Source organism: Ixodes scapularis, unplaced genomic scaffold (genome assembly GCF_016920785.2).
Source record: "Ixodes scapularis isolate PalLabHiFi unplaced genomic scaffold, ASM1692078v2 PGA_scaffold2__306_contigs__length_199485367, whole genome shotgun sequence".
NCBI classification, from domain to species: domain Eukaryota; kingdom Metazoa; phylum Arthropoda; class Arachnida; order Ixodida; family Ixodidae; genus Ixodes; species Ixodes scapularis.
This window is the reverse complement of record NW_024609857.1, coordinates 18,585,826-18,657,914: the sequence shown is the minus strand read 5'-3', so window position 1 is coordinate 18,657,914 and position 72,089 is coordinate 18,585,826. Positions and strand designations below refer to the sequence as shown.

General features: G+C 44.7%; 1 protein-coding gene across 1 annotated transcript; it reads left to right on the top strand.

The window, feature by feature from the left end:
* The first annotated feature begins 20,781 nt into the window (after nucleotides 1-20,781).
* On the top strand, nucleotides 20,782-58,124 carry LOC115318485. Its single transcript, XM_040504006.1, has 9 exons — nucleotides 20,782-20,844; nucleotides 22,119-22,221; nucleotides 27,047-27,207; nucleotides 33,810-33,908; nucleotides 34,661-34,749; nucleotides 45,309-45,404; nucleotides 49,212-49,286; nucleotides 57,416-57,509; nucleotides 58,044-58,124. Exons 1-9 carry the CDS (start codon nucleotides 20,782-20,784, stop codon nucleotides 58,122-58,124), a joined length of 861 nt encoding a protein of 286 aa, XP_040359940.1.
* The last annotated feature ends 13,965 nt before the right edge of the window (nucleotides 58,125-72,089 follow it).

Genomic DNA, 72,089 nt, shown 5'->3' with positions numbered 1-72,089 from the left:
TGTTCTGCAGTGGCGTCGGTGACAGAACTGGGGAACAAGTAAACAGGAATGCAAATACGGCCAGAGAGGGTAAATTTCAATTCAACTTAAATTTTTTTATTTAAAATTTATGATGGCCAAGAGGAGGGGGTTATGTGTACAAGGGAGACAAAGGGGAAATTTGAAAACCACAAAGAACCCGAGAGAAACACTTTGATTCGGGCAGAAGAGGATTCCTGTTTTCAACCTCGAAATCAGGCGGTTTGCTTTTTTTTTTTTTTTTTCTTCGTGAGGCTGCTGTGTGAAAGCCTGATTTAATTACAGATGCCCACGTATCGACCTCAGAATGATTTGTTGCGGAAAAATGTCTCGATACGTGTGTGAAAATTCCCTGTTTGAGTTGGCCCACGGTTTCAAGCACAGCAAGTCCACAATATTCTCTGAAAGGTTTGTCGGAACAGCGGTCTGTTTCTCCGATGGGGTGTAGGGCGTGGCAGAGTGCGCAGGAAAGTCACATATCGTGAAATACCTCACAAGTGCCCACTTTGCTCAAGCGCCCAGTATTAACCCAAACTTGGGAATTCTGGAAATCATAGGTTTAGCGCCTGATTTTACAAGACAAGTGCCCATACGCAATACCACATTCCATAATGACAGTCATGGCATCATGGCTTCCTTCCATACACCCTTAACGTCTTTATATATATAAAAGTTCCAAAGTGCCCTGTGCTTCAAATAGCCGAATGTCGTTTCCCCTCCTTTATTACAATACCTTCATGTTATTTTAGACGCTTTCTTCTCTTATTTTACAATTCTCCCAATTATTTGTACTTTTCTACGTGTTCTATCACCGTGACCTGTGTCTGCAGGGGTTCTATTAAGCCGTCTCTTTTTCCTATTCCTACGAGGCTTCCTCCCACTTTCCCCAAAACTCCCCCTATATCTACATTTTGGCCCTCATTCATATTGGCGCCCTCAAAGCTACAACCCCCCCCCCCAAAAAAAAAAAAAAAAAGTACGATGTGACGTTTAATTCTCTCGGCTACCGTGCTACCAGTGGTTCCGCTGTAGTGGATGTCCCATGTAAAAGGGTCGGAGCAAGCCTCGTGCACCACCCTGTTTGCTTCCATTACTCCGCACTCAAATCGTCGGCTCATCCCTCTTATCACCCGGTTAGATTCCACCACCCACTTCTCTATTAGGAAAGACAGTCCCCAGACCTCTGTGATGGTGCATATATATATATTTTTAAATGTTGCACCTCAGAGATCTTCCTCATAATACGACCTCCTGTACATACGACCTCCTCCTCTTGACTGTCTTGGCCTGATCCCTTCTCACTGTCTTTACATTCCTCTTTAGTTTCTCCCTAGCTCTCTCGCCGACGCCACTGCGTAACACCGTATGTTTCGTCTTGTCTTTCAGGTTATCTATCTTCTCTGAAGTCATCCTGAAGAGGGCTGGCAGTACAAAAAGCTGTTTTTCTTCCCTTCTTTGTCACAACTTCTTCCCAACCTCCCTCTACTAATGTCTTTTCCTCCAAATTTGGCACAATTTCTTGTCCACTATTTTGTTGATTAATATCTCATATCGATGCAGCAGCACCTTGTCTTTTTATGAATTCGAGATCGTGGTGTGGTACAAGATCATACTGGCTCTTATTACAATGTGCATTCATTTATGCTGTTCGTGTTGCGCAAATAAAGATTCGCTTTTGCTGTTCTGAAACTTTGTTTAAGTTACGACATTTTATAACATCGCTAGTAGGCTGAGCGTTGGCGAATAGCAGTGCGTTGATCACACTTTTTACTCCTGCATGTCCGGAAAGCACAGGCAACGTCGCCGGGAAAGCTGTCGACAACCTAAAGAGCAGCCGAAGCAGAAGGACTGGAACGTTAAAGATAAGACACCGATGGCACACTGCATTTATTCTTGTTTTTCTTGATTGGTTCTTCTCGTACAACGTTCCCATTCCTAGACGAGAATTTAAAAGAAATTCAAAAGAAATTGAGAAAACTGCATGTTTGGTGACTCCACATTTCTAACTTGAGGAGTGTTAGAGGAACCTCTAACAAGGCACTCTAGAGTGCCTTGTTAGAGGGGAACCTGTTGCACCAGCTGGATCTGATCTGTCTCTTTCAAGAGGGACTGCTAGCCATTGATGAAACACTTTCTAACACAGAATATGTTATGTTGCTGGACCCTAGCCATATCCCGTTAGGTCCCAGCAACGGAAGTCGAGAGGCTGACTGCCACCCAGGTATTGTTCCTTCATGTTCTTAGGAGCCCTTGTGCCGGCGGTTGCACCACCGTTGCAGGACGGTTCCGGACGTGGGTGGGGATCTGATCTGTCGTGTTCCTTGCCGAATCTGCTGCGGAACTATCCGCACTGGGCGCATAAAAAATTACTGAGCACACCTGGTATGCCTTGTGTGTGTACCAAATGTGTCGTCATGTCGGCACCCTGAACATCTTGCACTCTGTATCCGAGACTAGGCCGTGACCACCAGTGAATGCCGGACATCCACGGCTACCCTTACAAAATCTTGTTGTTAAAATCTTCTGAACTTCTGTTGAAAATTTCCTGAAATTGTACTGAAAGTTTTTAAAACTTTTTTTTAGGTTTCCCAGAGTTTATTTCGACAACATATTTAATTGCTGCTAAAAAGCGACCTCTGAACAATTTTTTTTAATTCCTTCAAACATAAATTTTGTTGAATCCTTTTTAACAGAACCGCAGAGTAAGTTTAAAAAAGGAAGACACTAAAATATATTTTTTATTAAATACTTTGATTTTGTTAGAAAATGGTGCTCCTGTTGTATTTAAACACACTATACACATCCCATAAATACACATTAGAAACGAACACAAATACAAACACCATGAACGGGGCTGCAAAGTGAGCAGATCCGCACCAAATGTTGTACATATCACATCTTCCCAAGATATACATTCACAACCACATAGACTAATTAAAGAAACTGCAGCGGTAGCAAGCCAGTTAAAGTCGACGCGCCCTCTGTCAAATTGCCGGATGAGCATACACTGCGTAGGATGGCACAAATGTCGCTCGTATACGTTGACACGAAGGTGTCACCACACCCGCAATGCACAAAGCTTGACAATGTCGCAGAGAGACACCCTACTCCAGATTCGAAAGTGGGTTCATAAAGCTTTCCGATGTCGCTACCGAAGCAGGTAACGGTTTGGCAAAAGTAAGACTTCTTTCAAGGCCAGTGATTTTGCAGCAGGCTACTACTGACTTTCCAGGTACAGATATTCCCCCTGGCCAGCGCATTTTGCGCAGTGATGCGGATCCTGCTGTGTTGTGATGTCGCATGCATCACTCTAATGGTCTAATGAGATCATGGGTGAGCACTAGTTACAATACAGGCAATATTCGATGGCAGCAATTTTATTGCTGGCCGGGGGTGCGGTGCCTGATGGCACTTATACAAATCAATAGGAATGCGAAGTTTATCGTGGAGAGTTGTTTTGTTATGGGAGCAAAGAATGTCAATGTGGTAATTTTAGTGGCAGCATGCTGGTGGGGAATTCTTATCTGCCTTATCCCAGAACTTGTTGGGCATTAGTTGCCTCACTGCTGACATTAAGAGTGCAGTTACCACCCTTGGCCTTGCAGTACAACCCCACAGTGGCTAGCGCATTCTGCGCAGGCATGCCTTCTGGCACACTTTCAGCAGTACTTGCTTAAAGGGGTTTTGGGGAAAATCTGGTATGTGCAAAGCTTTGTATGTTTCCATTGTACAGGGAACTACTGTTTGTCCTTTTACTACATTGTGATATTAGCAAACAGTCTTGAAAGTTTCTTGTTATGAGAGAAACAGGAATGTACAACTTCGTGGGATGATAATTATGGCTGCCTGAGGCTTTCCGTTGATAATCACGTGGAATATTAGCCAAGAATGTTTATCACCGTGGAGTGGCCGATACGGTTGGAGTGACCGACGCATAGGCTCTCTACTACAGAGGGTAACGCTGGTGACCATGCTTTAAAGTATTGTATTTTATTTATTGATAATCCACGCTTTGCCCACATTTTAATTTGTGGGGACAGGTTACTAAAGTAGGAGCGAAAACCACAAGCAACATTGATAAAAAAAATAGAACAAAAGCTCAAGCCCCAGCACAGACAAGCAGTGTGAGAGCGCAAATGATGCTAAGTGAAGCCAGCGTGATTTGCAACTAAAACGCGAAAGAGCGCGGATGTCATATAAGAAAGACGTGAACTGAAGTACACATGTATGTCGGGTAAATCACGGACAGGTGGATTTCGGAACAAGTGTTACGAAGCAGTGTGCGGTTTAGTTCCCAAAACCAAGTCGAACAGAAGCAACAGCGTCGCCAATCGTGTTTCTTGTTTACGGGCTGACCCCAATCCCAGAACCAAGTCGAAAGTAATACGCCTCGCAAGTGGGCTCATTTTCGTCTTCTGCGCATGAGAAAGGAAGTAGCGGTGACGTCAGAACGCCGAGTCCTGATTGGCTGATCGCGACCCCCTATTGAGCGTCGTCTGCTCCTTTGCAACGTCGTCTGCTCGCAACATCGTCTGCGTCTGTCTTACCTTTCCTGCGACTTTCGGAGCGAACTCGACTTGGCCTTTAAGGGAGGGCAGACGAAATAACTCGAGCGGTACGTTGTTTTCGTCTAACAACTAGCAGACGCGCATCAAGGAGGGAAGTCAAAGGACTCACTGGCGAGGTGTCCCGGGGCGCCGAGGTTTGTTTGCTTAGTGTCCGCAAGTACCCTCCCAAATACTTTTTACCTCCATTCGTGTGCAGCGAGACCCCTCACTCTTTAACGGCGCCGGCGGGTTGGCGCAGTTAAAGTCGTCTGCTTTACGTGTGTTAGTCAAAGCGATGGCTGCTTTACCTTTCCTGCGTCTGTCGGAGATTCGCCGCTTTTTCACCGGCGAGAGTCACCGTTGCCTCGGGAAACAAGGAGATAGCAAGAGGAAGAAATTGACCTCTTAATCTAAAATTGAGGTCAGCGATCAAAGTATAACACGGGAAGGGTTCACAAGGGTCGCGCGGGCATATTCCATTCAGCACGTCAGCCGGTCGTGGGCAGACGGTCGCCGAGTCGCGGAGTTCCTGCTAGGCCTAACTGCCCAGCTCGTTTGGTCGCGTTCGGTGGAATCGTCGCCGTTGGAGCTTTTGCCCGGTGTCTGTGGATCCAGCGTTCTTGTTCGTCGTGCTCTGTTTCAAATAATTTTTACTTTTTTTTTTTGCTGCTTGAAGTCAGGACGCGTGAGAAGCTCACGTAGAAAAATAAACGTCAGTGGGTCGTCGCGACCGCGACGCTGTCGGCCATGCTGACTTGATCGTAAGAAGTGCGTAACAGCTTCAGGGCTGTCGTAGGATTTCGCCGTAACCTGCGCAAAACTTACGAAAATTTCGTTTTGTGAATACGAATTTGTTCTTAAGTTTTGTCTTACGCACATTTTTGGCGTAAGATCGTTTCGCGAATCTGGCCTTTGCACTCCCGAAAGTCGCAGGAAACGTAAGACATACGTAGACGACGTTGCGAGCAGACGACGTTGCAAAGAAGCAGACGACGCTCAGATAGGGGGGCTCTATCAGCCAATCAGAGCTCGGCGTTCTGACGTCACCGCTACCCCTGCGCAAGGAGCAGACGAACTTGCCCTCCGCATAGCAAAGACCATAATGAATAGTGATAAAGAACAATACAAGCAGAGCTCAAGCCCCAGCGCACACGAACAGTGTGATGGCGAAAGTGAAGCTGGGTGAAGCCGGTATGCTTTCTAACTAAAACGCGAACTAGTGCCGATGTCGTATTAAAAAGACGTGAGTGGCAGTACACTTTTGTGCCGGGCAAGTCACTGGGAAGTTCGAGTTCGGGACAGACTTTACGAAGCAGTTTGAGGTTTCATTGGCGGAATGTTCACGCACTCACCCCGAGCTTGGAACCGGGCCGAAGAAAAGCAAAAGCGTGTTTCTTGTTTATGCGCTCACCGACCCATCCCGACACCAGAACCAACTCAAAAAAAAAGTAAGAGCGTCGTCACTCTATCTGTAGTCTTCCTTCTTTTTCGATGCATCCGGCGTGCTTAAGGCGAACTACAAGCGATGGCGAAGCAAGGAGAAGTCAACCATCTCTACACTTTGCCGCCGTTATAAGCTCCGGGAAAAGTATTCCACACTTCTCCCCCCAATGCGTACGCTGCTTACGCACCTCATCTACGTGCTTCTTTCCTACCTCCCCTTTTATGTTAATAAGCGTGCTAGTGGGCAATTATATGCAAGACGCAAACCCCCTCCCCCGGCGCGTCCCCGCTTATTGCTATAATCAGCTTGAGACTCCCTGCCTCTCGCCCTCTATTAGGAGTTTCCCCTTTTGGAGAGAGTTTCGCAGGCCAGAAACCAAAGTTTGCGCTAAATTTTTCCAAACGTCTTGTATTGAGGTTTAGACGTCTGGAAAATCCTGAAAATGTTGTCGTGTGTGTTTGCGGTACGACGGTAGTTCGGTCAGTGGAGTATGACCGCAACCTGGTATTTTTAAGTCGCATCATCCGTTCGTGGTACACGACCACGCGCCGATAGTATAACTGATCAAAGTCTGAGGAAAGTTGCCTTATGCTAATCTTGATGTACCCTACGACTGACATTCAACGGCTACTCACAGCATAAAATATTGATCATTATGAATATTCCAGCCTTTTACTCGCTTTCGGGTTTTCATAACGTTGAAAGGTCCCCAGCTCAACCACTTTTTCTTTGTTGTTTCTATGAACGTAGTTATAATCGGTCGACTGGGTGTACGTATCAAGTGAATTTTCCCTTAAGCGTCCTCCTCTGGAACTAATGCGTTCGGAACATCAGCAAAAGTACGTATTGTAATGCATTTAGCATCTCGGAAAAAATATGATTCTAGGCAACAGGATCCGCGTATAAAAACATTTTTGTTTTTATGAAAAAGTTGTAAATGTCAAGAGAAATTGAAACAGCAACATACACTTTATTAGACACAGACCATTCGAGAACAGGCTTCGCTCTCCTCTTCTAACTATTCACTTCCCAATACATCTGTATCCAATAAAGTCTCCGTTGCAGTTCAAATGCCCCTCAATGTTCTAGGGGCAACAAATGAAACTGAAATAACACGCAGATGTAAGGATGTTGCGTTAGGTTATTGCGTCAACTATCTCTTGATTAAAGATTAAAACAGCGCAAGGACACGGACAAGAACAAGAAGGTAGACAAACAAGGCGCTGACTTACAACTGAAGTTTATTCGTTCTAACAGCGAGTATAAATACTGTATTGTCACAACAAACAAACATGAATAAAAAGCTTGACCTGGATGCCACGTGCTCACTAGCCATCGCTATGCACTGTCACTGTGTGTCTAAATAGGAACGTTCCTTATCCGATAAAGATAGTGACGGAGTGCTGACACAGTTTTGCCCCAATCTTCCAATTTCGCGCGCCTCAATGATTTCCCGAGTGAGTTTGTCTTTATTTTTCCTAACCACTTCACACTTGTCAAAGACGGGAGCGCAGCAACAGTCTCGGCAGTGCAGGCCAAGGTGACCTGACACAACTCTAAACACGTTATACTTGTGCTCCCGCAGCCGATCAAGTATAACGTGTTTAGAGTTGTGTCAGGTCACCTTGGCCTGCACTGCCGAGACTGTTGCTGCGCTCCCGTCTTTTACAAGTGTGAAGTGGTTAGGAAAAATAAAGACAAACTCACTCGGGAAATCATTGAGGCGCGCGAAATTGGAAGATTGGGGCAAAACTGTGTCAGCACTCCGTCACTATCTTTATCGGATAAGGAACGTTCCTATTTAGACACACAGTGACAGTGCATAGCGATGGCTAGTGAGCACGTGGCATCCAGGTCAAGCTTTTTATTCATGTTTGTTTGTTGTGACAATACAGTATTTATACTCGCTGTTAGAACGAATAAACTTCAGTTGTAAGTCAGCGCCTTGTTTGTCTACCTTCTTGTTCTTGTCCGTGTCCTTGCGCTGTTTTAATCTTTAATCATGAAATACCAACTAGCCCAAACTTCTACTTTAGTCAACTATCTCGGTTTTTAAATCGCAACCTTAGCCTTCGTCCACCAGCTGCAACAAGAAGATGTACTATATACAGGAAAAAGGTGCTACCTGGGATTGTCAGATATATTCTCTAAACAAGTTAGTTTAGGTAGAAAAAAAATGACACCCCACAAAGAGGAGGACGAATTACCCGACTTGCAATGATACAATTTCTGCCTACGCGTGCGTCTTTTTGTTTTCGTAGGATCTCAATATACCATTTTCAAGAGTGTGCGCCATATATAAGCTGCTGTGCAAACTACCGGAGTCCGCCATTGTTTGGGCACGTAACCTGGACTTGCATTGGAGACGAGCGCAGCGTGAGCGTTCGGCGAGGACTCGGGAACCAATCGCACGATTCCCGTCCAAGAAATGGCAACCGCCAATGTTACTTGATGAACTTTTGAAAATTATTAATTAATATCCAGCATTCACGACTCTTTGTTATTGAATATAGCATAACTGTAACCTTGCGCTGAAACTTTGTCAAACAAGAGGTTCATTCGTGGGCCAGCACTATACTCCAGCACTTTGTTATTGGTGCGGAAAGACGCCCAGAGTACTCCCCCCCCCCTCCCTTTTTCAATCCTTCGGATCCCTACCCAGCCGCATGTTCACCTTTGCCACAATGATTGCATTGACACTCACATATGTACTCTTTTTAACAGCAAAATGGATGTCGTGAAAGTGGGTTCTCCAAAAAGGTTACCGCCTGCAACAGAGTCGCCAGATGCAAAGCGCTGCTCTAAGGTATACGGCGCTTATAAAAGCTTCAAGCAAATTTCCTGGACTGTACCACTAGCATACAGTTACTTGTGGACCGCTGCGATCATGACCATGGCTCAGCCCTTTTATCCAGCCTTGGTAAATACCCTAAAGTTCAATTTCAGTTTGCTTTTAAGACGCCTTATAAAAATTGGTCCACAACAACCAACTAAGCTTACCACTGTTCATTTATTGTGCCACAGAAGTAAAAGAAACGTGAGCTAATTTCTTTGTCAATTCGTTTTTTTTTAATCATTTGGGTTTTAAGGACATTCGTGGGAAGACACGGGCCTTCTACGGTGTGTCTACCTTCGGTATCGAAACATCTCAATTTCTCATTGGAAGACTTTGCCGTCAATTACATGTGTGTTCCATGTAAGATAACTCGCAAAACGTTAGGCTAACTGACTTTAACTTTATCAATTTAACTTGCTTAATTTTCCAAAAAGTTGTAAAACCACACTTTTTTTTTTGTCTGCGATTGTTTCTAAATACTGCTCATAAGTAGAACTGTGTTCCAATTGACAGTTTGGAACGACGCCACCGCGACCGGTTGACGTCTTTTAGATGCAACTGTTAAAATATATACTGGTGGTACCATAGGCTCTATAAACAAATGAAAAGCTATTTGACTTAGTTACCTGATCCATATAAGAACTATAAACATAGTCCGATTCACTGTTTTACTTTTCATAAAGGCAAGTTCCCGTGGTTTGCCGGCTTGGAAGTTTGCGTTCGTGTTTTCCGCTCTGAACATTGGTATGCTGCTGGGATCTCTCTCCGTGGAACCACTGGTCAGTAAAACCCTACCTCATTAACGGGTGATAGAATCAGCAAGAACCAATGCTATTATATACATTTTACGCAACTCAAATGTGACTATAATGATTCCTAGGAAACTATAACTTTTTAAAAATGCTCGTGCGTCTAAAGTTTCGTTGTGCACTTGTGGAGCGTGAGCTCTTTGAATAATAAAATTAACGGCAAAAAGGCACGAGGTGCAGCTAAGCTCTTCTTACGAGCTGTGAACGTGAAAACATCAATGTCGTCCTTGGGAGTGTCCTCGTGAAGTGGCCGCACTACGCTGACATCGGCCATGCCGTCGCTCTCCAGATCAGCGGCACGGCTAATTCCTTTACCGCGCGCTGGCGTTCTGCCCAAGCGCGCCAGCCGAATTCTCGCATCGGCGCGCTGGCGGCTCAGGGCACGGTAAGCTGGCCCTCCTTGACACTGACGCGCAGCGGCCAATAGGAGCCTCGTTCCTTGAAACTATGGTGCGCGCCAGCCAATGGGACCGAAGCCGAAGTCCATCAGATTACGGCTTCACTGCGCTTCATTGGGATTGAGGAAACTAGGTGCTGTTTGGCTAGACTTTTCGTGCTGCTTCAAAGCTGGGAGCCATCAGATCGCGGCTTCACTTAGAGAAAGGAGCCTAGGTGCCGTTTGGCGCGGCTTCAAAGCTGATGGCGTCACCTCGTTCCATGGGACAGTTAATTCTTTCGCATTAAAAGAGATATGAGATAACCATACTGCTAGGACACATTGTGTGTCACTATAATCAGGATAAATTAGTTTTAAAAATAGCGCGATAGTTACGTGGATAAATCGATATATATGCGGGACCCTCGGATCCGCCCCATTCGAAAATTTTGTCGAGTTTGTTGGGTAGGGGACGTCATCCGCGTAACGCCCTGTGTCCCCTTTCAGGCACTCGCAAACTTGACTCTCTCGGAGTCTCGCGTTTCTGCTTCAGCGTTTACGTTCCGCGTTTCGAGGACGCGGTTTTGAGGCGGTGCCGTCGACGACATCGCTCGCTTTGTCGGAGTCTTCGGTCTTATCAAGAGATGCTGGAAGCTGGTCATTTTAACTTCGATCGGCTCGTGACCAGCCTCAGCGACGACGACGAGCTCGTCACGGACGAATTCGAAGTCATCCTCGACAATCACGCACGTGCATGCAGGGCGGAAGATCAAAAGGCAAGAGGCTAGAGCAATAGTGAGGCAATCTTGGACGAGCATGGGGGTAACGTTGCAAGGGGGCGCCTAGAATGAGACAGCCTTCAAGTAAATATGATGACTAACTTGGTTTATAGGAATGGTTGCCTGGTTGCCAGACGAAAATGATCAAAATTCGTGAATTGATTATCGCCATTACTAGGGTTCTAAAAATCGTGATCCTTGGTGCATATACCAGGTAGCATATGAGCATTCCATTTCAATAATAACCTACCTGCCTGCATTCTCATATACCACCCCCTTAAAGTCAATCTTCTCTTGACGTTAAAATGACGTCTAAGGCATGAATGACATCGAGCCTAACATCAACATGTGAAACATTACTCGGAGTATCTTTTATGTGTATAATAAGTAGTAACGTACGACTCTCAGTCCTACTAAAACGAAGAGATGAAGATTGATCGTAGGATTCCTGGTTTACGCAGCTCGCGCTTCCGCTCCACGAAGCGGGTTCGGTGCCTGAGTGCGTACAAGCACCGCTACTGCAAGCACCTGCTGTACGGCTGCAGACTCGAGGTCTTTAACGTGCACGAAGCAATTAAATACACCAGTGCGCGCCGGTGCAGTTCCGGTTTTTACTAGAACAAGATGAACGCTGTTTGCAAGCGCGGCCGGATTACAACCTCCTCAGCGTAGCTATTAGCAGCGAGGTTAGGGTGCCTACGTGTCTGTCTCAGGGTGAAGACATCCATTGTTGCCCTGAATGTGCCAGCGCGTGACGCTCTCGCGCACTCGGTGCGTGACTTGAGCGGTAAAATGGTGTCTATGCATTAGCCAAAGCTACGCGCTCGAGCTGAGTGACACCAGATTGAGCGATCTTCAAGGTGCATAAAAAAAAAATGGGCGGAAAAATGGCTGAGGTGCTACGACTCAAGTCAAAGCGCGCGTGTGTATGAAGGCACTCTAAGCGAGGTATTTTGTTGGCGCCCTCCTATGGTTCCCTATCGTGACGTCATTACTTTGCGAACGACAATTTCGATGGTGTTTTCAATTAAAAACTTAAAAGTAAACATTAGACAGAAGTCTGTCTGGTTGGGAAATAAATATTAAATATGACGACCAACTAGTCCCTAAATCAGAGGCCCAAAGTTTCAAAACCTGTTCGGCTTTTTCTTCAGGGGCGACCGACTATGGAGGAAAGAAGCCGCAATCTTCTTTTTCCTCTATGGCGGAGGCAGATGCGCACGGTCCCTTCTTCTTCCTCTTTGATCATTTTTTGAAGACACATGGTAGAGCCCGTTCACATGGTGGTCTTACCCCCCATTCACACTGGAAGCGGATCCGCGTTCGCGAAGCGGTTGCGAACGCGGTTGTATAAAGATCCAGTGCAATTGCACGCGCATTTGATGTCATCAAATGCGCGTGCAATTGTACTGAATCCTTATACAACCGCGTTCGCAACCGCTTTGCGAACGCGGATCCGCTTCCAGTGTGAATGAGCCCTTACCGCTCATTCACACTGGAAGCGGATCCGCGTTCGCAAAGCGGTTGCGAACGCGGTTGTATAAAGATTCAGTACAATTGCACGCGCACTTGATGTCATCGAGTGCGCGTGCAATTGTACTGGATGTTTATACAACCGCGTTCGCAACCGCTTTGCGAACGCGGATCCGCTTCCAGTGTGAATGAGCGGTTAATGTGACAATATTCAAGGAAGAGCCTCCGGCGAGGATTAGCGTCGATGTCCAGGATGCGCGTGTTTAGAAAGTCACTGCGATGGTCATTTGTTTTCACAATGTTCAGCAACCGCGCTGCGCTCTTGATCGAAGTTGCGCACATCAGCCTTGTGTTGACGAATTCGTTCATGGTAGTTCTTAGTTTCGCCGATGTACGAGGAAGGGCACTCCGCGCAGGGAATCTCGTACAAAACACCTTGTGCTTTCTCTTTAGGGGGTCGGTCTCTTGGTCGTGGCATAAAGCGTCCAAGGGTTGACGTTGGCTTGTGGGCCATCTGAATTCCCTCCTTCGCTGGCACCCGTGCCAGAGCTTCACTTGTTCCCTTCATGTAGGGTACGCTGATGCGCGTGATAAGCCGGTGTTTCGTATCAAGCTGTGAGTGGTGATGTTGTCGACTTCGTTTTTGACGGCGGGCAATGCGGTGTATGAAGCTGCCCGTATATCCGCTCTTCTTGAGGTCGCAAATGATGGTTTCTTTTTCTTTTCGTCGGTCAGAATCACTTGAGCAAAGGTTCTTTGCCCTTGATAGGAGTGTGTTAACCACCGATGCATTATCACTTGTTGGGTGGTTGGAGTCAAATTGTAAGTATCTTCCGGTGTGCGTTGGTTTACAGCAAACTGAGAACTTGAGATGATCTCCCTGCCTTTGTAAAAGCACATCGAGAAAAGGTAAGATGTTTTTTTCCCGCTCTACGGTGAATTGGATGTTAGGCTCGATCAAATTGAGGTGTGTCAAAAAGTTGTCCACTTGAGACTTCTTCATGACGCAGAAGCATTCGTCCACATATCTTAGAAACACCTTGGGGCTTGCAGCAAAGGACAGGAGAGCCTTTTGTTCTGTGGATTCTATGCACTGGTATGTCGTGGCGTCAGAGATGGAGGCCCCCATTGCGGTTCCACTGGTCTTCTTAAAGTACTCTGCTTTGAAGCTAAAATACGTTTTACTTAGGCAGATTTTGAGGAGGCGGCAAAGTTCGTCCACGTTGAGCTTGGTCCTGTTGCTTAAATTGACCTTTTCCGAGAAGCGTTCTGCGCACGCGCGAGCGCCCGATGCCGAGCGGTGGAAGTCGGAACGAAAAATCGAGGAAAATCGGAAGGAGGCTGTATATCATCGAGTAGAACACGTAACTGCAGCATATATATAATTGTGTTACACGAAAAAAGAACGTTGACGGAAAGGAAAACACTGCGTTTGGGTGGACGCCACGGATGCCCTTCTTTAAAGTCGCGTTGGGCAGGCGCCGCTGCTCAGAGAGCGAAGAAACTGGTAGCGTAGCTCCCACTATCGATTGGTAGCGCAGGTAGGTCACTTCCTCGATTTTTAGTTCGTGCAGCCACCGCCTGGTGCCGTCGGTATGTGGAAAAGGTCCATTGCTGTCTTTCGCCAGGGTGTTTCTGGCAATCATGAATGCTAAGGTAACCGGAAGGCTTGTGAACTGTGATATAACATCAAACGATACCAGAATCTCCTCGGCGTTTATCTTTAAATGCGAAATCTGCTCCACGAAGTCGGTGGCGTTGCGCACATACGTTGAGGTTTTCCCATCGAGGGGAGAGATAGTGTAGTGAAGGTAGTTTGACAATGCTTTGAGCAAAAAGGTGTTGAAGTCCAAGATGGGTCGGAGGGGAACGTCAAGTTCGTATATTTTTGGAAGTCCGAGAAACCGGGGGTAAAGCCATTCCGCCAAATAAGGCGCAGGTTAACGCTCCTGGAATCTGGGTGGCCTTTGAAAATATTTGTAAGAACCTTGTTCAACTTCGACTGGACTCGTAATGCTAGGTCCCTCTTGAGTTTTTCATACGTGCAGCAGTCAAGGAGATCGCGGACCTTATGCTCGTAGACACCCCGGTCTAGGACGACCGTTGAGTTGCTCTTATCCGCTGGCAAAATCACGATGTTTTTGTCCTCTCGAAGCTTCCGAAAAGCTTGCACTTCTTCTCTTGATAAATTGTGTCGATGATGTTGTGGAAGTTTTGATAGCACACCAACCACTTTTTGTCGGTCTCGTTCGCGAGAGTTTGAATCCAGCTGCGCGATGCCGTCTTCTATTTTGGCAACCATTTTTGGCAAAGGTAGCTTCGTCGTTGTCATATTGACAACCACGGAAGCTGCTGTGTTTGTTCACGCAGTATCAGATGATCCTCCTCGCTTACTCGCAAGACGATTCTTCAAGGGCCGCAGTTGGTGAGCGCAGTGCGGTATAAAACGTATGTAAAGGTTCAGCAGCCCTAGAAACTCTCGTAGCTGACGTAGATTTTTGAGTTGTGGGAAATCTTGTATAGCACTCACCTTAGACGGAAGGGGTGTAACGTTAGCCAACGTGATCTACGTGGTGTCCCCGAAAGTGAAGTTCGATGACGCCTAATTCGCATTTGCTGGCGTTTATAAAAATGATATGAGCGTCAAGACGCTCGAAAAGTGCGTGGAGGTGTTGTTTGTGTTCAGTGTCTGATGTGCTGGCCACAAGGATATCGTCCAGATACGCAATACAAAAGTTCAGACCACGTAAAACTTGATCAATTGAACGCTGAAATGTCTGAGCCGCGTTGCAGAGCCCAAAGAACATGCGGACAAACTCAAAACGTCCGAAAACGTGATGATTACTGTTTTGGGGATGTCGTCGGGCGCGACCGGAATTTGGTAGTAAGCACGGACAAGATCAATCTTGAAAAACACCTTCTTGCCATGAAGATTAGACGTGAAATCTCGAAGACGTGGAATAGGGTACTGATCTGGTGTTGTAACCTTGTTGAGATGCCTCAATAAGGTTGTGACTTTGTTGAGGCGGATGGGCGCCAGTCCCCATTAGCCCAAGGCTAGTGGGGTCTGGCGCCCATCCGTGGGCCAGAAGGGTGGGAGTTTGAGAGAGACAACTCCAAGCTGCCAAGCACGCTCATCGTCAGCTTGCATGATGTCAACAACTCCGACTGCTGAGTGAGGTTTTGAGACGTTGGGCCCCTGATTTAGGGATTGGTTGGTCGTCATAATTAATATGTTTGCAATTATTACGGTGAAGGCTTGAAATCATTCCGCTCTCAAACCAACACTGCCAACACCGTCGAAATTGAAGGTCTTGCATTACCCTTACTTCCGTAGATGAAAACTTCTTTGTTGACGTCATAGACGGCATTCGGCCAATCGTGGAGGGCCGACCACAGCGACTCTTTCGATCGCACATGGTGTCAATAGTAATCACGGGTTCCTTACCACGGAAAGCGAGTGATTGAAACACGTGCCATATGGGGACGAACTCTCACGACGATTTACGGTAACTTAACATCTGGGATTGTGTGGTGCGGAAAAATGAAGGAACTTTTTAAGTCCAAAAAATACAACAGCAAGAAAACGTTTCATTACGATTGATTATCCCCAGTTCGCAGCTCACTTACTGTTGTCTCAAAATTACTTTGGTGTTGAACCGGCAATTCTCCCGGTTCTACAACGAAGCTTCCACGCTTCACGTGAGCTGAGCTAGCTGCAGAACGCGATAGCCATTGCCAGCTTAAGAAACGTCGGACCTTGCTTATTGCGGTCACGCGTGTTTCTCTGGAATTCGTTTTGTACTTTCTCGACGGATAATGGAGCAATCTCATAGTCCGAGCAGCGACAATCAGATGGTCCGGACTCGTCACACCTTAAGTTTTTGTCAAACTGCCAGTTGCTACATACCCTATACTCCCCCCCCCCCCCCCCAATGCTCCATCACCCGCCTCGTCCTTTTGGTGTCACCGGCATTGGCCAACATTTATAGGTGGCAACTCCAGTCGAAATGCCTTGTTTACCCACCAGTACCGTACCTGTTTTCAGATGAAGTGCCTACCCGCAACAAAAATATATCTGCTCGGACAGGGTGGTGCATTGGTGTACTGCGCCGCAGTGGGGTAAGGTATGCACCAGGTTATTCTGACGGCAATTTAAGACAAAATGTGTTCAATAATGTCCACTTTGCAATCACAAAATAAAGCTTAGCCAAAGCACTATCTTTTTACTTTTTGGGTTAGCTGCTGCGTTTTTGTGTATTTCGAACCAATTCATGGGAAGGGGCCGCAACTTGCGTTTCAACAAAACGGCTCCGGCGTCGTTTCTTTCTTTCCTTTTTTCTAGGGCGGCATCCTGACTCTTGAACTAAAATTAAACCATTATAAACGATAGTGTGTGCATAAAAACTTGATAGAAACTTCCGTGGCACAATATGTAGATACCATAATTTTATATACAAAATTAAACGGGAATGGCAAAAAGCGCGCGTAATAGAAGTGTTTATGTCAGAGTGCCTCCATTAAACAAGGTTTCACCTCCCAACGAATAGGGTAAGGTTTATTTTGTGAAAAGTGAGGTATTTGTTGACCAAAAACGCCCCGAATAGTTGCTTGAAAGAACAAAAAGCGCTTACAAAGAGAATTAAACTTGTGGCGAGGCAAGACATCAGTATCCCATTGTAGTAATTTTTGTTTCCGACCGACCATCGCTGTGCTTCGTTTACCTTAAGTCCAGGCGGAGCCGACGCCGAGCTGATGAAACAACCAGACAGCGTCAAAACCGCCCCATCATGGTGTCCGTCATTTTTTTTTAATGCGTTAGCATTCGTGTCCTGGTACATACGCTGACCGTAGACTGGCTTGGAGCACACGTATATAAAGTTCGCAACGTCGACGCGGCATGCAGTTACAGTCCCGGGGGCTGTGGAAGCTTGCTGGGAAACACCTTCTGCAAGCGCCGACAGATGGCCGCAGGGGCACATATTTCGAGAGGCTTGGCGATAGAACGCATAGCAACGGAGACTGCACTGGATTCGCTAATTATAGCGAGCGGTGCCGTGACGCAACACCTAACAACCGAAGATCGCTGGCGACGCGCCCCTTCGCATATTTCGTCGTTGCCCAGTGGTGGACAGCGGGTGTACCACACGGGGCGCGTGTTAACGCACCTAAGCCACCCCGTTCATGCCGCTTCGCGGCGAGTCTGTGTATGGCTCATTACGAAATATTAACCCATCTTTGGTTAATATTTTATTTTGCCGGCGGCCCAAGTACCCCGCTATCCCGCCTCCACCTCGGTTGCTAGGTGTTACGTCACGCCGTTGCTTTCAGTGAATCCTGTGCGTCCGCCGTCCTTCGCGCAAACATGATCTGCTTGCACCAGGGAGAAGGGGATTCTTCGGGTATGTTCACCCCCCGCGGAAAAGTACTGAGAGGCTGAATTCACCATGATTTGTTATATATAACCCCTGCGCGAAATGCTAACGCATTTCTTCGAAAATCAGCGTGGCGGGAGCAGCGATTCCCATTGTAAACAGAGACCTAGTGACTGGCACTTTTTGACGGTGCTTGATTTGTCCCATTAACTTGTAGCGTCGGCTGCGTCTCGACTTAAGCTGAGACGAAGTGTAGTATCACAATATTCTTATTCAGGAATAATAAGCAATACAGGGTAGGGTGCCTTCAAAGTTCGGCTGAATCACACATAAATAAGTTTGCTTATCTAGTCCTTATCTGGCAATTGGGCACATTTTACTCAATAAGTTTGTATTTGCTCAAATGCGAATGTTAGTAAAACTATAAAGACGAATTAAATGTATTCGTAAAAAGATGGTGAATATTTTGAGCGAATTATATAACCCTAAGAACTTGATTTAGGTTTACGTCAACTCACCACAGATACCACAGTATTCTATAAAAGGATATTTATTAACTCATTTATACTTATTTTAAAAGAAACCACTAAAAGATTGTCAATATTTAACGAATGACACCCTCGCTTGCTCATTGAAAATAACTGATTTAAAAAATATATTTTTATTTTGTTACCGAAACGTCCTCAAATCCTCCGTGCTCCAACCATTCTTCTAACCACTTTAATCATGATAGACAAAAAGGACTTCAGTTGCCTAGTTAATATCAAAATTAAAATTGCATACAAACCAATGCGAACTTTTTTTTTGCATGCAGGGCGCTGTACTGGGCAGGTTCAGATATTTTTCTAGGGTTGTCACTGGTGACGATGACCTTCGGAGGCTTCTCAGTCGGAATCCAGTCTTGTGCCATGTATATCGCCGCTACACCGCTTTTCCCTGAAAACAGCGGTGCACTAATTGTGAGCACTTTACTGTAGCTACAGTTTTATAATTTAAGCCCAATCACACAGCGCCACCTGTATATTTGGCAGGCTCTGGAGTAAATAACATGTATTATTTAAATATCTGCACTTTAAAGAAAAAATGGTTAAAACCAATGTTTAATTTTGTTCCCTAAGACAAGTTCAAACTCATCACTAAAAATGTAATATTTAGTTAAAATGTATACTTTTACTTTTTGTGCTAAGGGTAAGGTGGGAAAATTTGGACAATTTAATTTTTAATTATAGTATTCATTTTGAATTAAATATTTTAAAATCACAGTATGATGATATTCTTAGATGCGAAGTGACCTCGGGAGGACCTCGGGAGGACCTCGGGTACCTTCGGTGACCTCGGGGAGGGAGGCTCACGTGACCCCCCCCCCCCCCCCACGAGGTCACGCGACCCCCTCCCCCCTCCCCGAGGTCACGTGACTCCCCCTCCCTCCCCCCCGATGTCAAGTGACGCCCCCCCCCCCCCCGGAGGAGATTGATGAATGAGGGGAGGAGGAGGAGGAGGAGGAGAGGGGTATACCCTCCCCTCAGTACCCTTCCCTCCTCCTCAAGAGCTACGCTCTAATTCGGCGTTACAGGTAGTTGTAAACGGCTTTCACTTTTTTTTCTTTTATACGTTCCGACCATCCTAGGCACCGAGAGATTAAGAATATGACTCAGGAGGAACCAGAACACTTCTGCCTTACTGTCATGCGCGTTATCGAATGCCTGATTGTCGCGTTTTGCCCCGCGCGTGTCCTCTTACGTAAATATTTATTTCGTTAAAAAACGCTACCACACATTGCTCAAATTTTGTTCGGATGAAGCTAATAGAGTGTACCAATAAAATTAAAGCTTAGCTTGGCAGAATAGTGGGTGCCAACCAGGCTGCACGTCTCAATGCGAAACCTCGCACTGAATTGTGCGCTTTTTGGCGGGGGCTAAACACGACAACCTCAACTTTGCATTTATTTTCTATGGAACTCTCATTCCGATAGCTGTCAAGCTTTACACATGCAACGTTTACAGGTTACGGCACCTCTGGGTGAAGTTTGAACGTACTCCGATTGCTGGTCTAGGGGATAGATGGAGAAACACAAGCTGTCGCATTTTGCCTCGCGTCCTATTTTACCCCGCCTTACCCTAAACAGATTACAACCAAAGTGGTAGGAACAGATGATTACACGCATCTTTCTTAAAAAATAATATATTTATAATTTTTTTAGAGAAGTAGGAACATGGGTACTTATACCTTCTCTATATAGTTTAGATGTATAGAGTGTCCCAAGTCACTAGGCTCGATCTAAAATGGACCGTAAAAATCGACGCCTGCACAGAGCAATCTAGGCTTTTTGCCAAAGGTGTATTGCACAGGTCGGTTTTTTCTTCTAAAATTAGAAAGAGTAGCTCCCTTTCTGTAAAAAATAGGGCCAAGATACTTGCCAAGGTCAACGGCAAACGGCGACGCAGACGACCGAGTCGAGTTGCGGGATGTGTTTGGCGTTCCTATCGATAGATGTCGTCGGGAGCAGCGTCGGAAGGTGCAGCCGACCAGCGGAAAAAAGCAGCCTCACTCAGACGAAATCCGTTGGCAGCAAAAACGCCGTCGTTATGCAGACGTGATTTTTTTTTTTACTTTAAGTTTGGCTTTTATTGTCCGCATTTGTTTTTTAACCAAAGGAACGTTACAAAAAATATCATGCTCATTTTTATAAGCCACGGTGGTTGCAAGCCGTCTCGAGAAGGAAGCAGGGCCATCTATTAATACGAGCGCCACTCGACTTGGTCGTCTGCGTCGCCGTCCGCCATTGACCCTGGCAAGTTTCTTGGCTCTACTGTTTACAGAAGGAAAGCTACGCTTTGTAATTTTACAGGAAAAAAAACGACCTGTGAAATACACCTTTGACGAAAAGTTTAGATTGCTACGTGCCGGCGCCGATTTGTACGGTTCATTTTAAATTGAGCTTGGTAAATAGGGACATCCTATACTTCCCGCAACTTTGAGCCGTGATATATTTCACCACTTTATTGTGCATTAATTACCACTACTTCGTCTGACTTTCGTTGTTACGTAGTTGTGAAAAAAATTGACGTGTGAAGTATAGCTAGTAATATGAATTTTGCTTCTCATGTGTCTATATTAGGCTACAATGGAATGTATGTTTGGACTTGGAGTCATGACAGGCTCTGTCATCTCAGGCCTATTAGTTGATGTAAGTAGACAAACATTTTCGTTCATTAATAGAATTGCTATGCTCTGTAGATGTTAAGGATAAAAAGGGTTACAGTAGCCATAACTGGATACATAATTTTACCTGTGTAATTATGATTTGTGCACCCTAACAAACATAAGTACAATCTATGTTATAGATGTATTTGCAATTTATGATGCCATTTGTGGCTAATGCTTAATTGCTTCTTGTTTATAAGGGATCTCAATTAAAAAGAGGTGTTCATACAAAAGTGATGTAAGATTCGGCAAGCTTTGCAGGAGCATTAATATGGCTAAGTGCTATATTTTGTATATGTTTTAGGGACGGGATTTAATTTCCCTTCACTTTAGCGTACAATAGCGACACTGCGTGCACACTGACTGATGACGCATTTAGCTGCATCGCCTTACAGTTACGAGTGCAAGGATGTTAACATACTATATTTGTGATCGTGAACAATCCAATCACAATGTTTTAGCCATTTATTTTTTCGCAATTAAATGTATTAAATCGACTACATGTTCAAAAAGAGTGCATAAAATAGATAGTCAAAAATTCGCATAATATCCAACTTCCAAAAAACAAAACTTGCTTTGTTAGAAATGCAAACTCATCCAATCTTAACTAAATATTTAATTCATTTGCAGTTTCGAGAAAATATGTCTGCACGCTTAAATTATTGACGCAACTGCGTTCTTCATATCGATAATAAATTCAATTGCCTGTGTGGTTAAAAAGCTAGAATTTCCCTATAAGCAATATGATTGTAAACCATTCTGCATAATCAAGGAACATATAAATTTTGACAACCTAATGGAAAGAGATTTTAATCCATCAATAAATGAGCTGATGTCCGGTTAGGCCTCTTTCAGAAACGCTAAAGCAACTTAATGCGAGATAAAATTCGCTTAAAAGCGCTGCGTATTTAATCCCGGAACAAAAGAGGTAGGGAAGACATACAGTTACAGCAAGTATTTCACACTGATCATTAATTGTCAGACCTCGCAGACCAGCCTGTTGTGCGTGTCTCTATTTTATACATCAGGATTACAGATGGGACAAATATTCAGTTGCCATTCTTCTTATCTAATTCTGAAAGGTTACTCGCTGTTGCCGCACATGAAAAAAAGATTGCTCCACTTCGCCTTTTTTTTTTCTCTGTTGTATATTGTTATGCTTTGTGAGGAGAATGGAAATAATATTGCTGTGTTGTTAGTATGAAGTTTTTTTTTTTTTTTTTTTTTTTACCATTGCTGTGCATATTTTTATCGCAGCTCTGGGCTTTCCCGCTGCCCTTCTTTGTGGTGGGCGTGGCCCAATCTGTGTTCTTCCCGTTCTTTGCTGTTAACGGAGTGACTCCCGAGGGCCAAAGGAATGGTAATACTATACATTAAGCAATATAAATTTTATGATAACCATATAGGCTACCTTTATTGCAGATACTGTTGCAGGTATTTACCTTTTTACTTCATTATGAAAACCCTATGATAATTCTAACAGCAATATAAAAATCTGCCGTGTACGTTTTACTGAAACTTTACTGCACTAACTTAGTACTACTATGCCTTGTATTAGCATTATTTGGCAAATTGCGTACGCTACAAAGCCAACGATTTAATCAGAGCGTTAAAGCACGACACGTGACAACGCTCCTTGGGGTAAACTTCTCCCGCTGAAAGCGGTAACATGTTTCGCTCGCCACTCTGCTTGGCTATAGGGGCCCGTAACGTGCGCTTGTGGCCAAGTTAAGCTTAGAGTGTATCTAGGCCGTAGATTTTCCGATTTTAACCGAATAAACAGATCCGTCCGTGTCAAAAAAATACAAAATCAGCTAAGACAAAAAAAAAAAGAAAAAAAAAAGAACGATATACATTTGTTGGTGTAAAAAATAAAATATTTGCTAAAACCGTAGAACACAGATTTCTGAGAGTTTTTCCTCCAGCTATGACCGCTTATGTTAAAGCTCTGCCGTCTTAGGCTTGAACATGCAGTTTTTCATTGGAGAATTTTTCAGCGATAATCACCATTTTGATCGTTTGTCGGAATCAACACCCCGAAATAGAACGATATATATAGAACAAATAATAAAACCTGAAAACTCCCACCGTTTTCTTTTTTATAAGGAAAACGCCGAACATCTATGGCCTATTTGCGAATCCAGCGACCTATAGGGGGCGCCACCGCCGAACAAACATGGAGGCTGGGAACAGGTACCGTTGTTATGGTGTACTAGAATAGTTCTAGTACACCATAGCGTCGTCCGCTCAGCCGGACCGCCCGAACGGGTGGCACATTCAATTTAACAGATTTTCTTTTTTTAATGCCCTATTTTATAGGTATTTGAACTGCGATGGGTTAAGTGTATCTGGAGCACATAAACTTGCAGAGCACAGTCTTGTTTTCCCGGTGCTTTTTGTTCTTTTTATGTCAAACCTTTGTTTCGGAGATTTCGTTCAAAACGGAAACTATGGGCTTCCGAGAGACGGTAATAGACTCGAATCAGTTTTGATCAGCTAAGGGAATCCGCGATGACTACAGTATTGTTTCACCGAGAGTAATCTTCAGCTAACTCGCATGCCTTGACCATGCGACTTATCTGTCCGCGAAATCGAGCTTCTGTGCGTATACCCGCGCTTAAGAAACAGCTCCAATCGTCTGCTCGGTCGAGAACACAGGTTGCAGGAAAATTACGAAAATTAAGCAAGCGCTTCTTGAGCCAAGGAGCATGTTAACTCTCTTCCCACTAAGCAGTTGATACTCGTATTTCAATTGAGGTTTTAGTAGGAATCGAGAAGTAATTTTGACGAATATGCGGATTATGTATTATATTAAGTACAATGGTCCCACTAAAGCGATATTAGTATATTCTTCGGGTTGAAATATGAGCTTAGTTGACTAGCTATTACGTGAAGGAACTGCTGAATAAAAGCATATTTGACAGACAAAGAGATACAACTTAAACTCAGCCAAATGGTTCTAGCCCGCAGCACGACGACGAATGCGGACAAACTGAAGAGAGTCTTGATCGGAGATTCACGCAGAGCCTCTCTGTATTGAACTTGTCTTCGAATCCAACGAAGAAAATGAGTAATATTTGTGGCCGGACAACCTGAGCAATGTAGACGTATATTGCTGCTGGCTTCGACGGGGGTATGATATAAATATTGGAGGCGCGATAAGTCATAATGTTGTGACAGCTTCTAACTTTGCGAGACGCGTCCCCCACCTTTTGAAAGCAGAAAATTTCCCTCATTAATCGTACGCACGCAGGGAGCATGTTTTCCGAAATCAAGTAATTATAAAATCAGCCCAACGCCTTCGGTGTGGTCCAGATGCTTTTGGAGAAAAAGCAGCCAAGATGAATAGCCAACGCACCGACCGGCGTGAGTGGCTCAATCTTGAAGCTAATCGAACACAACCAAACTCAAGAAAAGCAGTTATCGGACCTTCCCATTCACTTGATAACAACATTGGTGTCCCTCCAGGGAAACACCTCGTCTGTTTTCCTCAGTCCACTGTTCGACATCCTTATAAAAAAAAAAAAAACGCTTATCAGTTACTAAGTAGTCGTCACTTTGAATGCGATTTAGAACAGACAATAAATCAAAACGTTTTACCGTGATTCATCCCCATCCAAGAAATCGAAAGCACGCGACCGTGTGTTGTGGAGTAAACGGGCTTTCAAACACGTGATGAAAAAAAAAAAACATTCTACTGAGGCTTCACCACACTAATGAACACTCAGGCAAACTTAAGAAATATTCGGACCTTCGTCAAATTACATTGTTCGCCACCGCGCCGATAACACGTGTCCGCGAAAGCCGCCAGAGACGCGGAGAGGCGCAAAGCGACCTGTTAAGGCTGGTTCCCGGTTTTCCCGCTTGGTGGTGTCCCTTTTGCTGGAGTCGCCTATCAAGGGTGCCTATGACAATGTGAACCAAAGGAACCTGTGGGACATAGTGGAGATCTTAAACCTAGATGAAGGACTAACAGCCCTATTAAGAAACATTTACAAAGATAATAAGGTGATTATAACATGGGAAGGAAAGGCGACGGGGAAAATAGAGATAAGACGAGGCCTTAGGCAGGGGTGCCCGTTATCGCCTTTGCTGTTTATGTTGTATCTGAGAGGATTGGAGGATAGACTAGAGAAGAGTGGGCTTGGATTCGACCTTTCGTACAGTAAGCTAGGCCAAAAAATTCAGCTATCCTTACCGGGATTGATGTATGCGGCTGATATTGTACTAATGGCTAACAACAGGACAGAGTTGCAGGAATTAATGAGAATCTGTGGTAAGGAAGGAGAGGAATTAGGTTTAGAATTCAGTAGTGAAAAATCAGCAGTCATGATTTTTAACAATGATGAAGTTGAGAGGCTGAAAATACAGAATATTACAGTTGAGAGAGCTAGTAAATACACGTATCTAGGAGTATGGATATGTGACGGTGCAGAATATCTCAGTGAGCATGAAAAGTATATAATAGGTAAGGCCAACAGAAATGCAGCTGTAATGAAAAATAGAGCTCTTTGGAATTACAAGAGGTATGAGGTGGTGAGAGAGATTTTGAAAGGAGTCATGGTCCCTGGCTTGACTTTTGGAAACGCAGTGCTATGCATGAAATCCGAAGTGCATGCAAGACTAGAAATAAAACAGCGCGGAGTAGGTAGGCTGGCTTTAGGGGCACATTGCAAAACGCCAAACCAGGGAGTACAAGGAGACATGGGATGGGCGTCTTTTGAGAGCAGAGAAGCGGTGAGCAAGATAGAATTTGAGGATCGGTTGAGGCAAATGGAGGGGGACCAATGGGCACGAAAGGTTTTCAGCTATTTATACATGAGGAGCATAGACACAAAGTGGAGACAGCGCACTAGGAAATTAAGAGGAAAGTTTTTAGGCTATAGTGGAGATACGCAAGAGCAGGTCTCAGTTAAGAAGAAAGTTAAGGCCACAGAAAGAGATCGATGGCTAGACGGAATGCAGACAAAGACGGCTCTGGAAAGTTATAGATTAAACAAAACAGTTATTGCCAAAGAAAGCATTTATGACAATTCTAGGGGAAGCTCATTGTTGTTTGAGGCGAGGACGGGTGTTCTTTGAACCAGAACATACAGAGCGAGGTACCAGGAAATGGATACAGTGTGCACTGCTTGTGGAGAGGAGGACGAGACGGCTGAGCACTTGATAATCTACAGTAAAGGGCTTCACCCTATACCTACCGAAGACAACATAGATTTAATAAAGTCATTGGGTTTTAGAGACAGCGAAGGGAGTGTGGATTTCAAGACTGTAGAGATTACCAAGCAAAGATTAAGTGAATGGTGGCAGAAAGCGAGGGAAAACTAGGTATTTTCTTATTAACTGATGGCAAGGGGGTTTTATAGCCCCACTTTCTTTGCAGAGCGGAGTGAATATAGATTTCACATTCAAATATTCTAAGCTTAAATGGTAAAACAAAATGGCTAGGTGGCATAAGCTACCGCCCGATCCGAAGGGCTCAGCCGCATTCATCCATCCATCTATCCATCCATCGCGAATTCTGTTGTTGATTGATATTTTTTTAATGCGCCCCTCTCATGACTGGGCATATATGTAAGGTACCTTTATTTTTGTCTTTTTTATTTACTGATGTTCTCTAGTATCTTCTTTTTCTACTGTTACGAATACTGAACATTATTTTCATACTTTCCCGTGCAATCTACTGCTTTAACTAATTTTGTTTAATATTTACTAGGTGTTGTATTGATATGACTGCTAAAGTACTAGTATATTCTCGTCGCGTACGCTCGACGCGGTGCGCTTATGGGCTAGAAAATCGATTAATTACATAATAAAAAATAACAATGCAATTGTTATTTTATTAATTAAAAGTCAAGTTGCTACTAATAATTAAATCTGACGAAAATTGTCAGTGCTAGATAAATAAACTGAGAACTCTGTGACAGGTTAAGTGCGGAGTGTATTCGTACATCACACACGCACATCCAATAATGTTTTCTTACGGAACGCGCAGTCAGAACCAATATGCAGGGCGCTAATTACCATACGTTCCTTCCCATTGAAAACTAACAAACTCCTCGAGTCAATTTAAATCTTACGGTGAGTGTGCCTTTCCGAGGCAATGAACATACGTGCAATGGTCGTCATTAGGCGGTGGAAACCTCGGAATTCCGACTCACAAAATGACTTGTTTTGATTTTCAGTTACGCCGCGTGCGTCCGACGTCCAGCAGCCTGCTGCGGCGAACGTGCCCTTCGGGCGATTGCTTCGGGACCCCATTTTTATGCTGAACATTCTTTCCGTGGTGCTTTCGTCGGCAATCATGGGATTCAACGACCCAACGTTGGGGCCCTATCTCGTGCAGGTATGTCTTTCATCGGTGTCCTACTTTCCCGTATTTCTTTTTCTTTTCACTGTTCATTAATGTTGAATTGCCTCCTTACCAAAACCAACCCAGATTTCGCGAACGTTCGTTGCGCAGTGTGGCCTAGCATGGTGGAAGCAATAGTCTCTCACAACTTAAAAAACGCAGGGCAACGTATGATCGCACCGTAGCGAATGAGAAAGCAGCATGACCTTATAGGAACACAGAGGAACCAATCACGAAGCAAGAACCGCGAGCATATAAGCCACGCCCTAAGTGACATAAGCTTTTAGTGAAACAACTGCGCGAACCAAGCACGCTAACCGACTGTGCGAACCAACTGCGTGAATCAACTGCTCGTTTTCGCAGGCATCGCACGCTGACGTCACGTTATGAGCCACCCCCCCCCCCCGCCCCCCCCCCCCACCCCCCCGCCCCCACCCCACGACGCTCTCTCGCCTCAGTCCGACCATTTGAAGTGTCGTCGCAAGAATTAAACTTAAAAAAAAAATAGAGCAGTCCTTCGTTAATTTACGTTACAGTCACAGCGATAGCTGTGTCATGTCACGGCAAAGTCGTTCAGAATCGGCGTTGAGTTCAGGCACCCCATGGGGTGCGTGAACAAAACCCTTCGTAACAAAACAGACATCCAATAATTTTGTTCCGAACGCATTTGTTGTTCTTTTATTTTCCGGAGCGGGTGAAAGCATGTCTCCCTGCACGACCTTTTGTCATTGACGGTGCATTTTGACGGTGCAAACAGCATTTTGTTACCAACCGCCTCTTAAAGAGCGCGTGCAGTGGGCATCGGGTACTAGAAAAACCCTAAGTATAGAGCGAGTCGTTAACTCTGTCGCGTAGCTTAAAGTCACTGGATCATGGGAAAGTAAAGCCAAGCTCCCCGTGTGGTCGCCATCTTGGTCCATGAAATGAGCAATTTCTCCTTGACCCCTCCGTTCTTGGTGAGCCGATCTAGATGCGCTGGTGACTGGTAGCTTTATGGAGTCATTTTTTGTATACCAAGATTTTGCTAACCACACACCGGCAAAACAAGCGTACACTTTCGTAATACCACCAGATGCTGTGTCGGTGCTTGGAGGCACTGAAAAATAAGTTTACTGTCTTGCATGATTAATAAGTAGATCGCATACAAAGTGCCGAAGACGGTTATATTGGCGAGGAACGCTTCCAGTACGATGATGCTCCATGGTGATCTTGGCGCGACTGGTTTAGAATGACCCCCTGGAAGCTGCGAAGATTTAAATGGACCAAGATGTCGATTTCCATGGCAACCTAGACCAATTAGCCAATCGCCTTGCGAGGTTTGAATCGTCTGTATGTTAGTATCTGTGTCCGGCTAGCAGGTAGGGAAGGCAATGGCGCTACTTTCCCAGGATCCAGTGACTTTAGCGTAGCTCTGTGGCAGCGCCTCCGCTTCGCACGCGGCAGACGCAGGTTCGATTTCGGCGGGCGATCTTTTTCAAGGATTCGGCAACATCGACGATGACAGCTCCCCCACCCCCTCCCCCTACGCCAACTACAACTTCAACAAGGAACGTCCTTTCTAGTGGTGGAAAAATTCCCTAACAGCTATCACTTAAAAAAAAAAAAAAGACCAGGCGACTACGAGGAAAACGAATATTGAACTTGAGCGTCGGCTGCGCTAGTCATAAAACGCGATTATGGAAATTATGGTTTAATCGATAGATCGAAACACGGCGACATACCATAAAATATTGTGTGTAAGTAAGTCGGCAAGTAAACGGGCTGCTAGCACTTCATCTGCGTTTAGATAATGTCGTTCTCACCTAACTCAAAACGTTGACACATTTACACTGTAGTTGACTCCGTTCCCCCCCCCCCCCCCCCTTTCCCGACCTTTTACCTGTGGTTAAAAATAGCTCTCACTAAAGATAGAAGCAAATACTTTTTATTAGAACGCAATGATCTACGTCTGCTTCTACATACTTAAAGACATACTCGCTCCATATTTGTTCTTGAGAAAAACAATGCAATCTTCTTCAGTACCACCTAGAAAGACCACACGTCAAATATTACGACGTAGTTCTGTCTAAATGTTTCTTAAAAAGGTTCGGCAAACTTTGCAACTCGCCAACTTCGCCAAAATCGGCTGACTCGAGCAGGCGAATCGACGTGCAACCAACAGCGCATCAAAGCTACGGCGTGGGCGAAGCGAACACTGAGCTAAACGTCATCATCATTTCCCGTTTTCGTTTTTTTTACTTCTCCGGGCAAGCGTAGCGGGTGGCGTCAGCAACGTTTCTTCTCGACGCTCAGCGGTGTCCACGTGATTGGCGTAACGCGCCTGCGCAGCGCGCTTCTTGGGAGCCTTCTGGCCTAGAGTTCCTGTGTGTAAAGACCGTTTTATTGTGGGTAGCGCCATTTTGAGAGCGAGAGAGCAGAGGGGAAAGGGCTACCGGCGCTTTCCCCCTTGCTGGTGCGTTAGAAAGTATAAAAGTCCCGGATGAGAGGCTTCGCCAGTGTTGTGTGTATGCATTGCCCAAACTTCGTTCACGCTTTCTTTTCTGTTTTAAACTCCCAAACTTACTTAGAGCGAAGGGCTTGAATGGCGATAATCCAGCGGTCATCGGAACACCCTTGCTCGGTTATGGGGTGCACAAATAACGACAGAAAGCGCCGAATACTGTCTGAGGATCTATAAGTAGCTTGCACGGAATCCGGCAAGTGTGGCTACAATGCATTTAAGTTTCATCGCTTTTCACATGACCCCAATCACGGCGGCAGTGGGTTGCGTCCGTGAACCGAAAAGAATTTTCCCCAACGCCATCTTCTCGACTCTGCTCGGAACAGCTTGTGAATGAAGCGCGCACAGAACTTAATGCTGCACCGTCGATGAACATGGGCTGCGCTCGCATGGTGCGTGCAAATTTTCTCGGGATTATTGCAGTTTCAACTTATAATTTTTTGTAACTGAGTTCATCTTAATATTGATATCTTAAAGTGGTGATACTGACTCAAATTTATCGTCTACAACACTTAATTGAAGGCTCATTTCCGCCGTCGGATGTGGATGAAAATTGTCAAAAAGTAATAGTTCTATCAGTTTTTACGAATCACTAGCTCCTGCGCGACACCAGAGAGCCCTAAACATATGTTGACCATCACGACGCGACTAGACTCTTCTTCTTTTGAAAATTAGTACATAATGTAGCTGGAAAGTAACCTACAATTTTTGTTGCTGAAAGTTGAAGCATGCTTGTGCATCATTTTCGAATTGTTGAATCATTGATCGACTCGTTCCTGCAGTAGACCCATGACAAAAATAATACCTGGAGAAGGGGGGGACAAAGGACAAATATAAACCTCCAAACTCAGCTAAATGGCTGGTGCGCGATCGAAAAAATCCGCCTGGTCCTGGTATCGAACCAGGGACCTCTCTATTTTCAGTGGAGTTTTTCGGTCGCGCACCAGTCACCTAGCTGTGTTTGGAGATTTGTGTTTGTTCTTTGTCCCCCTTGTTCTCCTTCTTCAGGGATTATTTTCATCATTCTTGTCCAGCTCGCTTGCACCTTTGCATTGAATTACATAATAAACAATAGACCCATCTTAACATTGCTGTTTCGAGAACTCGACAAAATACACACTCGTCGACACGGGATGTGTAAATAAAACATTTATAAACACCTTCAAGCGGGAGTGAGCTGCCTTGGATCGTTCCTTGCAATAGTCTTATTTCGCGTGTTCTTGTTCACATTATATCTTATTGTTGTGGACGGCACGAAACGCCAAAAACATCTTGATGTACTGCATCTAAAACGACAATTGGCCTTTTGTTATTTTAGATGCTGTACACAGAGAATGGACTTCTTCCAAAACCGACGCGCCCCATCGCGGTGAAATAGCACGCAGTGCACTCTGGGAACTAGTTGGCCACTCAGTTTCGGTTTCGACTGAGCAGCTTCATCTCATGCTATCACGCCGCGACCGAACGCGCTGCTTGCGTTTTCGCTTATCTGACTTTTCACGAACGTACAATACACTCATTCTCGAGCGATACAAAACGAAGACCGGGGCACTTTCCTTGGTTCCCGAAACACCGGATATTGTGCGTGCGTATGCGAACGTAGTAAGTCGTGGCCTAGTCACCTCACCCCACGAGTGCATCTTTGAGCTCAATGTCAGTAATCCCGTTTAGTACCAGTGAACTACAACTGAAATTTGTTCGTCTGGAGCCTTACGCGCATTTTGTTTGCCAAACGTCCGCTTCTCGTTACTTCATTGGGCGAAAAGCAAGCCGCATCCTCACAGGGTATCAAAGTTGAGGCCAGCGTTTGCGCATGAACTTTTAAGAAAACGCAATAAATTCGACCTCACTACTGCACAAACGTTACTATGATGTCTTCCTCGTGTCATCATATATCTCCCACTAAAATTTTATGCTGATAGAAGATTAACTTTTCGCAAACGCTGAGATCGGCTAGCTACGACGGAGGCCACAAGTGTCCCCTACTCCTCGCTAAGCCTTTTTGGACGAGCTTTTACTGACGCCCGAGATCTCTGCCGGGAACGGTGTGTCTGAAATTATCTCGGCATACTCAGGCAGGAAGAAAGCAATTACATAACAAATATTATGGCCATTAGCAGCCGTGAAATGCGCTTTGAATTCGTTCGAGCACTTGTCTGGGGAATGTCGCACCGTGCGCCGGACGGGCATGCATGAACCCCAATGCGGTGCGCATAGGGGTTCATGCCCGTATGACGCACTGCCGGCGAACGGTGCGACATTCTTCACACAAGTGCTCGACTTTTGCATTCTTAAAACGGCCTGTATGCGCGAATTCGCCTATGATTGCAGGATAACTTTATGCGCATACGCGATGTTGAATATTAATGGAATGCAAGCGGGTGGGGATTTCACTTCGTGCAGTGCTGCGGGTCAGTACAGATAAGAGATAAGTGTGTTAAAATTGAGCTTTTCACTGGCACCTCCGAGTTTTACCTCGCATACTCAGGCACATTAAGAAAAACAGTAATTGCAAAAAGTAATATTTCGTCTATGGACGCACGAAGCAAACTTCCTGATTAAAAACACTAATGTAAAGGCGCGAGCTCGATGTAGGCATACTTATTGGTTGCTACAGCTTGTTGATTCGTACACAAGCAAGATCCCCGAGCACCCGAGCTTCGCAGCGTCGAGAATCCCAGCACTGGCTCGTCCACATACCTCGATTGGAACGCTAACAGGAAGGCTCAATTACAAAAATACAACAAACATGTGTTAAGGCAAGCTATACGTCTCGGGATTGTGCTAAAGCTTCGAGGTATGACCATTTAGGTTAGTTTAGAGACCACAAATGACGCTCTCGGGTCCAGAAAATAATATCTTGTCGACGTGTCGATCGAAACCGAAACCATGCCACCCTCCTCCCTGGCCAACTAGTTCCCAGAGTGCAACGCGCGCCGTGTTGCATGCAGGGCTTTATGGAAGTAGTCTATTGTCCAGTCACCGGATGTGTCTGTACAATTTGCATGTCACAACCGGTGGCGGAAATGAGCCTTCAACGAAGTGTTGTAAATGATAAAATCGAGTCAGTGTTACCACTTAAATATATCAATATGAAGATAAATTCAGTTACAAAAAGTTACAAGCTGAAACAGGAATTATCCCGTTAAAATTTGCATGCATCTTGCGAGCTCACCCCATGTTCATCGACGCACAGCGTTCGGTGCGCGCTACATTCACAAAATGTTCCAAGCACAGTCGAGAGTATGGCATTTGGCGTTATTCGTTCATCCCATAACCGAGCAATCGTGTTCCTTTGACCAGCAGACTGTCGCCCTCGAACCCCGTGGCTCTATTTAAGTTACGGAGTTCGAAACAGAGAAGAAAGCACCAACGAAGTTCGGGCAATGCGTACACCCAACACCGGCGAAGCTTCTCATCCGGGACTTTCACTCCTTTTAACGCATTAGCAAGGGGGAAAGCGCCGGTAGCCCTTTTCCCTTTTCTCTCTCGCTCTCTTTCAGTGAAGCGGTCAATAGACTCCCTTCGGGAGCCAGAGTTGCACGTTCATCCTCGTAGCGCCGGCTTTCCTGCACGGCATCCGAAGTCCGCTCCTCGCGTGAATGAATTCGGCGAATAGCATGTCGCAGTTGTGCAGAGATCTTCAAATGTCGTAGACACCACAACGTGGTGAAGAGTGCGGTGGAGACGACATCTGCGATTGGACACGCCTGCCGCAATACCGCCTGTCGTTGCGTAAAGGATCACGTGACATCTTGTACCACCTGAAAGCCATGTACTTCGCGGCTCGATGCCATTTGTTTTGCCGGACGAAACCGAAGTTTCGGTTCAGATTTTTGCACGTTTTTAAAATTAGACTTAAAAATATATATCCAATTTTTCGCGATGCAAAGAACGCAGTGTCTTTTACTAGGGTTTTTTAATGCGAAATTACTCATTAAACCGAAATGTTCGGAATTGAGCGGAGTTGCCCTCTTATACTCCAGAGGGATGACGTATATCGGGTTTACCATTGTGTACACCTTTTGCATTGCATAATTTCGTTCAAGAGTTTCTGGTAGATACGAATTCGCACAAAAATGTTTAAACCCTCTAGTTTGGCCTCAGCAACACGGACGTCGGCGTTTGCTTCATGGTGCAGTACGCCAGCTACGCAGTCGGTTCATTGGTCTCGGGAATGTTTTGCCAACTTCAGGTAACCAGTTTTCTTGAGAATTTTATTATGTGATTTTTTTCATTAATGCTCACTGGAAAGCGAATACAAACGGATAGTTACGGGAAACAAGAGAGATCCCGTGCATAAAAAAAAGAACTGAGGGAAAACCGGGAATTATTAGTGATTTAAAAAAAAGGAAAGTGACGTGTCTTTTTTATATTTAAGTCGTTTTGCAGTAGAAAAAACATATAAAGACAAACCGGTGTCTGAATAGCTCATATTTGAAAGAGCCATGTAGTCAGAGCCATTCTGGAAGCGAATACCTTGCATTGATGTAGCATTAGTTGAAATAGCAACTCCGTGTTTCTATGTATATATTTTCATGTAAAACTGAGCTTTAGCTTAATTTAAGGACAATTAGCACCTTCAAGTCTCATACTGTTACTTATTGGAACACATCTACTGGAAAAAATGGACCAAAAAAAGTTGCTAAATGCATAAAGCACACCGACAGTGTAATTGTAGAGGTCTTCATGGACATCTCTAACGGTTACCACTCGTCATCGCTGATTCTGACAACGTACATTGTTCGCATATTTTTGAGTGCGCTTGATGCTTATACGAGCTAACTCTGAAGAAGCTATTTTGTATCATTGCGTTATTTATAAAAACAGTAATATTTGTTTACAAACTATTTGAGAACGATACACGAGGCAATTAAAAAGAAAAAAAAAAGACTTGAAGGATTAATTGCTACCTTTAACCCAGTATATCACTCAAATCTTTTTCAGATGGAATTATTTTTCAGTTTTGCCGCTGTGCTCCTCACGGTATTGTCGTTTATGATCATTGGACCGGTGCCTTTTCTGCCATGCCAACCGTAAGCACTATACGAGTATATAGAACTAGATCGCGTCAGATAACTAATAAAGAAATATATAAATTTAGAAATGTTAACCGGCTCATCATCTAATAGTTTACTGCTTGAATAAACATGCATTAATATTATTAATGCGTTAGCGAGTGTAAAGGGACAAAATACTATATGCAAGAAAAACCTTAAGAGTACGTTTTTATATTTGAGACATTTTTACTACATTCCTTATTATAATAGGGTATAATTAATTGAAAATCTTATATTTCACAAAAAGGAATCTGCGGCAGTTCACTTTACATTGTTTACAACTTCAATCAACGTTTCAAATCTTCCACCTTTGAGCTATAATATTCATAGCTTTAGAGCATACGTGGAGAAACATGACTACGTCACCACGCTCGAGGATGCAAACTGCGGGGGGAAGTTTATAAAAGTTTCAAATTTACAATTAAATTGTTTGTTCGAGAAAATCTCTCAAGCCAGAGCCTTGATTATAATGGCTATAAAATTTATTTACCCTTTCGCCAATAGCTTCCTAATCCCCAGCAACGGGAACGAAACTGTGTTTCAGTTAGTGGAAATATATAAGTGTTTCAAATGCTCGAAGTTTGGTCATAGGTCAGTAAAGAGAAAAAGAAACTAAGCTTTCAATAATATTTGTGACGATTGCGGCTAGTGACGGTAAGACGTATTGAGCATACGTGAGACAGTAAGACATATCGAGCAAGGGCAATTGCAATTCTTGTCGTCATCATAAGCTATGTGGTAATGGCAGGTTAGTGTTGATACTAAGACGTCACGGCTTTACGAGCGGGTTACGTGCCTCGCACAAAGCAGACCAGTTCCATCCGAAACCTTAGACAGCATATCACAAAATATGGCTTCTTTGAGGGCAGCTGTGGATGACGCAGAAAACAGACTGCGTAGAAATAACCTTCTCATCTTCGGTTTACCAGATAACCAAACTAAAACATGGAATCAATCAGAGGAGTCTGTGGTGTCAATGTGTGCAAACACATCGGACGTAACAAATGATAAACCCGACATTGAAAGTGCACACAGAATTGCTCGGTATCAGGTCAACAAGAACCGATCTATTGTTGTAAAGTTTTCCCCTTGAAAGATGAAGAAGCCATTCTTTCTTCGGAAATTAAGCTAAAGGATACAGAGTTTGCAGTGCGGGAAAATGTTTTTGTCCCGATTCGTCATGCTCCAAGGAAACGGCTTAAATCTGCGAAGCAATATGAGGCACCGTATAAACTTTTGCTTGGGGGATCCCTTCATATCTATGATGCTGCCACTGATGTGGCCGTTCAGTCAAGAAGATAACTATATAGTAATTCAAGACAAGCATTAAAAACAAGGGAAATTTACTTTCTGGCTTATTATCTCAGTGCTAGCACGCATTATTATATGCACTGAATCTTTGCTGGATGACAGCATCAGCAACGCCAAAGTTTTTCCTTCTGGATTTCAAGTTTACAGGAATGACCGTGACACGCAGGGTGGAGGTGTTTTTCTTTAGGAGCTGGGCATGCACTCGGGCTAGTTTGTGATCCATATTTCCAAAGGTAAAAGCGCTAAATGCAACGGACAAGTAAACGAAACGAACAACACAGAGCGTTTTTCTTCTCGTTGATGAAAGGTTTCCAAGCGCACCAGTTGATTAATGGGATAATGAATGCGAGACCGTCTGGTGCAAAGGTTATGTTTCAAAACATATTGCGTTTGGTGCTTTCTACTGAAGTCCCATTGGAGACAGCCTTGTTCCTTTCAACTGCTTGTCTAAAACAATGCGGAGCTTAAAGGGGCCCTGCAATCATATTTAAGCGTCCACCTTTTTTGCGGTTTCCACGTCTCTTGGGGTTCAGGCATGCCAATGGGCACGGAGAGAGTAACTAAATATCAGTGCGTCATATTTTAACCGGATGACGCGGAAACCTCCTCCACCGACGAGGGCGACCCGCGGTACCGAAAGCGCGCAAAATGTGACGTCTTTGGTCCTGGGCTTACTACTGGTCAGAGCCGCTCAAAGCTTCTTTTTAGTCGAAATACAATATATAAGTGGCGCCGCACCGTTTCAATTACTTATAAAAGTAGTTTTTGTTCAGTATCTTAGATCAAAAAAGAAACGAATGCAGTTCATAAAGTACGGAAACAAGAAATGACACGCCCATATACCCGCCGCCAAGCGGTGGAAAAAGCGGCGCATACTAGAAAGGAATAGTGGGATCAGGCGCCGACACGGAAAGGTCCCGGATGTACGCGGCGGCGCTGCGGTCGTATACCGGCTCGAGGATCCGACCGGTTCCAAGCGTTTCCAAGGCTCTCGGCGCGGGCTTGGCTGGCGATTTAGCCCTTTGGCGGTATGGCAGCGCGAAGTGGCTTTCGTTCTGAACTGATCTATACCCCGTGTTTGCTGTCGTTTGTGGCCAATGAAGTGTCATGCCGAATTAGTATTTAATCGCGCAGCAAATGCAATGAGAGCCGCTCTGGCTGCCCGCTGCATACAGCCTATCCAGAACACGCTTCAATGGCGCCCTCTCGCGCCGTCGACACGGAGTGCGGCAGCCGTAAGCGCTCAATGAGCTCACTACTTCTCCTCTAGTTCACGGCCACTCTCAAGCAACCAAGGACGTCATGAGGGAGGATATTTTTTGCTTGTTTTTGTAATTTTAATTTGCCTATAACTTTTAAAATAAAGGGAATTTCGAGAAGAGAAAAGCTTCACTAAGTTACTACGTTCAGTGCGCTCAGGTTCGGTGCAAATTAAAAATTAGTAAAAAAGTCATTGCAGGGCCCCTTTAAACACTATTTTTTACTATTTATTTATTTATTTATTGAACTAACCCCACAGTGCACGTGAGGGCATTATAGTGGGGGAGGGGCAAATATAAAATAAACATGACGCCAAAGAACACATAATTGCTTAAACAGTCAAAACTCAAAAGGTGACTTACCCAGAGCAATTAACATGAAAATAAAAACAAACGAAAACCCAAACCAGCGTAAAGCTAGACACTGCACTCGTGAATATATACAGACAAAACTGAAGTTTGTAGGAATAACAAGTTTTAAGAATCTGACAATGCGTCATAAAATTGAGAGCTTACGTTTGTTGAGACAATCTCTTCAGGTAACTGGTTCCAGTTGAGTATTGTAGAAGGAAAAAATGAGTATTTGTAAATGTCTGTTTTGCTGGTAAAAGACCTCATTTTTCTGCTGTGATCCAGGCGCCGAGAGATGAAGTGAGGTGGAAGTAAATATTGCGTTTTGTCGATTCCACACTGATCGTAATATAAGCTGTGAAGGAGTTTCAGGCGGAAGCATTTACGACGATTCAGTAGAGGCTGCCAGTTAAGTGCAGGTTTCATGGCAGTTACACTTTGACCACGCGAGTATGTATTAAGGACAAATCTAGCGGCTCTGTTTTGTATCAGTTCTATATTATTTATCAGGTACTGCTGGTGGGGATCCCAAACTTCTGAAGCGTACTCTAGAATGGGCCGAATATTTGTGAGATACAGAGTGTTTTTGACCTCTTGAGGAGAATTTTTGAAATTACGTTTGATGAAGCCTATCATCCGATTAGCTTTAGCAGACATATACTCAATGTGAAAGCGGCATGACAAATCATGGGAAACGTAAACGCCTAAATATTTTACTTGTAGTGACGTGTTGATGGGGATGTCGTTAATCTGGTACATGTTGGTGATAGGGTTACGCTTTTTAGTTACACGGACAAAGTGACATTTGTTAACGTTCAAATCCATTCCCCAAGTGCTACACCAGTTTGCTATGCGGTCAAGGTCGGCCTGCAGAGTGATACAATCATTGAAAGAACTTACTGCTTGATAAATTATACAATCGTCAGCACACAGGCGTATACTAGAAAAAACGTCTACAAAAATATCATTGATAAATATTAAAAATAAAAGCGGCCCCAACACCAAGCCCTGGGGTACACCAGAAGTGACGGAAATAAAATCAGATGACTTGCCATTAATTAACACTGCTTGAGTCCTGCCACTTAGGTAATCTGATAACCATCCGAGAACTTTACCATCTATATTTAAGGACTTCATTTTATGCAGAATAAATTTATGGGGAACGAGATCAAACGCTTTCCGGAAACCAAGAAAAATACAATCTGTTTGAAGGCCTTTATCGTATGCGTATGCCAGGTCATGATAGAGTTCCACTAGCTGAGTTGTGCATGACAAGCCTGGGCGGAACCCATGCTGGGATGGAGTGAAAATATTATTTGACTGTAAATGTTGAGCAATACTTGGGTAGATCACATGTTCCATAAGTTTAGAAGTCGTGCTTAGCAACAATATGGGCCTGTAATTTTCAACTTTGTTTTTGGGGCCGCTTTTATGCACAGGTACAACATGAGCTTTCTTCCAGTCAGAAGGAAAAATACTATCTGATAGAGATCTGCTAAACAGGACGTGCAAGAACACAGCGAGTATACCTGCACATTCCTTAAAAATCTTGTTAGGAATGCCATCATGACCTGGAGGCTTATCAGGTTTAAGTGACCCGAGAAGATTAACCAGTCCGTCAGAGTGGAATCCAATTTACGGCATGTCACGCAACTGATTTACTGCGTTAGGCAGAGCCAAGTGCACCGCAGTTATCAGGGGATAAAAAACTGATTGGAAGTATCTACTAAAGCACGTAGCTTTTACTTGGTCATCGTGTATGGTCTGTTCAAGTTCCTCAATCGATGGTATGCCAACCTGGTCCTTCTTGTTGCTTTTTATCAGTTTCCAAATTTCTTTAGGGCTCCTTTTAAGACGATTACTTAAACCGCCCTGAAAAACCTTTTTAGCTAATTTGAGTTTCCTTTTGTAGAGTTTACTTAGGTCGCGTAACCGAGTAAGGGACGCGGCAATAGAAGTCCTGCTGAAAGTTAAGTATGCACGCTTCTTTGTCCTCAAAATTTGCCGTAACTCTTCATTTATCCAATGTTTTTTTTTTTTTTTTGCTTTCTTGGAGAGATTAGCTTGGGTGGGATGTAAGTGTCGATTAAGGCAGTAAGCTTAGTTTTAAAAATGTTCCACAGGGTTTCAACGTCCCCCATCTCATAGCTGTACATTTCAAAAATGGCGAAAAACGTTACAAGTTCGTCAGCAAGGCTAGCGTAATTGCCCTGATCGTAAAAATAAATCTTGCGCGGGGACTGCCGAGCCGATAGCGGACGTTTACACTGTATACCTGCTGTAACTATGTCGTGATCGCTAATCCCCGGAAGGTGTGTGACTGCAGAAATACCTGTTCTGGAATCGCAAAGAAGGAGGTCTAGTGTACTTGCTCTATTGAAGTCCACTCTGGTTGGTTCAGTGACGTATTGAGATAAACCAAAGCTTGAAACAAAGGGAAAAAATGTCGGGTATAATATCGAAGAGCCGGTAGTTAACATTTGCTTATCATGCCATGTTATGTCAGGCAGGTTAAAGTGACCCCCAAGTACAAGAAAATCACTTGAAATGGAAGACAGCTCGTCAGATAGGGATAGCAGTGATTGATGTGTTGCGCTGGGAGGCCCATAGTATGATCCGATAGCTATGGTTTCCCCGGAAGTTAGATAAATCTTACACCAAACCGATTCACACGATGAACAAGGAACATTTATTTGCGAACTCTGAAGGTTGTTTGCGATTAGTAAAAAAACGCCACCACCATGCGTAGTTCTATCCTTTCGATAGGCAGAATAATTGGGAAGCGAAAATTTCTTCGTCAGCTGTCTCTTCGGTTAGCTAGGATTCTGTATCAATTACAATTCTAGGTTGCGTCGTAGCGACAAGTTCAGCAAAGCCATCAATTTTATTTTTTATGCTGCGACAGTTAATAAGTAGTGTCTAGATTTCGACACAGATGCTGGTGACATAACATGCTTCCGTGGTAGTAGCTATGATTCACTCTGTTGGGTGGGAACTGAGCTTGATAATTTCATTCGTTGGTGCGTTGACTCGTCCCAGGTATATACCTCGCTGTTGACAATTAATTTATCGTAACGTAAAGATACTTTGTCATCTGGCTTTCGAGCATGTTTTATGCTGTTCCGGAGTTCTTTCCGTACTAGCTGGACCCTACGTGAGAAGTCTTCAGATATAAACACTTGCGACCCCTTCAGTTTACGAGCGTTACGGGGGATATCCAGCTTTTCATTGAAATCGTACAGACGCAGAATTACGGGCCTCGGTTTACCTTCCATCAAACGCCCCAGTCTATGTATCCTCTCAACACTGGCAACGGTAACACCTAGCTTCTAACCGAAAATACTTTAAAGCACCAGTTATTTTAACTCCGTTGTACTTTCTTCTTTTACCTCTTTTATTCCGTGAATGATTAAATGATTACGCCTTCCTCTGTTTTCTAGGTCGTCTACTTTCTCGGTTAAACATGTTACTTTGTCGATTAGGCGCTTTAGGTTTTGCTCACACCGCTCTACCTTTGGGGGAGCCTTTGATAATTCTTTAATTGTTGACTTTATTGCTGTTAGGCGTTCGTTAGTGCCAGACATGTGTAGCTCTAGTTTTGTTTGCATTGACGTTAAGCCAGCCGATAAACTTTGCTGGTTGGCTAAAATTGCCGCAAGTTGTTCCTCCACAGTAGGCTTAGGGTTGAGTTCTACATCGCCGCTTACGATCAGTATCAGCATAGACAGAGAATCAAAGGAAGCAGTAAGACTCTCGCACAATATTTTTGGGCAGGGCAGCACAGCAAGACACAGGTAATTGCTCTGGAGCGTGGACACCAGAATAGGTTTACCAACCTGTATTAAAAATAGGAACGGGTTCATGGACGTCCGCATCGTCGCTGCGCTACTCTGCCCACTGAGGATACCAGGCCTTGGGGGGCGGATCCAAGATGTAGCTGATGACGGTAATGCTGGAGCATCCCGTTCCGCTCGAGGAACAAAGTCTGCCGTTGTAGACCAGGAATCGGAGACGGGCTCGAAGTGGTTGAAGCTTGAGTTGGTGACCAAAGTTGTTCGCGCTGAACAGGTACTGCTGGTAGGCGCTCGCTCAGGCCGAGGGCAGCGTTGCGACACCGGGTCGACGCTCCAGGCAAGCACCTGTATTAAGAATAGGAACGGGTTCATGGACGTCCGCATCGTTGCTGCGCTGCACTGCCCACTCACTGTATATTTGGCATATTAAAATCGCCACCACTAGGTGGCGATTTTAATATGCCAAATATACAGTGGGCTGACTATACTGTTGTACTGACTTGCCATTCTGCCCTTTCACGCTTGAATTTAGTAGTATGATCGCCACAAATTCTCTCTGTCCGCTTGTTGATTTCAGGACAAGACGTCACGGCGGTTTTGTTTCAACGCTTGACTTACTTTTCTAGAACTCTTCTAACTTAGTACGGTCAGCCTTACCAGTACCTGGTATAATGGAAACAACCATGAAGAAGTTCTGGCTAAGGTCTCTTTTGGCCGGCCCCTGATTGTTGTAGCTCCCCCACAAATGGTGTACTCTTTTGAGAGAGGTAATTACGGCTTGATTATACAAAGCCTTGGGGACTACTCTGAAGAATTTGCAGTCATGTGTACCTCATCTAGTGTCGACGACCTTTGGCAAATACCTAAAAGCAAGCGGCTAATACTCTTTGATCGCCATATACTATCTAAGACTGTGTCCGGCAGAAGGAGACGCAGCAAACCATGGTTTACTAACGAGATTAAGCGATAGCTGAATCAGAGATGTCGCTTCTTTCGCCGGTACTTGAATCAGGGTAGAGATGAACTTCTGACAAACTTAAAAACAATAAGGGACTAGATTGAGTAAAAAATAAAATGTGCCACGGCTGACTTTTACTATTCTAGGTGGAACGATGAAAATGACCACGAAGGAAATTTCTGGAGGTTCGTTAAATCCAACGGCAAAGAAGTTAGCACTATCCTGCCTATTTCAACCGAACAAGGTTATGTCGCTAACGACAATGAAAAAGATGTATCTTTCAATAATTACTTTCAGTTCGTTTTCTTTGCACACGCAGAAACCACACTTCCTGAAACAAATTCCTGTATTCTTGCAGCAATGCCAGACGTTGTGGTAGCATATGAGGGCGTCCTGTAACTTCTCCGAAAGCTGAGAGAAAACTCTGCCACCGGTCCAGACTGCTTCCATTTTTATATCTTAAAAGCTTGTGCACCCATTATCGCTAAATATCTCGTTATCTTGTTGAATAGGTCTTTATTATTCCGGAAACTGCCTTTTGAATGGAGAACGGCGAATGTTATCCCAGTTCATAAAAGTGGTCCACTTTCACAGGTTTCAAACTAGACCCATTTCTCTTACTAGTGTGTGTTGTAAAACACTTGAGCATATAGTATATTCTAACATATATTGCCACTTGCAAGCGAACAATTTCTACGTAAGGTATCAACATAGATTTAGAGCATGCGTTTCTTGTATCACTCTGTTGGTCGAGTTCTATGATATTTTTTCTTTATTTGATTCTGGAAATCAGGTTGACTGCATTGTGTGAGACTTTTGAAAGGCTTTTGATAGTGTCCCGCTGTGTTGTGTTCATCCCCTTATGTGTTCCTGAGTGTCAGGTTTTTATTACCATGAATCATCGCCAGCTCACTTGTTTTTTTTTAGTATTATTGCAATTTTGATAGTGTGTCACATTTTTTATTGTAGAAGAATGAATAGTTAGGCGAGTTGGTGGGAATTCATCTTGGGGACACAGCGCGAACAACAGACGTGGACGAAGAAGAAACACACGGGACAAGCGCTGACTATCAACTGAAATATTTTAATAGGAAAACACATAAAAACGACCATTCATCTTTTTATTGCTCCTGAATCTTCCATCGTTAGGATTACCCGACAGCATTTTTGGGTGGGTGCGGGATAGTTTGACATGTCGCTCAAAATAGGTTGTAATTAATTGGTGTAAATCTCATTTTACTTCGTTAACTTCCGGAGTTCCGCAGGGATCGGTTTTAGGTTCACTTTTGTTTAATCTACATAAATGATACAGGCTCTGACATCGGTTTTAATCTTGGGCCATGCGCAGACGATTGTGTTCTATATACTACTGTAAATACTGAGGAAGACGCCAATGCTCTACATATCGATCCTAATAAGAGGATCTTTTGGTGCCACAAATGGAGAATGACAGTTAATATTGCTAAGTGCAGCTGTATCCGCTTTAGTGTGAAACGGCTTAACATACATGCGGACTTTTAATTAAATACTGAACAGATTGTTCTGGTCACGGATGTGAAATATTTAGGTGTTATCATTTCATCTAACATGACGTGAAGATGTCATGTCGAAATGGTAACTATGAAAGCCGGTCGTGTCCTTAATTTTACAAGTGGAAAATTCAGAGACGCTCCTGGGGACGTTACAGAACTTATATACGTGTCTAAAGTGCGTTCTATTTCAGAGTATACTTCATTCGTATGGGATCCTGACACTAAAACACTAATTATTAAACTACATGCGATTCAGAATCGAGCTGCTCGCTTTGTCACACTCTTATCATTTTAGTGCCAGCGTTACTGCATCAAAAAGGAATTAACCTCTCAAGGGACTCTCTTGAATTACGCCGAGGGTTATCGAGCTGTTCGTTTCTAGATCAAATATCCCACCCACAGGTGGGTATTAATAAAACTAAATATGCATTTATTCAGAAAGATACCCGAAATAACATGCCGTACATATATTTTTAAATAATTCTTCTTCCCTCATACAAGTAATCAATGGAATAGACTTCCTGGCACTGTGGTTACCACTCCCGTTGAAAACATTGAAGGTGCTCTGAAGCAGGATTTTCATAAAAACTTACAATGATGTTTTTTTTTTTAAGTAGGTTATGTGTTTATTTTTTATGTGTTTGTATACAAAAACGTTGAATGATAATTTGTGACTTTTTGTGCGTACCGTATTTCGATGATGCAATGTCAATGAATGTCTTTGTATTTTATTTTGTGTACTTTGCTAGACCAGTGTGTCATGCTGCTGTAACAGATCACTGATCAGTATTCCCTATTTGTGTATATTAATGAGTAAGTCACCTCCTACGCCAATGCCCTATGGTGTACTGTGGGTAATTAATAAATAAAATTAACGAATTGGTATACTAACGTTACTATCATTAAAAGCATGTCAAAATTTTATCGCGAGAAGTCATTTAAGGCGTCAAGTGATTTCTGTATGAAGCTACTATTCTAACCTCTGGAATACAAAACATATTTTTGTATCTACACTACTCCTTGTGTTGAATCGTTACATAAATAACGACAAATATAACTCAGCACCCACAAGTGTCCTTAAGATATTGCCCAACAAATTCTTACGCAATTAAAGATTAGTGAACAATAAAGCACCTTCGTTTTGAACTTCATATTTATAGTAATTAAGGCATCCCCTTGTATTTCTGCATTAAAATCTTCATCCCCGAATGAGGTACGATGGGCAGCTCTACAGTTACCTAGTAAGTATATTTACCGAAAAAGGCATTACCTGGACTTAATTTAAAAACAAATGAATAGCGGTTCAAGTCATGTTACTTTTCCTCGACAGGAGCCTTTGGATGGTATACGTCTCGCTAGTCCTTATGGGAAACGGTCAGGCGGCACTTTTTGTTTGCTCTTATTGCCAAGCCCTAAAGCGTGCCACGTAAGTAAACGGGACTACATTTAAATAGGTTTTTAGGCATAATGAGGAAAATTTAGTCACGGAAACTTTTAGTTTCTTTCCGGCTAAACTCATATTAAAGTGAAACGTTATTTTGCTAGGTGCTCACCACTTTGTGAAGCCTGATAAGTGAAGCTTGATAAGCGTGGCCGCGAAGCTCGGTGCAGACTGGTTAACGGGGGAGGTCACGTGACTAGAGGTGTTCGCGAGGAGGAGCTCTATTTTGTGAGAACACTGAGTCAGAGGAGCTCGGGATTATGGAAGGCTCTGGAAGATCGCAAGGTTCATCGGCCTCCCATAGGTGAAACTGAGGGTATAATTAAACGTTTGTGATGCTATAACCGTTTTTACGTACGCAACAGATATTACAGCAATTTGCCGTAAATATTTCATGCCCCGTAAAAATGTCCATTAGTACACATTGTATCCTGAATATGCCCGGTAAAAAAATTATATGACCGTTTTTAATAAACCCGTGGGAACATATAAAGAAATATAAATACTCAGGAACTCATTCTAAAATATATAATATAAATTCTGATATGTTTATCGGGCAAATCAAGTATGAAATGTTTCTCGCTTCGAAAGGGTAGAACCTAAATTATGCATACTAAAATCACTTTGCCCTTAAAGAGACAATAAGTACAGAAAAGAGAATGAGAAACACGCATGACTCTTTCAAGTAGCAACGAACTATCTGGACTATCGTTGCTACCGGAAAGGGAGATGGGTGTTTCTCTTCTTTGTTGCTGGGTGCTTACTTTTTTCTTTTTACGCTGTAATTACGAACAGGTTGAAGCTCTCATACTTTATGGATCGCCTAGTCATCGCGTACTCCGTTAGACTTTATTGATATATGCATAAGGGCAAGAAAACTTTGAAGTCTTAAACTATGAGGAATAAATTAGTTTCTCTCGCGTAGCCACTTACACTAGAGCTCTTAACTGTCATTAAGCCTTAACTCAATCGCGATCAGCTGGAGTTACACGGCGGCGCTAATCATCGTTGAGCCACTAACGATCATTGAGTTTAACTGAGCTGGAATACCTCATCGCCCCAATAGAGCTAAAGATGACGGCGTCGGCCGCATCGCCGCCCACGGCCGGCGCCGGCGAAGCACTTACTATCGCGGAAAATTGTGGGAGGTATCCAGAAATTGTCGTAGCAGCAAAAATGGTCCGAATATGTATGATTCGGGGCTGCCGCTAGAACGATTACGGCAAGTCGCACAAGCCAATGCTCGTCGAGGGCGGCATTTGTGATGTTGGAGCCGTTAGGACTTTCCTTATGGCTGTATCTCTTGAATTCGCGTGAAACATTCTGGTTATGGGGATTTGAGATCGAGTGGGGCTAGCGCACACCAGCTCGGAGCACTTCGAGCGAGAGCTCGCGCTGCAGAATCCAAGGATGCTGTGTTCAATTTCTTTCCCTGTTCGTTTTGATCTGTATGATCGTTGTACCGGCATGCGGTCGTGTATCACTACTGCGCGGTGCACGTTAGAGACCCCTGGCTGGCAGTCGTATTGCAATGGATAAATTGCTCCCCTACAGTGGGTAACAATGTCACCCTCTCCTGGCATGCTAAACTCCTGCTGTATAAACAACTAATGACTAATTTGTTTTGTTTTTTCGTTGGGATTATCATTTCCTTACTCTAAAACAAAATGAAAGAAGTTCATTTTAGTATGTTTTAAATGTTTATATTGAAGAAAAATGTGCATGCAACTCATTTGTATCACTTTAACAGAAAGGTAACGTGACATCAGCTTTGGTTTCGTTTCGGTTTTAACTGTGTCCCGTGCATGCATCTCAACTGGGTTTGTTAGGCCTGTTTACCGTGTAACTTAGGTGAGCTCCGTGATAGTTGGGAGACCTCAACCATCGTTGGCTTAATGACAGCTGAAAGCGCTAGTGTAAGCAGAGTATAAGTCACATTAAAATAGTTCTAACTAGGTGACGAATAAATACGAGCCTGAGCAAAATTGCCACGAAAAAGTTATAATTAGAAAGTAATCGCTTTCCGCGTTTTAGGCATTCCCCACCAATGGAGCGATGTCAGCATTCACGGAGCGGCATGTTTCTAGATTCTCATTCAAGGTTGACCGTAGGGTATATGCATAGGTCTTTCGGTTTCGGGTTTTTGTATTCTTTTCAAAATTGGGTGCTTCGAGGTAATGGGGAAAAAATCGAGTTTTTCATTTAATTGTTATAAAATTCGGCTTTTCCATGTTATATTGTCACAAATGAGAATTGATGAGGCCATGGTAACTGAAGGAACTAAACGTTTAATGGGGGAACTTGTGCCCAAAAATTAAAAAAAGGAGCAGAAGAAAGCAGAGCGTCGCGGGCGTCGAAGTCGGTGTGACAGCAGTGTCGAACGCTGGGTAGAAACTGCGCCTGGCTCGCCACGCGGAGCGCCTTTTATACCGGCGTGTGTTTCTGAAACATTCGGCCCAGAACGTTCGGGGCGTAGAATAATCTAGTGCCACTAAATAAGCTACGCTTCAGAGTAACGACACTTGGCCATATTGTGTCTTAGAATCATGGTTGCCAGTTATCTGAAGCATTATCTGAAATCACAGGAAAATCTTTTCTGCCCCCAACCAGTGATTTAACAGTTCGCTACAGAGAAAATCAACATTACATGAGCGCCCTAGCACTGAATATAATCCTGAGGAAGTCTCACTTTTGAATCATGACGATCGGCAGTTGCGTCTACTCTACACAAGCCCCAAAATGGCGGCGCTCACAACAACGTAGGGGAATGGAGTGCCGATACTCTTAGCGCACTCATTTAGTGGCTCTAGAATATTCGTAACTCGGTGAAACGAGAAAGTTCTTGAACTTGCGAGAATGACAAGTAGAAAAAATAAATAAGAAACAAGTAAGTCCCAGAAATCGAACCTTGGCTCTTCGCGTGGGAGGCAAGCACGATAACCTTTAGGCCACGACCGCGCTCCGCGCGCGGCAATATTTAGAAATATAGAAATATAATTAAGCGTTGGCCTGTTTGAATATATATATATATATATTATTTTTAATAAAGTACTGTACACAAGATAGCATTGAAACGAGAAAGAGGCTCGCATAGGCTTTTAAATTTTTGCATAAATAATTGTGGCTTACATAATATTCTGCGTGCGCAGCATCTGTCTCCATCCCAGACCTATCCGCTTTTCGAGAGAACGTTCTTTTAGCATTAGAGCTTACGTATATTTAAAATGAGTGTTTCCACTTTTTTTTTCGCAAGCTGAAAAAAAAAAAAAGGAAAAGGGGAAGGGCGAATGATACTTCACAATGAACAGGAAGGTTACATTTGAGGGCTCGAATTATGTTACGGCAGTTCATTGAATTCAAAAGAATCTAGGAGTGTTCCTGAAGTCTGGAGACGGCGCATGTGTGTCCCTACCAATTCGTTATTCCCTGCAAAATATTTTCGGGCCAAAGTAATTGGGAAAATGTTGGAATTCAATTTCCGAATTTGGGGGAAATTCGGGTTTAACCCGATTTTCAAGAAGAGTGTCCGAGCGGTATATATAAGAAAATATCGGGGAATAAAAAAAAAGGAAATTGACAGACTTTAGAGATATGTGCAAGTCTTGATTTTCTAAGCGTCTCCTTGGACTTTTCAATGCAAGGTACCTGGGACGTGAAAGTCTTAAACCAGAGGCACAAACAATAAGAAAAAAAGAAGAAGTTGTGCATAAATTGAATGCATATACAATGATTAAGCTCTGAAAAATATATATAATCAACTCTTTGAGCGTCGTTTTTTATTTTTATTTTAAGAGAGCTCGGTTACCCCGACAACATTCGAACCTCGGGATTTGTATCATCTCTGGTTTTTCCTTCTCTCTTTATTGGGTAAGTAGTCCTTTCTTAAGCAGTTCCTTTCAAGTGTAGCCTTATGTTCTGGAAGAAAGACAAAAGTCAATTCTATATATTTGTTTCTAATTCACGTTGTCATTTCTTTATTGAAACCGTCAGATCATTAATTGTGCCCTGTAACATGGTCACTCGGAGCATAAGGAGCGCGAAGCGTGCAGTGTTTCGAGCATATCATTTTGATTCCGCAGCCAATGAGATCGAAGGATTAGCCAGTCGGATCGCCGAAAATAAAAGCACAAAGTGAGGAGTGTGTAGAATATAAACCATGCCTCGCGTTCGTAGGGCATGGTTTCCCGATACCTGTTGGTATATTTGGATTAACGTTATCATCGCCTCGATTTATTATACCTTAAGGGCTCTTGTGGGCATTCCACGGAAAAAAGGTTGGGTATAAAGGGATTACGTGAAGGCAACGAATGTACTAAATGAATATTTTAACATCGTTATAAAAGTGTTTAAGAACGCCATAAACAACTATGTACTAAGTCGTCGAAAAAGTGAGAAAGTCGGGGTGTGTCTTTCGAACGTCGGACCTTTAGCTCGCACTCGATGCCTTCTAGTGTGCTTTGGCTGCTCATGCACGCACGAAGCCCACGAGACGCTGAACATTTATCGAAATTGAGAAGCTCGCGTTTGAGGCGTGGTAACTTAAGCTCCTTCCCGCCGTTCACACTCTGTGGCTAGAAGAAGAAGCGACTGATGAAACGACTCGCTATACAAAATGCAGCACAAAATGAAACGCGAGTTCTTGTCATCAACAGAATGTGACGCCTTGTTGGCAAAGTTATTTTATGCACTTACGTGTACATCCACGTGAGCAGGCGTATTTTCCTGAGGAGCGCTTGACTGGTGACTATGCGTTCAAACTAGTGCCGACGTCACGTGCACACCCGCGTTGAGCAGACGGGTGGAGCCGATGAACGCAAACAAGCTGCCATTTTCGTCCTGGGTCATGGTTGTCTGAGTAAAAGGAAGGAAGAAATCTCTTTGTCATGAATGGTAAATACTAATAAAAAAAAAAAGAATCTGCTGTGAACAAATGAACGCATAAAACTGACAGATGCCTGCCCACCGCCAAAAAAAAGCGACTTGCTAAAAAGAAATAAAAAAAAAATATATATATATATATATATAATTTTTTTTTTTAAAGAAGCTGGAGAGGATTTGGAAATAAAAAAGAAAAAAGTTTTTAGTGGTGAATTCTGGCGTATTTTTATTTCGTGAATCTGGATATCACGTTCGTTTTCCCCGATAATGTGAAACTACACGCAAACAAACACGAAGAACCTCCGACGAGTCGTTACGTCATACCGAGATATTATGGCCGCCAAGCGAGGTTCGCTCTTGTGGGCAGCGCTTGCAATAGGACCTTTAGCAAAGCAAAGAAATATCACGGCGCCGATTCCAAACTCTGCAAACTGGCTGCGTTTTTTTTTCTTTTACTTCGCTGCGCGGTTTTTTTTTTTAGGCAGAAAGGCGTGAACGATGATCTCACAAACCGAACCAGATTGACTGTTTTTCTGCAAAAATACAGCCGTCAACAACAAAAAAAAACACAAAACAAAACAGATCGATATAAAACCCAATCCCCTAAAGGGAAGCTAAGACTCACCTTGAAAAAGAACAAGTTAGGGGCGAATCCTGACGTATTTTTATCCTGTTAATCCGAATACTTCGTTCGCTTTCTTTGAAGATCTAACTAAACGCAAGAAAACACGAAAAACCTCCGACCAGTCGTGACGTCGTACTAGCACGGGTACTGGGATCTTTGAGCCGCCAAGCGCGTGTCGCTCGTGCGGGCAGCACGTGCAATTACAAGCGTGACCCCGCACTAACACCAGTCGTGACGTCTTTTTTAAAATTTTTGAATTAAGCAAGAGCGCGCGTGCATAGCTTTGATACGCGCTGAACATGCGCGAGAGTGGAGTTCGGAAAACTCGTAATATGACGTTACCCTCCAGAAAAGAGGAGCTTCAGAGGTATTTTAAAAATGAATTACTGCAGCCTCCGTGCACCAAATCAAAAATTAAAAAAAAAAATCTCGATATTCGTGATACTGGGGGTTAAATGAAGTCAATTTTTATGTTTTTCCTCAATACAAAACCGCTTCAGTTTCCCTTTAATTGCGGACTCCCTACGATCAAGTTTAGGTGTTAAAAGCGCTAAAAACCGACGGACGAGTAGAAGAAACACAGATCACAAAGCGCGTTTTTTTTTTTTTTTTTGCGTTTTTAGCGCCTAAACATGTTCAACCTCCTAGCTAGCCTAAATTGAAACCCTTGTACAATTTCTACGCTTAAAATAAATTAAGTCAGCATATGCGCGCGTGCACGAGGATTCATTGTGACAGCTCGCGCAGTAAAATTGACTACCATAGCTGAGAGCACACGCACATAGCGTTCCCCGAGGATACTGCATTCGAGCGCGGCGTATGAGCTCTTCTGAATTGAAATTTGTGCAGTCTTCTTCCAGGTGTCCCATTGTTTTCCTTCCCGAGTGATCCGTAGTTCGAAGCGACCGAGAAATCGTTGTTAAAAGTGAGGAGGGAAAACAGAATAACAGGAAATATACAGGGTTATAGAATAAAGCAGTTCAGTCAGGCTCGCTAACTCTCGAACGTTGCTTGTAGCCGCCGTTCTTGATGCGGCAAGTTCTTCCAAGTGCACTGTAAACGACTTAATATTCACAAGGAGCTATTTACCGCAAATTTTGGGACTTAGAAAACTATCGCAAAAAATAAATCACGAAAATAAATTAACCTACGGTGAGGAATGCTAAACGTAACATTCCAAGTCGCGAAATATAGTGCACGCCAAATACTCCTGAAACCCACACTTAGATTTTGCGAAATATTGTGGCCGGCAAAATAAAGGTTTAGCAGGTCATTTCCACACGAGCGGTTCGTCGAAGAACACATCGGAGACGCCACTGCGCATGCGCGCGACAGTCGTTGGGGACGTCGGGAGGCTCTTTTCGTTCGTTTCTCCCATTCCGGCCGCTGGAGTCGTCACCGGAACTCAGCAAGCATCGTTCACGACTCGGGTAAAAAAACAAACAAAAAAACAACAAAAAAACAACATGGCGGACGGTTGGGCGACTGATTTCGCCGCCCCAACCGAGCGTTAGGCTTAGGACAGAGGGAGGACATTTGCCATCCTGTTAGTCTGCTTCATTTGAGAGGTTGAACCAAATCCTTTCGAGGACTGCTTACAATGGTAAGCGATCGTGAATGCCGTAAACTGCGCATGCTAGTAAATTTTTGCGATCCGCGGGCAGACTAGCTGCTGTGGCGACCGCGACCAGACGAAATGATTCGGTTGGACGGCACACAACGTGAGCGATCGTTCAAGTTCAAGGTGACGGAGACACACCACGTACCTTTACGGTCGTTCAGATGCTTTTTATTTTATCTAGCTTCGCAGCTCTTCACATTCCGACCGGCAAATGTTACGTCGGCCGTCTTGTTTACATCAGTCGTACGCCGGAAACACGAGCCGCCACGGATTTACACGTTGCAAAATGCTTAACATATTTACTAGAAGATGGCGCCACCGGTCAAACACAACCATCAGCATCGTTCACAGGGTTTCGCCAGTTTCACGACTCACTAAATTATGTCAAATTTCCCGTACGATTGCCAGCTGGTGACCAGCTGCGCCGTTCGTGATTTCGCAACCGTGGGCTCGAAAAACGACTCGCTAAAATTTCCTAGTATTTGCTCTCAACGTCGCCGAAAGGCCTAAGAGGAGAGAACGTCTTGTCGAAGACTGCCACTGCAACCGAAGCTGAAGACGTGTTAAGGGACGCGATCGTGCAAACATCCGCAGCGATGGCGTCACAAGCACCTGAATTATCGATGTAAACCTCATCGCCAACGAAGACGCGACAAGCGACTCCATGGATAGATAGATGATATTGGCTATGCCCTTCCTCCCCTACTGAAACAATCCATTTCTTTCCCTCTACATCCCGGCAACATCACCGGGCCAGGGAAAGAACCACCAAGCTTACCTTTTGAGGGATTTAGAAAATGCAAAATAAAAAGAAAAAAGGAAAACGCACCTCTGCCTAAGGGAGTCGTCATTTTTCCTCTTGTCGTCCTTGTTGGGGTTCTTTACAAACCCAGACCCATTGAGAGACAGGGTTGAGATTTTGAGCGGGAGCCACGCGGGATGGAGTCTAGATTTTCCTCTGTCTTCGCTGCCTCTAATCGTGCTAGTTGCTTTTACCAATTTCAGTTTTCGCTAGTCTCCTACCACCGATGCTTTCACCCCTTTTTTGTTACATCAACCCTTTTAGAATTCACCCTTCCATCTATTCCTCCAAAGTTCAGGGCCCCCTCGACGTCTGTTCACCCCTCAGGGAAGGCAGGTTTAAGCCCCTTCAACCTCAAAACCAAACGTTCCATAGTTTCGCTCTCCGTTCCACATATGAATCAAACTTTATCTATATATCTTCAAATTTTGCCCTAAAAGTCTTCGTTCTTAGTACGCCAGTTCTAGCCTCAAACAGTAACGAGCTCTCCCGAGAATTATCAGTTTCTTTCCTTATTTTCTGTTTTTGCCATGTATTCGTAGTCAAAGCTGATTTATCCTGCATACTTCCTTCCCACATCTTTTCATCCGCATCCTTAACTCTGTCTTATACTGACGTCGTTTCACTGCCCGCCTGTAAAAATAGGTTTCGGAGCTTTCGAGTCCATTTCGTCCACTTTGTGTTCAAGCTTTTCATGTATAGGAACTTATATATCATAACTGCCCACCTCATCTGCTCCATATCAGTTAGACTTTGGTCAAAGTTTACTTGCTGCCTCTCAGCTCTCAAAGTACACCCAACCGATATCCACCTGTACCCCTTCATTTGGCGTGTTACCATGTACCCCTAAAGCTAACCTGCCTACACTCTTTTGCCTTAATTCTAAGCTTGACTGTATTTCAGATTTCATGGACTTTCCATACCCCCATCACAACTTCGTATTTATTGAAGTTCCACAATTCTTTGTGTCTCATGATAGCCGAATATATTTTACCCTTTTTTAGTACAATATCTTCATGTTCATTCAGATATTTTCTTCCATCCTTAAGCCGTACATCCAGATATTTGTACTTCTTTACATGTTCTATCAGAGTGTCTTGTATCTTCAGAGGTTCCTCCTTCTCGTCGTTAGGAACTAGTATCCCAGACTTCTTCCTACTGAAGCTTAGGCTAAAGGGTCCCCGTCCCCGCCACAAATTCTAATTAGTCCCTGCTTTGTCTCTCGACTTTCTGCTACAAGTAGAACGTCATCTGCATACATCAGCCCCTGTAAAACTTAATTTACTTTTTTCCCTTCCTCCATGTCAGTCAGATCAACTCCTAAATTGCATTGCTCTATTTTTTTTTTCTCCATTCCACTAAGGTATTTTAAGAGAGCAGCGGAGACAATGGACAGCTACGCCTAAGTCCTCATTTTATTGCTGCTGGTTTTGTGGTTTCGGCTTCCCAAGTTATGACTGCTCTGTGATCTTCATATATCTGTTCTAGAAACTTAATACGTTTTTTTAATTTCGTTCATATATTTCAGTTGATCCCAGAGTTTTGACTGATTCACATTGTCGTACAACAAATTCACGCTTTCTTCAGAACGGGGAAAGGTTCAAGGAGACGAGGTTACAAACGGAAGCGCCGATGAGGATTGAGTTACCGTACCGTCACCGCTCATGTTCATAATTTTTCTTTATCCAGTTTTTATCCAGTTCTGGAGTAATTCTATTTTGCGTGTTATCAGAGCTAACCGTGTGGATGGGGCGTTATATTTCGCTATTTAAATGAAGAATCCTTCGATGATTTCAAGTCCGAATCGCTAATGATGTGTTCCCAGAACCTTGGCGCTGCCAAGGGTCAACGTTGTTAAATGAAAGAGTGTGGTTGTCTGTGAAGGTCCTCCGTGTTCTTAATATTTTCATTTGAAGTATTCATAATCACAACAAGCTCGCCAGTCTACTCAATCGCCGATGTAAGAACGAAGCCGCGAAAACAAAGTCGCCGTTTCGTGCGAAGGTACGTGCCTCCACGGAACTTTCAGTCACAAACTTGAACTGCGCCTTCGGTTTTGGTCACTCGTCTTGTGGGCGACGTGGTTGTCGTTTACCTTACTCGTAGTGTGCAAATTTGGAATGTCAACTAAGCTCCTGGTCCACGATAGCGAATCGGTACCAGCGGTGAATGTACTGGCGATCGCGGGCGCATACCTGATAATGGCAGCTCCTCGTCTGGTCGGCCAGCAGCACTTTACGGTGCCGTTAAGGCAGCGGCTCATTATTGGCAAGAAACATTTTGGAAAGGGTCTGTTGCACGCTTTCTAGGTATCTTACTCCGCACTGGCACAAGTCGTGAGGTCTTTTTCTGACCTTTCTGAAAATAGCAAGAGTGCGCGTGTATAGCTTTGATAGGCGCTGAAGATGAGCGAGAGGTAAGATTTCGAAGACTTTGGATATGACGTCAATCTCTGAGAAAGAGGGGCTTCAGTGGTATACAGCACCGCTTCAGTTTCCTTTACCTTACCGTCGCACAAGTAATTACCGCCCTCTCCTTTACGAAATCCTCTTCCTCCTTCTATTTACATGACTGTGACACAACAAACAGAAGTGATAGCGGCAGTTTGTTTGGGTTGATGGGCTCCCCCCGTTTGATTCGAAATAGACGAGCCGTTAACGTCAGCCCTAATGGTTGAAGTTAGGGCTTGTCAATTTTAATGGGCTGAAGCAATAGTTTCGCTTCAACTGTAGTTGAAGTCCAAGCACACACACAAGCGTTCGTGAGAAAAAAAATCACCCTCACGCGTGGAGTTGTTTAACAGTTTTATTATTGAAGCAAACGCAAGCCTTGTGCGTTAGCGTTGCGTTTTCCACACTGCGCATGTGCCGTATGTACATAACGCTGCGAGCTTTAAGGGTGGTTCACACACCCGTGTGAGTCGGACAGAGTGCACGGGTTGCTAAGGCAACAACTGCGTCGGCTCCAACCAAACGGGGTAAAAACCGGCTTTGTTGGAGCCGACGCAGCTCTTGCCATAGCACCCCTTACGTCGGAAGCAGTTGCAATTGCACTCGGTCGAACTCGACGCAAGTGTGTAAATCAGTCTTTACCATGGTGGCCTTTACATACGTATGGTCGCTGTCGATTTTCGCGTTCGTACGCAGCAGACATCCGCGTTCCCCGTCTCGTTGCTCTCGTCACGCGCGGGACAGCGTGAGACTCAAGGCCCTTGCGCACAGTTGCGCTTGAGAGCGTTTCAGTGCGTTTGACCGCGCTGCGGCTGTGAGATACCAGGACATCCCTGCTTCTTATGTCACGTGCCAAGCTATTCCTTAAACTGGATTCCACACTTCCTACAAAGCACAGTAGTGACTGTGACTCGTTTTCGTTTCTCGACTCAACGCAGTCAAACGCATACATACACTCTGAAACGCAACTGTGAGTAGTGGCCTTCAGATAAGGGAGTTTTCGTAGACTGCGTTGCCCCCTCTGCCAAGCCCTCCTCAACAAAGAAGTCGCTACTGCGCCTGCGCCCTGATGGCCTTGGCTGTACAGCCCCGGGTATCGTAGCGGGTTGCGGAGTGCGTTGCGCGACGACGGAAACGATCTGCGAAAACTCCCTATTGGCTTCACGGAATACGGGCCTTAGATTGCTTGGAGCAGTGTCCATGGGGGCATCTAGATGGCGCTGCAACTGCTTTCGTCTGCATTTGCGTTCCGCTGTACTAAAAGTGCTGGTTTGACGCGTTCCGCAGAGTTCCACTTAGCGTTTGCGTGACTCGTACGAATTGCTAAAGCAAGGAACCTTACGCTATGTTTAATATCTAGATTAACTTCTTGCCTGACTTTACGTAATGAGTAGGACCAGCCAAATTAACATGTAAGAAATATTGCAGGAGCAGGATTCCACGTAAAACGTTACACTTTGGGTATTCGATATATTCAGAAATGTTCACATGACATTGTCAATGGTCCAGAGACAAAACACGTAAAGATGCGTTTTGCGGCACGCGTACACACCAGGATGTAGTACTGCCTGGTGGTTAGAAAACGATTGGGATATAATAAAAGACGTATTCATGTTACAGAAGCTTAATTACTTCGCCCATTGCTGGATATTTGGTCGGCACCTTCGGCTACAGGAAAGGATCTATGTTTATGTTTGTTGCTCTCTTGATGTGGGTACGTATTAAGCAATAATTCATTTTTCACCCAATGCTTTTGTCTTGCTACTTACACTAAATGCGTTTTTGGTGCGAAGACGAAAAACAAAAGCTTATGATATGTCACATGTCCATGCATAGTAGCATGATGTAAGGCTTCCTTCGCCTCACACTTATGCGGGCCAAGCAAATTTAAAGAAGATAAATAGTAAACTAGTCCTCAATAGGTCTATAGAAAAAAATTGGTCGTAGGAATTAAATTGTCCGGTTATTTGCGCCCGGAAAGCGGACTTGTTTTCATTTTCCTTTGACATGACTGTATTCAACCCATGTGCAACCGCTTACTTAATCGATACAAGACGGGCAGTCATGATTGGAAGTGCTAATTTATCCTGTTTAACATATGGATGTGGATACTGTAAAGGTTAAAAAATGTTAGGGCAGATAAAGGTGTCACAATACTGAAATGCTCCACTAGTCATGTTGCTGATAAATGTCAGCATAAACTATTAGCCTCTGCATGGAGCCATTCATCCGTCATTTTTGCTTACAGACGCCCATTACCGTGTTCCAATGGCAGCGATCCAACTGTCTATCAAGAAAGAAAATCACCATCACAATTCCCGAAGCATGAGGTGGCAATTAAATAAAGATTTTTTTTTGTATTCTTACTGTCTTATTTAACTAATAACATAGAAGGCAGCATTCAAGAATGCAGATCACCTCCACATAAAGAAACAGACGCCAGCAAACCTTTCACCCTTACCGAAGGGTCTACAATGTGGTGTTCAAGCGCTCATCCATAAAGCACGCAACGGTGCCAGCCTCACTCAGGACGTCCTCGATGAGGAAGCCCACCTGACGCAGATGACCCAGAGTCCCAGACAGTAAGTCCTCCTTACACACCAGTTCCAAGCGTGAATCAATGCAGCCAGGTGAAGCTCCCCAACCAGTGATGACCTAGCAGTTCTACATGCTCTGCAGGCTCTGCAAGCGAAAAAGCGGCGTATATGGAAATAAAAATACGATTGAGCGGCACGCGCCGCTCAATCATATGCTCAAAGACGACGCCGTCCCTGGCGTCGTCCTTGAGGTCGTTCTAGACCTCTAGGACGACCTTACTTGTCTCATTACGCAAAAACCTGGGGCCGTTCTGCCCGAAAGTTGACCCTAAAATTACATCATCAAGCACGCGCCGCTCACGCTCAAGTGCGGAAGCGTGATGTCACCACCGGAGCGCCGTGTGTAACTGGTGCGCTCCGGACTTCATCTGTGCTCTTTGTGTGCTTCGTGCAATGGACTGTGAGGCGACCGCGTGTACAGCTGCGGCCTTGACATCGGCAAACGTGGGCGCCCACGCAAATACACCACAGCTTCCTCAAGTATCCTCCTCTAGGCGTCGTTCTGAACGTCGTCCTAGATGTCGTCCTCTAGGCGTCGTTCTTGACGTCATCCTAGACGTCATCCTTAAAGTACGACCTACCGAATCGTCTTCTACCGGGGAAAAAACCGGTTCCCAGTTTCCTTCTCTTCATTCCCTCTCGCCAATTTTTCCCCTCGTCTCCACACAAGAGCCGATCTCTGAACTATTCCCGGTAGAGAGAAGGAGGGTCTCCCTCTTTCTCATGTGAAGCGGAGGAATTGAGGGAGAGTTTCCTTCTCTCCGCTTGTTGGTCGGCCTTTAATAAGGACGTCATAGAGGTCGTCTTAGAAGTCGTCCTAACGCCGCCCTTGACCTCGTCCTCGACGTCTTCCTATACGTTGTCCTAAACTTTATTACGTGTAGAAACATCACTCGAAAATTTTATCCGCGGTACTATGTTTTCGCCTTCCTACAAGTCAGCAGTCTTGAGTGTCCTCGAGTATTTTTTCTTTAATTTTATTAGTTGATTTGTTTCCTGGCCTTTCCAGTATTAATCCAGGCCGTCGAGCCATCTTTGCCGCAATAAAGTTTAATAACAACAACAAACACAAGGTTGTCCATGATTGGCGCAATTCATAACGAATAAACCCGCTATGTTTAAATGGAACCATAGAATTCCATTATTAGCTTTGATCGGGCGTAGTTTTACGTTTACCTTTAACTAAACCATTAGCTGGGCGTCTTAAGGTTGTTTTACTGCTTACATTTGGGACAAAGTCAAATAACCAAAATGAGAAAGAGAGAGAGAGAGAACCATCTTTATTGTCCCTTAGTTCAGGGTGTCAAGGGGGCATCCAGAAGAAAGTCAGTAAAAGAGGGATGCGGACAAGGGGATCGCAGAGGGCTGGTAGAATCATCCAGTGCTTTCAGGTCCCCTTCGATCGATGCGATGTGATGAAGAAGGGCGTCCAAGGTGGCGGGAACAATCTGATTATTCGTTGGAGACAGTCACCCGTGCCACATGGTGGGTCGGAGCCTGGGAGGGATTGTGGAAAGTGTAAAACGGATGAATGACTCTACGAAAAAAAATTGGGTTGTGTGTATGTTTATATAGCCTAGAACTTGGTCTATCTCAACGGGCGACGAGTCTCCCGGCTGTAGAGGAAACATTTACCCGTTGCAGTACAACCACTGGCCTGGAGTCTTTAACGTGCATCACGCAGTAGTGATACACGACCGCACGCCGGTACAGTGCTCATTCAGATCAAAACGGGCAAGGGTGGGGATTAAATCCAGGATCCTGGGTTCTGCAGTGCGAGCTTTGGCTCCACAATGACTCTGCATGGAGCAGTAGGTATGCTCGTTGTTGGGGTAGCCAGGAAAGAGGGGACATTTGGCTGTCCTTTGGGCGCCTCGGAGGAGATTAGTATAGTGTGGTGAAAGTTGAGTGCAGGGTTGAGCTCCACGTAAAGTGGTGCCATGTTAAGGGAGAGGATGGGTGGCGGTGTAACGAAGGTAAGTCTGGTTTCGCGGAGTTGTCGGAGTATATCGGCGCCTGTTGATGGTTTTCGGCACGTTGTAGCTGGGGCTCACAGGATTAGGCCAAGCGAACACAGGTTCCGGAACGGACGTGACTCGGGGAAGCAAATGTGCTTGGTCGTTGCAAAGCGGGGCAAGGAATCCAGTGGATTTAGAAGTGAAGGTTGGGAGAGGTGGTCGGGAGCGGCGCTGAGCTCGCGTGACATGTGGTTGGGGAGCTTATTGTATTGAAATGCACGAAGTGCCTTTTGGGAGTCACTTACAATTGCAATGAAAGTGTCTTTCGTCGGAGTTGGCGATGGCATGGTGGATGGCACAGCAGATCGCCTGTGCTTCCAGGTGGTCTGCTGAGGCAGCTTGGGTATAAGTTTGAGTGAGCTAGGCGTTGGTCTGGGAGCAGTGAAACGCAGTACGGCCAAGTGTGTTAATGTTATCGTAGCTGGCGTCCGTGTAGTAGATCAGGTTGTGGTTGGCCTGAAGAGTGTTGATTTTTGGGGTTCTGAGTTTGGCTTTGTGCTGGCGGCGTGCGGGGTTTCTGTCGGGATTCATGTGCTTTCGTATGGGTAGAATGGGGATTTAGGGGATAGTGTCCCAGGGCAGAGTGGTTTTCTCGACGGGAAGCAGGTGCAAGGTGTTGTAACCGAAAGCCCGGAGAATGTTGCGACCTTGTAGGGACGTGGCCAGGCGTTGTTGTTGTCCCAGTCGGTGCAAGTCGACTCGCACTTCGAGCGCGTTGAAAGGGTCCTTATGTTGTAGTTGCTCCAGGGGAGCGTTCTGTGAGACGCCGAGAATGAGACTGCAGGGTTTCCGGGGTTGTGTTTGGAGGTGTTTGAGTTGGGTTTTCGTGAGAGGGGTGTAGGGGATGTGATAGAGTACGCGAGAGTAGATGAAAGCTTCAGTGGCGCGTCTCATGTCGTCCTCTTTTAGGCCTTTGTGGCGGTGGGAGATGCGACAGAGGTCGCGTGTGATTTAATTGATTTGTTTGGAGAGGGAGGTTATGGTGATGTCGCAGGCACCATTGTTTTCAATGGTGAGACTTACGAGTATGATACGTTGCGCTTCGGGTACAGGCTTGTCGTCGAGGCTTATGGTGATGATGTCTCTGTCTGGACTGTTTTTGTGTTTGGAGATGATGAGGAGTTTTGATTTAGATGGGGAACACGCCAGACCTAGTTTGGTGGCATAGCGTGCGACATTGTCGCAGCTGCTCTGCAGTGTTTCTTCCTGTTGACCTGGGAGCGGGTGTTGATCCATAGACCAACGTCATCAGCAGGCATATAGCCAGGGGGGGGGGGGGGGCATGGGGCCAGGCCCCTCCTCCGAAAGCTTCCAGTTTGCTTAAGCATCCTACCCCCCCCCGCCCCCCCCCCCCGCCCCCCCCCCGCCCCCCCCCCCCCGCCCCCCCCCCCCCCCCCGAGACAAAATTCAGGCTAAGTGCCAGGTCATCAGCATAGATGGAGAACTTAGGATGGGTATGGTTTTGAGTTCAGCGGGAAGTTTTCTCATGGCAAGATTGAAACAGTTGGGGGAGAGGGTGGAGCCTTGTGGCACGCCTCTGTGTCAAGAAAAAGGGGTTGAGGTGTGTCCAGGGGTTTTTAATGCTACAGTGAGGCTCGATAAAAATTTGCGAATGTAGTTCTACAGGGTGAAACAAGGAGACGGCAGGCTCTTTAAATCGACCGGAAAATTCGGTTTCTTAACCTATCGCGCTACGACTTTGTTCAGCGAGGCCCACAGATGGTGCATTTGTTTTGTAAAATTTGCAAAGAGCGAACTTACCTGAGGAAAAAGTAAAGAAAGAAAAAGGCTTAGCTCCTATCGAAACGCAGCGACGCCAACGGTCTGCAAACAACAGGGCGCCGTTTCGCACTGGAGGCAAGAGATGGCGCAACAAACGCCGCCAACGCTCTGCGCCAACGAACGAGCATACGGCGCCGAGAGCAGGCCTTTTTAGCAGACAATCTTTTCGACTCAAAAGCGGCGCGCGTTCCGCAGGCGGCGACAGTCGCAGAAACAAAAAAGACAGGCGCGGTAACAGCAAGGAACTGCAGTTCCTTGTCTGCAAAAGGGCCGGCTCTCGGCGTCGTCTGCTCGTTCGTTGGCGGCAGTTGGCGTCGCGACCGCTTGCGCCATCTCTTGTCTCCCGTGCGAAACGGCGCCGTGTTGTTTGCAGACCGGTGGCGTCGCTGCGTTGCCATAGGAGCTAAGCCTTTTTCTTTCTTTACTTTTTCCTCAGGTAAGTTCGCTCTTTGCAAATTTTACAAAAAAAAAAATGCAGCACCTGTGGGCAACACTGCACAAAGTCGTAGCGCGATAGGTTAGGAAACCGAATTTTCCGGTCGATTTAAAGAGCCTGCCGTCACCTTGAATCACCCTGTACATTCGAGGGCCGCACTTCGTTTTTTTTAAGGTGTTTAGTATTGAGTCGTGTGACACGTTATCGAAAGCCTTGTAGATGTCGAGGCTGAGAAGCGAGCGGAGGTGTGTGGTGCTTTTCTGTTGGAGATCGTTGTATAATCGGAGAGGACAGTCTTGTGTGGAGATATTCTTCAGGTAAACAATGAGCGTAAAGGGTGAGAACGCGTTTTTTCGAAATGTTTGCCGATGCACGAGGTAAACAAAATAGGGCTGAGATTTTTTACTTAGGGGGCTTTGTTCGGTTTGGGGATCATGGTGACGATGGCACCTTTCCACTCTGCCGGTATGTCGCTTGTTTGTCAAACATGATTGAAGTTGTCTAGCACTTGTTGGAGTTGTGCGTCGTTGAGGTTAGCAAGAAGTTGATATGTAATTTGGTCTTCGCCGGGTGATATGTTTCCTTAGAGGGAGCCGAGTGCCCCCTTTAGTTCGTTGAGTAGGAAATGTACATCCATGTCAGACGGGTCGAGGGGAGGGGGGGGGGGGGTGGAAATTTTAGTGTGTGGGGGACGGGGTGTGTTGGTGGGTGGAGGTAAGTAGGCGTGGCGGAGTTGTTGCTCGTGTTCAACTGGGGTAATTTTGTCGGTAAGAATGATGCGCGTGAGGGGGCTGCAGGGTTGGGTGGATGTTGGGAGTGTTTATAGGATGTGCCATGCCTTTTTAGTGGCTAGTTGGCCGTTGAGGGGATCGCAGAGTTGGAGCCAGTTTTCAGTAGCGAGTTGCTGTGTGTAGGTTTCAGCTTCTTCGGTGATGTCGTGAATTTTGTGCTTGAGATGTTTATAATGTTTGGCTTTCTTCAACCTTTCACTAGTTTACGTCTCGTTTTCCATAGGTTGCGAAGATGAGTTTCAATGTACGGGGTGGCGGTTGTGCTTTGAGCTTCCTTGGTGAATTTGCGCTGGGCCTGGAAGAGATGGTTGGCCCCTGCACTATGGGCGAGTTTCGCAGGTGGAGAATTGTTGGAGGTGTAATAACGAAAGCGGTCCCAGTTCTTGATGCGAATGGTGTTGCGACGTGGCTTTTTTTTTTTTTTTTTTTTTTACGTTGGTGGTAATTCTGAGGTGGATGAGGCGGTGGTCGCTGCCTAGATGTTTGCCAGATGCAGACCATTCAGGTTCGGATGGCCCTCTATGGAAGGATAGGTCAGGATTGGCACCGCGTTGTTGGTTGTTGCCGGTTCGGGTGGGCTGGGTGTCGCTGATAAGTGGCATAGAGTATAATAGGGTACCCAAATTTTAAAAAGAATCGAAGGTGGTGTTTTTTTTGTTGTTTTTTTAGTTGCATCAGAATATTTCGTTGTTTGATTTTTTTCCATGTTTGCCAAAATATATCCCGACTATCGTATCACTAGATACTTTATTTATTGTTTAAATGATAGCCATATAGAAGTCGAATACTACCTACAAAATATATGATAATGAATAAATCATTACTTGAGATACAGGCCTCCAAATTTTGCCTTCTGTAGTTTGAGCAGGTATGTTTAGCAATTTTTAGAAAAATAAATAAAATTTAAATGAATAATATTACTTTTATATTCCAAGCAAGCTGTACCCATAGTTTGCGTCTAAAACGTATTGTAATTCTCCTAATGTTATCCTTTTAGTTATTCACTTTCAAATGTACCCCCTCCATCAGTGCGCGTTAATGCAACTGTCCAGCTCTTCATGCCTTACGATTTTTCCTGTCCCCAATTTTTTTTTCTGGTCAAAACTAAGTGTGGATTTGTTTATAACAGACACTAGACAATGGCATATAAAAACATCCGTTGATTTAAAAATGTCGACCAGCCACCCTTTGGTCGATCTTATCTGAAATCATCTAGCTACGAAAGTGAGCCGAGTTCAATATGCAAACAATGTTGCCACGCTTTTCTTTTTTTTTTTTACCTTGCTGGTGAGCCTGAGGTGGATGAGGCAATGATCGCTGCCTAGATGTTCGTGAGATGTAGATCATTTAGTTACGAATTGCCTTAAATGGAAGGGCACGGCAGGATTGGTATCGCGTTGCACGCTGTCACCGGTTCGGGTGGGCTGGGTAGTGCCATTGAGAAGTGACAGAAAGGTTTGTGCAGCCGGTTGTTCGAGCAGGCGTCGATTGCAGTGAATATTCGAGTAACCCCAGGAGCCCGAGGAGAAGGATGTCGTGATCCGTGTTGTCTGCTACAAGATTGGTAAGCCAGCTGCGTTGGATTTATGATCTTGCGGTCCGCTCGCCAGTGCGCATTTACGATATTAGAGAGTTTTAGTAGATCGTTCCGATACCTCCGATAGCCCCGATAACGATACTATGCATGCGCAAGGGAGGCCGTGGCGGAGTATCGGGTATCGTTATCGGAGTCATGGGAACGATCTACTAAAACTCTCTAGTGATGGGATTGGGGCAGTTTTGTGGTTGACGGGTGGTAATGACGTGCTCTTGGTGAGCAGTGTTGATATATTTTTTTTTTGTGTTGAGTTTTATCGTTGACTTTTGATTCGATACATATGCCATAAATAGTGTAGGTGTGTACGCGTTTTGCTTGCGGTCAGTTTAAGTGATGCTGGGTTGGGTACAGGAGGTATACTGTGGGAGGTTGTGAGTGCCTCGCGTGTCCTGTCGCAAAATGACGTCAGGTCTGCGATCGAGCGTGTTTAGATGATGGGTGAGACTGGCTCGTTTACGCTGTAGTGCGGCGGTTCCATTAGAGGATGGCTATGGATTGTTTAGACATCATTTTCGCCTTCAGTTGAGGAGTTATCGCCATATTGGTGGGGTATTTTGCTTTCAGTGTGATAGGGGTCGGGTATTTGGCGTTTCGTGGATTGTGGCTAATGTGCATTGAGGTCTGCTTCGTCCCGCTCCTGAGCTGTGTGGCGCTCCTGGATGTTTTGAACAATGAGCTTAATTTGGTTAAGGTAGGCGGGGGCCTGGGAATCAGTGGGTTGAAAGGGGGAGTTTGTTGGCCGTCTGATGAGCGGTTAGCGACTCCTGCCTTTATCGCGTGGACTATGTTGGTGGTGGTTGATGCGCACTTGGCAGCAAAATGTGCCTGTTTGTATGTGGTGGTTTGTGGTGCGGGTGCGGGTTATGGTTTGTGGTGCGGGCTTGGTTCGGCGTGTAGATTGGGGGAAGGGGGTGGGGATGGAGTGCTACTCTCACTTTGTTGTTACGGCTGAGACTTCGGGCTTTGCGCGGTTGCTGGGTTGAGCCTCGTGAGGTGGGTGGTCGACGATAATTTTCTCGTCTGGTGTTGCTATTGGGCGCCTTGAGGGAGAGAGCTGTTGGGTTGAAGGGTGAGGAGGCAAGGTTTCCACACTCCAGGCTTTGGGTGGAGGAAGAGGGGTGCGCTGTTTGTGGGGTGCTTTGGGGCGCTGATGCAGTCACCTTTTGTGAGCGGCGAGTGTGGCTTGCGCATCGGCCTGCTCCTTAGCCGGGCATTCTTAGCCGACAGCAGCGACACCTCAGTTACGGGACGTCAGAGAATTGAGCCGGTATATACTCCGTTGCCTTTGAAGTGCGAGCGAAGGCGATAGAAAATATCATAGAACCAATCAAGCATCTGCTAAAGTTAATCGCAACGGCCCTCATTATTTTGGAATATTTGCTCTCAGTCTTAGTCCAATCGCGCACAGTAAGCACGCCGCGAGGCTTCGCTCTTATCTTTTATGCGTGATTAGTTTAGCTGCTGATAGCAGATCCACAAAAACGCCTATTAGCGGCGAGATGTTTTGGTGACGCCCTCCTATGGTTCCCTCTCGTGACGTCATTACCTCGCGAGCAACAAGTTGGACGGTGTTTGTAATGAGCATGGTGGAAGCTGGAAATCATTACGTTCTCAAAGCAACGCTGCCAACACCTTCAAAATTCAAGTTCTTACATTATTCTTATTTCCGTCGATGAAAATCCTTTCCTGACGTCAAAGTCAGCTTTCGGCCAATCGTGTAAGGCCGATCACAGCGACGCTTTCGATCGCGCACGTCACCAATAGCACCACGACAAACAACATTTCTCGCAGCTTGATTGGAACCATCGAAGCGCAGTGTTGACCGCTGTCGAACTTAAGGCCCTTTCACACTTGTGACAGTCGCTGGAGCGACCAGCGACTAGGGACTGGTTTTTGGTCGCGGAGCGACCAAAACAGGCCGGTAGCGACCGATTTTGGGCAGTCGCTCGCTGACCGATTTTTCAAGTCGGAAAAGCCGAGTCGCTGGACGGCGGAGCCAATCAGAGTCTGCAGAGTCTCGTAGGAAGTGATGTGTGCGTTTGTTTACATCCGGCACTGCTTCCCGCGTAAAATAGCGACGCGCGCACGGCGGCGGTCACTGCACTGTAAAAAATTTTCACCACATTTTACGGGCAAAAGTTGCCGGTTCAATATTGCCGGTATGGTTTGCCGTAATCTAGAAACGGGACTGTCTGTAAAACTAAGGCATATAATTCCGTAAAATGACGAAACGTCCGTAGTTCACTTTACAGACAGTTATCCGTTTTCCATTTTACGGGTAAAAGTTGCCGGTTCAATATTGCCGGTATGATTTGCCGTAATCTAGAAACGGGACCGTCCGTAAAAACAAGGCATATAATTTCGTAGAATGACGGAACGTCTGTAGCCCACATTACGGACAGCTATCCGTAGGAAATGTGAAAGCTGTCCGCACTAAATACCAAAGGACTATACCTTTCCGAATTATATAAGGCCAAAGCCTCGAGCCATCCGTGCCACCTGCACCTCCGATACATCAGGCGACTCACCTGGCAGAGCTCTAGATCTGCCAGGGGTGTCACCTGACTTATCAGAGGTACAGGACTGGTGCGGATGACTCGTAGCTTTGGCCTTATATAATTCGGAAAGGTATAGTCCTTCGGTATTCAGAGCGGACAGCTTTCACATTTCCTACGGATAGCTGTCCGTAATGTGGGCTACAGAAATTTCGCCATTCTACAAAATTATATGCCTTGTTTTTACGGAGAGTCCAGTTCAAAAAGGCGTAAATGTCAAGTGTTTCATTATTAGTGCAAAAAGCTTCCATATTCAAGCAAGCCTAAGTCACATGAAGCTTTTGGGGTAGATTGGTATGGAGAGTTCATAGCTCCGTCATTGTAGATATGAACTTGAATAATCTTTCATCCTCAGCCAAAAAGTTCATGTTTTGCAAAAGAGAAAGAGCACACAACCGGTACTTCTCACTGCCAGGATTTTGTTTGTGTGAGCTCAGCTGTTCCTATAGATGACAGCTCAACAAACGAACCAATTAAGAAGTTTCGCCACAATACCTTTATTGGAAGAAGGCATGCCTTGCTTTAACTTTGGAGAAAATTTACATTATAGTTGTCCTTGTGCTGGCCATTTAGATGCCCCTCCATGCTTGTGCTTGAAGTTGTCATTCAATTGAAGACCTCCTCGGTATCTTCATGGTGCATGTAAGGGCAGCTTGAAATAAAGAGCAGAAGAGGATTTGCATTCAAACACAATCGCAACAAATTGTATATGACATGCATGGTTGAAGTAAGTGAGCAACGTGCTTACAAACTAGCCTAGCTCCTACTAAACATGACATATAAAATAAACCCCCCATAAATTGAACCAAAGTAAAAATTTGCATTGATTTGAATACCGAACATATCAAGTGCTTGAGAAATAAAACTAGCCAATTAAAATTGCACAACTATTCAGTGATGTTAAGCATATTGGATTGAGCCAGATCTCCCTTAGTATATACAGTAGGCTCGCAATATAAGCACATTGGATTGAGCCAGATCTCCCTTAGTATATACAGTAGGCTCGCGATAATTCAAACTCGGATATTTAATACTTCTGGTTAAGTCAAACAAATTTCAAAACTTTGGTTGACCCGCTACGTTTTCAATGTATTTATAAGCCGCTTAACTCGAACGATGTTTTCGTGTAATTCATACTTTTTGTTCTCGCAGCACCATTGAGCGCACTTCTTTCGGAGCACCGGTGCACTGCGGAGAAGCGACACCCGTGGAGCTTGCTTCCGCTGGTGTTGCTTTTCCGCAGTGCACCGGTGCTTGGTAAGAAGTTTGTTTAACGGGGTTAAAGCAGAGCAGAACCGTGTATAAACTGTTTTACTAAAAGAGTGCGAGAGATAAAAGGGGAAAGGGCTATCGGCGCTTTCCCCCTTGCTGGAGCGTTAAAGACAGTGAAAGCCCCAGATGAGAGGCTTTGCCAGTGTTCGGTGCAAGCATTGCCCGAACTTCGTGTTTTGTTCTCTGTTTTAAGCTCCCAAACTTAATTAGAGCCACGGGCTTGGATGGCAACAGTCCCCCGGTCATCAAGACACCATTGCTCAGTTATACGGTGCACGAATAACGACAGAAAGCGTCGAATACTGTCCGAGAGCCTGTGTAGCTTGCACGAAATCCGGCAAGGCGAGTGCGACTGCAGTGTCTTTAAGCTCCATCGCTTTCCACATGACCCCGATTTCCGGCAGTAGTGGCTTGCTTCCCTAAATCGAAAAGACTTTTCCCCAACGCCATCCTCTCGACTGTGCTCGGAACATTTTGTGAATGGAGTGGGCATGACATTTAACGCTGTACCGTCGATGAACACGGGGTGCGCTCGCAAGGTGTGTGCAAGTTTTCTCCTGATATTTGCTTTCAGCTTGTAACATTTTGGAACTGAATTTATTTTAATATAGATATTTCGAAGTGGTGACATTGACTAAATTTTATTATCTACAGCACTTAGTTAAGGCTGATTTTCGTCGCCAGGTGTGGCTGGCGATTGTCAAAAAGTTAGTTCTATTGCTTTGCCTTGATCCCAATCTCCTGCGCAATACCAGAGAGCCATGAGCCCATGCTGACCGTCACAATGCAACTAGATTCTTCTTATTTTCAAAATTAGTACATAATGCAGCTGGAAAGAAACCTTCAATTTCTGTTGCTTAAAGTTGAAACATGCTCATGCATCACTGTTTATAAACATAGAAACATGCTCATGCATCGGTGTTTATAAGCGTTTTATTTGAGGACCCCGTGCCAACGAGTGTGTCTTTTGTCGAGAACTGAAAACAGCAAAGTCGAGATGGGCCTTTTGCCGGAGCGAGTCGGTCAATGATTCAACGATTCGAAATTGATGCATGAGCATATTTCAACTTTCAGCAACAGAAATTGAAGGCTTCTTCCCGGCTACATTATGTACTAATTTTTAAAATAAGTATCTAGTCGCATTGTGACGGTCAACATAAGTTCATGGCTCTCTGGTATTGCTCAGGTGATCGTGATTCAGGAAGACCAATAGAACAAGCTTTTCGACAATTTTCAGCCACACCCGGCGGCAGAAATGAGCCTTCAACTCAGCGTTGTTGATAAAATTGAGTCATTGTCAACACTTTGAAATATCAATATTAAGATAAATTCAGTTAGAAAATGTTACAACCTGAAACAGCCATTATCTCGAGAAAACTTGCACGCACCTTGCGAGCGTACCCCATGTTCATCGACGGTACAGCGTTAAGTTCGGTGTGCGCTCCATTCACAAAATGTTACGAGCACGGTCGAGAGGATAGCGTTGGAGAAAAGTCTTTTCAGTTTACAGAAGCAAACCACTGCCACCGGAGATTGGGGTCATGTAGAAACAGCCGCACTCACCTTGCTGGATTCCGTGCAAGATACATAGGTCCTCAGACTGTATTCAACGCTTTCTGTCGTTATTCGTGTACCCTAAAACCGAGCAATGGTGTCCCGATGACCGAGGGACTGTCGCCATCGATGCTTGTTGCTTGAATTAAGTTTGGGAGTTTAGAACAGAGAAGAAAGCGCAAAAGAAGTTAGGGCAATGCAGATGCCTAGCACCGGGACGCAAATAGAGGGCTTGACAAGATCTCTTGGCCAACCAGAAGCCGAAAAGAATCTCCTAGCCGTAGTTTGGGATTGGAGGGCAATGCTAAAGAGCACCTCATGTTTAAGAGAAAAAAAAAAAAAAAGCCGCTCACCTGATGTGCATTTCTGGAAACAGGCTTTGACTAGCAATAAATTATTGCCTCAGGAATGAAGTGCTGCTTCAGTAATGGTTCCTGCACAAACAATTCAAGTGTAAGAACACAAGCCCCAAAATTTTCTTGCCATCCTCCTCCGTCTACTTTTTTGTGCATCTAATTAATTTCATCCCTTGGCAAATCCTAAAGATTTCGAAGTGCTTATCCTACGTCTTTCTCTTAGAGCCTAGTTCATGTTGCAGAAACTTGGCTGAGTGGATAAGCTGGAGCGTTCATTGTTCATCGAGACACTTTTTCTTTCACCCCATCCTGTTCTTGAAAGCAGAAAATCCTCAACCTTGACCACGGTCATTAAGGACTTTTTACAGATCATACACAGGAGGTTGGCATTGCCAAGACAAACTCATGTCTTTACTTTGAGCATGGAATAAATGTATGTCTGATCTACGGAAAGTTCCTGTTATACCAAGGCTCATACTATTCCGTTGTCAAAGGAGCAGGCATTGTTCATAAAAACTTTGCTTCATTACATTGTTTCAGAGAACAATTGTTCTTTTTTTAATAGGGATCAATTAATCATATTAGGACAATTGTCAAATAATGACAGATTCACGCGATGGATTGAATCGCAATTTTCATCCGTGGACCGTTTGTCACGTTACCATCATGTCGGCTATTCCTCCGATTTGCACCTCGTCAGCAGACGCCCAGACTTAAGGGCAAAGTGCCCTTCCATGCCCAGATTTTTAGCGGGTGAGTAAAGGCCCGTTCACACTCTTGCGACCGAGTTAGACCGAGAGAGACCAGACCGGCTTTTAAGCCTCTTGCGACTTCTTAGGTCCAACTCCGCTGCATTGCATCCGGTCCTAAGAAGTCGCAAAAGGCTTAAAAACCGGTCTGGTCTCTCTCGGTCGAAGTCAGTCGCAAGAGTGTGAACGGGCCTTAACAGTAAAAGCGTTTACGGTAGAGCACCAACAGCAGAGCAATACTTTTGGTTTTCGAATGAGCGAAACAAAGATAGTGCACTGTACTTTGTCCATTCGCTGTTTCATTTTGTCGAACCATTCTTATTTTCCACTCGTGAAAGAAGCTGCGAGAACTTTGCCCAGCCGACAAGCCGCAAGTTCTGGTACTCCTCCGGGTTGACGTCAAGATGCTTCAGTGAAAACTTGCCTAGCAAGCTGCAAGCTTACCTGCATGTCCACCCAGTTTTCAACCCAGCCAAGACCTTTCTTGCGGCTGTAGTGTGCTGAAGAGTGGTGCACAAGCAAGCAGTGCGTGAAGGTATTTCCAAATGCCCCTCCGCAACACCAGGACTTCATCACTTAGACGCTGA

Coding starts and splice junctions, on each gene's coding strand:
- LOC115318485 (XM_040504006.1), top strand. CDS start 20,782: ATGGAATGTATGTTTGGACTTGGAGTCATGACAGGCTCTGTCATCTCA. Junction 34,750..45,308: donor CCTTTTCTGCCATGCCAACC/GTAAGCACTATA, acceptor TTTCCTCGACAG/GAGCCTTTGGATGGTATACG. Junction 57,510..58,043: donor TTGTTGCTCTCTTGATGTGG/GTACGTATTAAG, acceptor TTTTGCTTACAG/ACGCCCATTACCGTGTTCCA.